Source organism: Scyliorhinus canicula, chromosome 12, assembly GCF_902713615.1.
Source record: "Scyliorhinus canicula chromosome 12, sScyCan1.1, whole genome shotgun sequence".
Lineage (NCBI taxonomy): Eukaryota > Metazoa > Chordata > Chondrichthyes > Carcharhiniformes > Scyliorhinidae > Scyliorhinus > Scyliorhinus canicula.
In genome coordinates, this window is record NC_052157.1 from 124,519,034 (window position 1) to 124,582,583 (window position 63,550).

A 63,550-nucleotide genomic window follows, 5' to 3' on the forward strand; every position below is an offset into this window, starting at 1 on the left:
AGACCCACACAAACACGGGGAGAATACGCAAACTCCACAGTGACCCGGGGCCGGGATCGAACCCGGGTCCTCAGCACTGTGACGCTGCACTGTGTCACCCTCCCTCTCCTTATTTCTCCCGAGTAGGATCAACACTTCTAGAACATGTGCAGCTTGTCTACACCATATATGCTGGTTTCCACCATGTTGAGGATGGCAGTGCTCGTGGAATCTCATCCACCTGTTCATTTTCTGCATTTCTGCCACCATTCTTCACTGGACATGGTAGGTCCAGAGAGTTTTGTTGTTGCCCATTTGGTTTTTGTTGTCGCCCATTGGATATCTGACCATCTTATTTTCTTTTGGATGCAGATAGCTCAATGTAATCCTATCACCTATGTTGGTACCTCAGTCTAAAGTATGTTAGATGGTGCTCCTGACATGCCCTACAGCTTGCAATAATAATCTTTTTTGTCACAAGTTGGCTTATGTTAACACTGCAATGAAGTTACTATGAAAATCCCCATGCCGCCATATTCCGACGCCTGTTCGGATACACAGGAGAATTCCGAATGACCAATTCACCTAACAAGCATGACTTTCGGGACTTGCGGGAGGAAACAGGAGCACCTGGAGGAAATCCACACAGACAGAGGGAGAACATGCAGACTCTGCAGACAGTAACCCAAATTGGGAATCGAACCTGGGACCCTAGTGCTGTGAAGCAAGAGTACTAACCACTGTGCTACCATGCCGCCAATATATTGGGGTTGGTGTCTCAACTTGACTGTGATTGAGCAATGGGAGAAATTAGCATTATGAAGTTACAGAATATGACCATTCTGTCATAGTACCTCATGCGTAGTGAAGTTGCTAGTTGTACCGTTTTTGTCTAGCTGAGCACAGTACCATGCTGTTCCACAGAGGATATCTTTTCAAGTACGTTGTCACATTCAGTGACTCTTTCCAATTGACCTTCTTATTACAGGACTCGAAATGCAATGGGAGGGGCAGTCCCATTTAAGAAGGCTTTAACGGAGCGACTAGCTATAATACGACCTTCACACAAACAAGTGAACAAATTAATAACTGACCATCCACCTCATTTAACAGAGGACATTAAGTAAGTAATTGGACGCAGTCTCATGATTCAGGTGGTTAGAGTTACCATAGTGGTGTAGTTGCAGCAAGAAGGAAGAAGTTATTTTCATTTGTATAGTAAGATTTTTTTTAAAGCTTAGAAAAATGTATTTTATTTCTCTTTTTGATACCAATGCTGTGTAGAAATCAGGCAATGAACTGATGGTCATCATGGGGACTATTGTTTTTGTGCAGGTGCCTAGAATGGAGAGTAGTCCAATCATCCCTGCCTACACATAAACAGACCTTGTTTTCTGTAGTGGAGATCATGAGGTGTAAATGTATAGCTGCAGGATCAGCATTGCTCAAATTGAATTGCAGAAAGTAGTTTGTATCCCTCCCCCTGCCATTCTGGGCTCACTGGTGCAGTACTACATGTGTCATCCACACTGCGAACCACTGGGAGCTAGGGGGTATTTTCTTGCTTGGGGACTGAAGAGAAATAACCTATAAAGTGGGGCTTGGGATAGAGGAGAGATTAAATGAAAATCGCTTATTGTCACGAGTAGGCTTCAATGAAGTTACTGAGAAAAGCCCCTAGTCGCCACATTCCGGCGCCTGTCCAGGGAGACTGGTACGGGAATCGAACCGTGCTGCTGGCCTGCTTGGTCTGCTTTAAAAGCCAGCGATTTAGCCCAGTCAGCGGTGAAGCAAGAACACTCCCCATTGACCTTGAAAAAACCTAGGCTGAGAGCTCTAATGATCTCGGTGGTGAGAACCGTACATTCATGGAAACCATACATAGAAAATACAAGCAGGAGGAGGCCATTCAGCCCTTCTAGCCTACTCCACCATCCATTATGATCATGGCTGATCGAGTTCAGTGATCCTGCCCTCTTTCCCCCCCCCCCCCCCCCCCCCATATCCCTTGATTCTTTTAGCCCCAAGAGTGATTTTAGCTCACTGAGCTAAATCGCTGGCTTTTAAAGCAGGCCAGCAGCACGGTTCGATTCCCGTATCAGCCTCCCCGGACAGGCGCCGGAATGTGGCGACTAGGGGCTTTTCACAGTAACTTCATTGAAGCCTACTCGTGACAATAAGCGATTTTCATTTCATTTCTATATCTAACTCCTTGAAATTACACAACGGCTTGTCCTCAACTATTTTCTGTGGGAGTGAATTCCACAGATTCACCACTCTCTGGGTGAAGAAATTTCTCTTCCCCTCAGTCCTAAAAGATTTACCATTTATCCTCAAACTATGACCCCTAATTCTGGACTCCCTCATAATTGGGAACACGCTTTCTGACCCTATCCTGCCTAATCCTGTTAGAATTTTATAGTTTCTATGGGATTCTCCCCTTGTTCTTCTGAACTACTCCCTATACTGTGTGGCAAAATTTGGCAATCCCCTCTGACACTTCTAAACTCCAATTAATATAATCCTAATCAACTTAGTCTCTCCTTATATGACAGTCCTGGCATCCCAGGAATCAGCCTGGTAAACCTTCACTGCACTCCCTCCAAAGCAAGAACATCCTTCCTCAGATAAGGACACCAATACTTCAGTTGTGGCCTCACCAATGCCCTATGGAATTACAGTAAAACATCCCTATCCCTCTACTTAAATTCTCTCATTATGAAGGCCAACATACCATTTGCCTTCTTAACACGCAGGTAACTTTCAACGAGTGATACACGAGGATACCAAGGTCTCGCTGAGTATCCATCTCTTTCAATTTACACTATTCAGATAATAACCTTCCTATTTTTGCAACCAAAGTGGACAACCTCGCGTGTATCCACTTTATACTGCATATGCCCACTCACTCAGCCTGTACAAATCCTGCTGAAGCATCTCTGCATCATTATAGTTCACCCTCCCACCCAACTTTGTATCATCTGCATCTGCAAATTTGGAGGTAATGCGTCAAGTTCCCTCTCCTGATTGTGGCATTCTTTAATGGGGATTCCCTATTGTAGCATTCTTTAAAGGGGATTCCCACCATTGAGCTGCAGTGATTCATCAAGCTGTCCAAGCAACCAATCACCTTAAGGAATTCTCACAGACACACAACCAGGAAATGGAAAGTATCCCCTTTAAAAAATTTTAGAGAAGGAAAGGAAGATTGGAACATACACAGGGTAAGTTAGAAGGTGGAATATGAAAAAACCCTTTGAAGTAATAATTATTGTAAAAATCTTGTCACTAGCATAATTGGGATACAACATTCCATGATTTTTTTCCACGGCCAGATTGGTTCTTCAGCAGTAGTTATTGCTTTGTTTACGATTTAAAAATCCAGTTCTGCCACAATGACCTAGGCTTGGCTTTTCATGGGGTTTCTAATAGTGGTATGAGTATGAAGCAAGGGACATACTCCCCAAACGTATTTGATTTTACTCTTCATGGGCTCTGACAGGGCAGGGGGAATCTGTAGCTCACCCTGTGATAGAGATGTGAAAGATAGACCGCAGTTTCCTTATCAATTGGTACTTGTGCTAAATACTGAAGTTGCGGTCAGTTTCAAAGGAGTCGCAATAGCAAAGGCTTGATCTGATGAAAATATTTTTCAAAGTTGAATGTGTCTGTGTTATCAAATAATCTGTTTAGTTTTCATCCCATCAAGGCACAACTCTTTCTTTGAACTTTTATTTTAAAACAGGAACCTAGTTGATCATCTTCAGCAGCACGGTGTGCAAGTCTTCCTGATATCGGGTGGATTTAGGTGCATCGTGGAACATGTAGCAGCAAAGATAAATGTTCCCTTATCCAATGTTTATGCAAACAAGCTGAAGTTTTACTTCAATGGTAAGGATCATGAGGGTGGGAATTGGCCATTTCTAGATCAGAAACTCCCGCTTAGTGAAATTGAAAGGTGTAAGAAATGAACTGCTGACCAGCCGTAGAAGGGAGCACCACAAAGGGGAACAAAGAAAAGCAGGGCTGCAAATTGGTGCAAGGATTGGACACCGACACCTCACTGCTCTACCGCATTGACATCAATATCAATCCCTCCATTGCCTCTACTTTGTCATGCAACCTGACGTCAGCTATCAAATTAACAGACATTCCTTCCAACAAAGACATTGGGCTGAATTCTCCGCTGTTGGGATTCTCCGTTTTGCCGGTAGCCCAGGGATATCCCTGGTGACGTGGGGCTGCTCCACTTGACCAGCCGACGAAACGGAGAATCCCGATGGCTATGGGAGAAACCCGCCCATTGTTTTCAGTGTCTCCTATAAATTCAGTTCTTGATGTACCCACTCCTTACCTCGCCCTGGCCACCATTTCAGGCTCAACCGGTGTGTTTGAAACATGGCATTGTTTTTGGCCCCAAGATGAGCATCCAACAACACATCTGAGCCATCAGCAAAAATACCTATGTAATGTCACCTGACTCTGCCCCACCTCAGTTAATTTTGTTTCTTAATTCATTGAACGATGTAGGCATTGCTGACTAGGCCAGCATTCATTGCCCATCCCTAAAAGCCTTGGAGAAGGTGGTAGTGAGCTGCCTTCTTGAACTGCTGCAGTCCATGTGATGTAGCTGTCAGGGTGGGAGCTCCAGGATTGCAAGCCAGTAACAGTGAAGGAACAGCAATATATTTCCAAGTCGGTATGGTGAGTGACTTGGAGTGGAACTTCCAGGTGGTGGTATTCCTATGTATCTGCTGTGCTTGCCCCTCTAGATGGTAGTAGTCGTGGATTTGGAAGGGGTTGTCTCAGGAGCCTTAGTAAGTTTCTGAACTGCACCTTGTAGATGATAAATACTGCTGCCACTGTTCATCAATGGTAGAGTGTGTGGATGGGGTTCCAATCAAACAGGTTAGAGGGAGTTTGGCAGTCACCATTAGGGGAGCTCGGAGACCAGTTCAGAGAGGACAGGTATTCTGACAGCATCAGCATGAAGCTAAAGCAGCTTAGTGGAAGCAGCTTTCTCAGACTGGTACCCAATTATTTTTTTTTCCAATTAAGGGGCAATTTAGTATGGCCAATCCAGCTAACCTGCACGTCTTTTGGGTTGTGGGGGTGAAACCTACGCAAACACGAGGAGAATGTGCAAATGAAATGAAAATCGCTTATTGTCACGAGTAGGCTTCAATTAAGTTACTGTGAAAAGCCCCTAGTCGCCACATTCCGGCGCCTGTCCGGGGAGGCTGGTACGGGCACACGGACAGTGACCCAGGGCCGCGATTCGAACCCAGGTCCTCAGCGCCACCGTTGCTGCCCTAATTTTTGCGGACTTGACCGAATTTAAGTTTAAGCGTTTTCAATCAGAAGGTGGTGAGTGTCTGGAATTAACTGATTAAGTTGGTGGTTGAGGCTGAAAAGCTCAACTCATTTAAAAGCTACCTGGACCTGCATCTGAATGTGCTGGATTCTGCAAGGTGATAGACCTGAACCTGCAAAATGGGATTAAAATGAGCAGCTAGATTCCTTTTCCTCTTTTATTTGGCTGGTGCAGACCTGATGGGCTGAATGGCCTCATTTTGCATCTTTCTATGGTTCAAGGAAGTTACTAACAAACCGACCTGGACAGCATGTTGGATGCTTGTGGCAATCCATACACAGAGATTTTGTTCAGACCTGGAACAGAATTATCCATGACTTTGTAAAGTGTAAGAATGGACGAGAGTCCTACTGTTGACTTGTAATTCTAGTGATTCACAGTGGCTGCTTGGATTGCCTTACATCAAACATGTTAACTCTGTGTGTGCAATAGAAAGAGGGTGCAGGCAAAGGAGGTGGGAATGACAGAAATGCTTTCAGATCTATGCTACCCAGCCACCCCACTTGGACTAGGAAATTAGCAGGCCTAATGGAGTCTGGAGTTGCAGAGATATCCTCTTCCAACCTTACAGAAGGAGAATAGTAGCCATTTCCAGTACATTTTGTGCAGAAAACCCAAAGGAACGCACTTATAATGGAATAGATACAACACAGGAGGCCATTTGGCCAGTTGAGTTTGTGAAAAGCTATTCTTCCTGTCGCCTTCAAGGCTTCGTCCCATTCAAATAGGATTCAAGCTTTTTGTTTGGTGAACAGAGAGCACAGTTTGACCCTTTTTTTAAATATATCCAATTTCATTCTTTTAATTGTAGCAAGTAGTTGGGCTTTCTAGATGAGGAAGTTCACCATTTGTATTTATGCTTCTCACAGAGTACAGTAAGAAGTCTTACAACATCAGGTTAAAGTCCAACAGATTTATTTGTAATCACTAGTGATTCCAAATAAACCTGTTGGACTTTAACCTGGTGTTGCACAACTTCTTACTGTGCTCATTCCAGTCCAACGCAGGCATCTCCACTTAATTCTCAAAGAGTAGGTCATTCATTTATTTCCATCACAAATATTTCATTTTTATGCACACAATTGATAGAAGGCTGGAATTGTGGACGTTCTGCGATAGGAAATTGTTAAGATCATGTTAAATCCTATTTTTCATAACTAACTTCAAGTAAAAATAGTTTACATTATGCAAGCTAAGCAGCTAGCATGTTGACTTGCAGCCGGCATCTGCTGATGTTTTTTTCACTTGAACTGTCCCATGTGACCATTTCTTGATGTTGGCCTGGTTGTGTGACAATTAGGGGTCACACCTAGCAGCTGAGAAGATTTCTGTGGGTGTTTTTGAGATGTTCAGGGCTCCCACCACGTTATGAGAGATCTCGAAAACTGAAGGGTGGGGTATGTTTTAAGGTCAGATGGCACAGGTTTTCATGACGTGTGGAATTTGTGCCCCATCTCTTTTTAACTCCACCTCCAAATTGTGTTAGTGAATAAAAACTCCCTGGTGAAACAAGGTGTGATAAGCCCCACGAGACCGACCCGATCAATCCCCCGAGGGGGGGGGGGGCTCGTGGAATACAAGCTCCGCCGCTAAGGGGCTGAGGTCCAGCAGTGGGCCTTGTTAATTGCCCGAGATATGAGCTGGCATCTCTGGATGGTCCTGGCTGGTACTTGTAGTGTTGCTTAGTTGCTGTATTTCCTAACAGTGGGAAGAAAATTACCGTATATACTCGCGTATCATGCGACTTTTGAAGACCTAAATTGTAACCTAAATTTGGGGGGGGTTGCATGATACGCGAGATACAAAATTCGCGGGTGTTTTACTTGCTGTTTTTTCCGACGAGGAAGGAAATCTATAGAACATGTGGGAACCTGCACCTTTTATTGTTAATGACACTCTACCTGCTGGTTAAACAAATACAGCTTAGTAAACAGAATAAGGATTGCACTACTGGTAAATCAAGACATTCATTTAATCCTTCCAGTTTGGTAATGTATATGTAAGTCCGCTTACTCGATTCATAAAGCAAATAACGCAACCCATAGTTAAGCAGGTGCAGTAAAAGGCAATCATGATGTAAGGGGGCATTGTTCAGGTGCAGACTACTATTATTAAAGTTATCCAAATAAAATGTCTGATTATTGCTAGCTAGCGACTGTAACTCTAACAGTAAGAACATACCCTTCAACCCTGGAGAAAAGATGATACTTTTACAGTTTTTGAAATCTGCGCGTTTCCATAATAAATATATTTTTAAAAATGTACTACTGACCATCATAGGGTATATATAATTCTTCGTTACATTATTCAATACATGGCCGTCTTTTTCCGATACAGAATTCGCGGGTGTTTTACTTGCTGTTTTTTCTGATGGGAAGATGTTCAGCCACTTGACGTTTCCATTCATAAAAACATGAACGTGGCTGAACATCATCCCATCAGAATGCTGTGGTCAAAATCTGAAGAGTAGTATTCCTGATCATATGGGTAGTTTATTCAATACATGGCCGTCTTTTTCCGATACAGAATTCGCGGGTGTTTTACTTGCCGTTTTTATGAATGGAAACGTCAAGTGGCAGAACGACGCTAGTAAAGACAGCTGGAAAGCTGTCCGATTCGCGAACAGCTTTCACAACAGAATCCACTCTGCAGAATCCACAGACAATGATACCATTTGGAAGTTTTAGTTTGGGCATTAATTTCCAAAAAAAGTGACTCGCATGTAACATGAGATATAGCATAGAATCATGTTTTGGGGACGCAAATTTAGGGGTCGCATGATACGCGAGATCGCATGATACGTGGGTATATATGGTAATTACTTTTCACTTGCCTTTTTCGGGCTCCTCATTGACTTCAATACAAGGTATAATGGATATACAAGCGTTGATCTTGGTTCATTGCAGGTGATTACGCTGGTTTTGATGAAACCCAGCCAACGGCAGAATCTGGTGGAAAAGGCCGGATCATAAGACTTCTAAAAGAAGAAAGAGGCTTGAAGAAGGTTGTTATGATTGGAGATGGAGCCACGGACTTGGAGGCGTACCCTCCTGCAGTACGTACAGATCTAGAACTTAATTTGTCACTTCAAAAGTTGTAATTTGTGTTTACATTTAATAAATTTAAGTTTAAGCTTTACATTGTCTAGTACGAGAATGAGCCCAATGGTAAACATTCAGCCTTGCGTTAGATTCTGACTGCTGCTTGTATGTATCTAATAATACTTTCATAGAAATGTCCAATGAACTATTGGTTTCCTATCTTAGGATGCATTTATCGGATTTGGTGGAAATATTGTCCGTCAGCAAGTAAAAGAGAAAGCCAAGTGGTTTGTCACAAGCTTTAAAGAAATTATTGAAGAACTGAAAAAGTAATTTTTTAAAAAATAAATTCTATACTTTAACACAAATATAAGAAAATGAAGAGACAATTCTCTGATATGTTTTATTGATTTGAACTTACTAATTGTTCTTCTTAATCCCTTCCCAGTTAGTCTCTGGCTTCTCTAGCTGGAAAGGAGGTGCAGCTGGGTTCAAGATCACCATGAGCGCTGTTGCCAATGTCACAAGATGGGTCTCAGATTCCCCATCTGCCACTGGAGGAAGGCTCCCAACTTAATGCCCAGCAGTGAACTTATGGAAGTTTCTCATATGGCTGGAAGAATTGAGTCCTACTCAGTTCTGAAACTCAACCCCATGATCGTTATGGTGTCAAGAAAACCTTTCTTATGTATTGTATTTCCCCTTCTTAATATTACATATTCAAAGTGAGGAGGTAGACAGATCTCCAGGCCATATTCGCTGTGACCTCGGGAGGAACACAATACAAAAGCTTCAACTGCACTCCTTATGTCCTTTTCCTATCATCCTTGATTACCCAGTAAGCTTGGATTCTCTATTTCATCCTCCCTCCCCTTTCACCTAAGCTGTGCTGAGACAGCAACCCACCCTGTGAGGGCATTTCTTTTTCTTTCAAGCTTTATTGATTTATGTACTGTAAAATATATAAGAATAGTGTTTTATCAGAAATATTTAAATATACTAAAAAACAGCATTGCTCAGTTGAGTTTTGATAAATGCTTTTATTAATTTAACTAAAGTATTGCTCGCAACTTCTTTTGGAGCACTATCCTTTTTACACTGTGGGCCTATGTTTGAATGAAGCACCGAAAATCAAGAGGGGCAAATTATTACAAGGATTGTAATTGGCTATTAATTATTAACAATCAGTTGGCATGAACTTGAGCAGAATTGTCACTTTATTGGCATAGAGAAAAAAAATGGAATAAAAATTAATTTACATTCATCTGATATGTGACTGATGGTCTTTTTCTATCTTCTTACATATGTTGCTTGTTGGCTGTGACTTTGTTCAGATGGATCAGTAAACCTTGATTCTCATCATAATTGCTAATGTTTGTATTTAATCATGAAGTGAGGCACACTCCACCAGTCCTCCTGCTGAAGTGATTTGGGATGTCTTAATTTGAAGGACTCTAAAGCGCATCATAAAAACTAAATGTAGGGGGCTATTCAAGCACAAGTGCTATTTTGGGCAAGTTTACGGGGTATTTCCCACCATTGTTTTGGGTGAGATCCAGACCTGGATTCATCCACACCTAGTCATTTTTCTTGGGCCTCTGAGTTTCTCCCTGGTCTAGCCCACAAATTGAAACTTTTAAGCAGTGGGGGGCTGAATTTGCTGGCAGCAAGCTCCTTTGTGATCTGGACACCATTATGAAAGGGTGCCCTGATCTCTCAAGTGAGCTTGAGTGTCCCCCACATCCCCCAATCTCATGGGCAATGCCATCCCCTGCAGACATGTGCTTTAACCCCCCCAACCCCCCGTTATGGGGTTTCAGAGGGCCTCCCTCACTTTCACTCCCTTTCATGGGCATGGCCCCCCTCAGACTCTGATCCTTGGGTATTGTCAACCTGTCATCTGGGCAGTGCCCCTGGCACCTTGGCAGTACCAGGGTTGGCACTCAGGGTGCCCAGTTGGAAGTGCCACAGTACTGGCCTGCCCCTAATCACCTGGAGGGGCTCTAAAGGCCTCCGAGTCTCCTGAGTGGTCATCATAACTGGTCTCCGCTTGTGGAGACCAGTACTAACTGGTGCCCAGTTGAGGCCTCGCCAGTGTGACTGGTGACTCCCGGGTGAAAGCGGCGTCAAAATGAACGCGTGTATTTAAATAATTTGGGCCTCCTGCAATTCACCCGCTGTGCCTGGTGTGACATGATGGTAGAATCGCGCCCATAGTTTTTGTGCATCTTATCTCAGTTCATGGTGGCAGTCCTGCAGATGTATGCATAGGTGAATTTCTTAAATACCCAAGCTATACTTTAACTGTTGCCATATTTCTTTGTTTCCTAGCATCTACACTTAATGCCCCACTAGAAAGCCATCACAAAAATAACAGATGAGGCCTGTGTCTTGAACAATGTTTTTCCTGTCACTCCCTTACCTAGAAGATCAATCTACATACTAATCATAGTATGTGAAGAGGTCTTCCAGATCTAATTTTTAACTCCCCTTTTCCCAGACTATACCAACATTCTCTAGCCCTGTATTTTTGTTTTCACTCTAGCTTAATGCTACTTAATATCTGTGCATCTCATGAAAAATGGCACACTTCCTTTTATTATAATATTTATTGTCACAAGTAGACTTACATTAACACTGCAATGAAGTTACTGTGCAAAGCCCCTAATCATCATGCTCCGGCACCTGTTCGGTTACACGGAGAATTCAGAATGTCCAATGCAGCTAACAGGCACGTCTTTCGAGACTTAGGAGGAAACCGGAGCACCCGGAGGAAGCCCATGCAAATACAGACCGAACTTGCAGACTCCGCACAGATAGTGACCCAAGCCGGGAATCAAACCTGGGACCTGGCACTGCGAAGCAACAGTGCTACCCATTGTGCTAACATGCCGCCTCATTGGCTATGTTGCAAGAATGGAGTGTAGATTTTTCCTAACCTGTCACAACTTGGTCCTCCATCGAGATGAGCTGTGAGCCTGGATTTTGCACCTCTTCTATTTGAACTAATTTTGATTAATGGCCATGAAAGTCAACATCCCCTTTAGGCTGAAAGAATGGTGGAAAAAACAAACTGTCGGAGATGAAAGTCAACATTTTATTAAAAGGAATGAAGGAAATGTAGCCTTTGAGCAATTCCATTTTCTACATAGCCTCAGCTCTGAGGCTATGTCACAGTGGATAGACCCAGTGAACTAAAATGTAGTTCACCTACCCCTTTGGGCACTAAGGAGCAATTAACCCTAGCTAAACCACCTACCCTAAACAACTTTGGACTGTGGGAGGAAACCAGAGCACCCTGAGGAAACCAGGGCACCCTAAGGAAACACATGCAGACATGAGGAGAATGTGCAAACTCCACAGTCAGTCAAGGTCCCAGGTGTTGTGAGACAGCAGTGCTAACCACGGTGCCACCTTGTCATGTAGTGATGTGGAGTGACCATCAAAAGGGACTTCTCAGTTTTTGGAAAATGCTGGACCAAATAGCAGCATCAAAATCCACACCGCTGACTCTTTTTTCTTTCTCCCCTCTCCCACATGCTGCGTGATAGTCCACAGAAAGGCTACACTCTGCTGATCATACTAGTTTTGTCTCTGTGAGACCTTCCCTTCTTCCGTCTAAATGTTGGAATCTGTCCACAGTCAGTCCCACCTGCTTCTGTCTTTGTTTTCAGACGTGTGAACTTTGCACCATGCTCAGCAGATCTGAACTTGGCCCTCCAGGCCTCCATGGCAACCAAGCCACAGACTTCTCGTCAGGCAGAACTCAACAGATCAGATAATCCTCTTCCGTTTTCATTTTACCTTGAATTAAAGACACTTCCAACACAAACATCATATAAAACTTTTCACGGATTATAATCATGTCCGATTTTCTTTCCCATTGCAGAAAACAGGCGACAGACAACTCACAATCGCTGAGGATTAATTTTTCTAAGGCAGAATAATTGTTAATAACCTGTGCTAATGCTGAGGACAGCTATTGCAGAGATTCCAGCATTGGCATTACATCTCTTGACCATATTGTGTATATAACTATATATCAAGCAGTTGGCCGATTTCCTCTCCAGGTGCTTGTCTTCCCAAGTATTTAACCACATTAGACATGACACCCTAGCACAGAGTTCCTGTCTCTCACTTGGGGGCGGCACCGGTGGTGCAGTGGGTAGCATTGCTGCCTCATGGCACCAAGGACCCAGGCTCGGTCCCAGCCCCGGGTCACTGTGTGGAGTTTGCACATTCTCCCCATGTCTGCATAGGCCTCACCCCTACAACCCAAAAAGATGTGCAGGGTTGGTGGTTTGGCCACATTAAATTGCCCCGTAATCAAAAAAATAAATAACACAAAGCAGAAATATGGGGGGCTGTCAGAACTCTGGGTCAGGTGGAAATTCTGGAGCTGTTTCACATCAGAAAAAAAAAGTATTTGAATTCCCATTATTAAAAAATTGGCCTTGTGTGACAATAGGCTCTTTATACTATTAGTTGAATGTTATATGTACAATTTAAATACTAAGTTCTATACTATCTGTGGAATATAACCAACTTGCCTTTCCTTATTTTCTGCCTTAAAATGAACAGGTTTCCAACAAGAGGCAATCGGCAGTAGTTTCTGTCCAACGACCTGGAAAATTGAAATCATAGAATGTTACAAAACAAAGACAGGCCATTCAGCTCAACAGCTCCATAGCAATATTTTTCTCGACAGGCCTCCGTACCTAATCACATACTCCTGATTCCTCCCCATATTCTTTAATGCACCTTTTCTTCAGAGAACAATTTAAATTGAAGAATGTGTTTCAGCAGTGGTTTATGGCAAGTAATTCCACACTTCCTGTAAAGATATATTTGCTAACATGCCATTTACTTTTTCAGGATTATCATTGAATTTGTCCCCTCTTGTCACTGCCTCACCAAACAGTAGAAACAATCTTATCACTATTTAGTGTTCTGTATAATTTTGAAGTCTTCGTCATATTTCTGTTTAACCTCTTGGCCCGAATGGAAAAGTCCTAACACAATATACCAACTGTGGACCAAGTAAGGCATACCCCAAGTTCAATAGTACCTTTTTCTTCTCTGTTGGATACAAAACATCAGGTTCCATTTCCCTATGACATAGCTTTAACTTCTTCCTGTAATTACATTAGTACCTCCACAGGAAGAACAAAAATGAAAGTGCAAATGTTGAAAATAGGAAATTAAGACACAGGTCTGTCAGCATCCATAAAGAGAAAATATTTTGTGTATATCCCTTTTTTTGGAAAGGAAAACTGAAAGATCAGCAGAAGAGGAAAATACTCCATATACATAGCAGGAATTAATAGGTTGAATGACCGATAAATTAAGAAAACCAATATTGATAGATGATATAAAACATCATCTCAACGAGGTATGGAGAGGCATCAAAATAATGTTTAGCTGGCTAAGTGGTGAAACGACTGAGAACAGGCATGCGACACAAAGAACATGCTTGCATTTATCTCGGATTTTCCACATCCCAAAGAATTTCACAGCTATTAATTACTTTTGAAACCTATTCACTGATAAACACAAACAATGATGTAATCGACCAATTAATCTGTTTCACTTGCTGTCAGGCCTTTTGCACCTAGCAGAGTAGGTATGTGGGTTTACACGTCATGCTAAAAGCAAGATTGTTGACGGTACATCAATCACTGAACGACAATGAAGTGTCCATCTGCAGGTGAAGATTGAACCCAGAAGCTTCTAACTTGAGCTGCAGATGGAAGTGTGGAGGTTGTTGGTGCATGCAATCATAAATGTAAAATGCTGGAAACGCATATTGACCAGATCTGGAAACTAGATCAATACCCTGGTAGACTGTCCAGTGAAAACCTTTTAGCCTCAGACAATAAAATGTTCGTAAGTTGGCTCATCAACTGCAATTTTTCCAGTATCACATGATCTCTTAACAGACCAAAAATGCAGTTCATAAATCGATGCTGGCTGTAACAAATACTTTATTAATTTCTTCTACACAGAAAGTTTGTTGTTAAATAGATGAACTATCAGAAGGTAATTAAACTTGGCTTGACTCAACAAGATTTCACAGCTGTCGATTAACCACAGGTTTACTTATAGACTGACTTGGCCTTTAATATGGACTGGACTTTATTCAAAATTAAAATTCAAGCAGCCTAAAGATGTTTAAAATTCCTTTCTTCTAAACTGACAATCATTTTTGAGTCTTTAACATTTCTGCTAATTCACAGATTCAAAAACAGCTTCTTCCCCACTGCTACCAGACTCCTAAACGACCCTATTATGGACTGACCTGATTAATACTACACTCCTGTATGCTTCACCTGATGCCGGTGTCTATGTATTTACATTATGTACCTTGTGTTGCCCAAATATGTATTTTCTAATTTATTTTCTATTTGAGCTGCTCGAAGAAAAATACTTTTTAACTGTACCTCAGTACACATGATAATAAACAAATCCAACAATGCTAGCTTTATTTTTAATTTGATAAAGCAACAAGGTACAGGTTCCAATATGGGAAATTCCAAGTCTAACTGAGCTCTCCGAGGAAGGTATCTATCGAAATGAAGGGGGGAAAAAATCAATTCACAAGTTGAGCAACAGTTTCTTCACACCATATGGTTGTGAGCAGAAGTGTCCTGTTGGTCGATGAATGGTGTGAAAAGGGAATGCTGTCTCTGAAGTTAGTCATTATATCCTAGAGCTTAAACACAAAAGCAGTTCACTCATAGCTTGAACACTCTTTATATTAAAATATATATTACTCACTCAATACTTTTACAAATTATTGATATTGAAAATACATTATCATAATTCTGTTTCCCTGCAACTTCACAGAACTTTCTTCCCTTCCCAAAATTTGTCTTTTATTGATTATTCATATATTTTTCTACTTCCGATGGTGAATTCCAAATAACTGTGCTTTATATATTCTTTCCTGGTTCTGGTCCAAAACTTCTGTTAACTTTTTTCAACTACCTATATGATTGTAAAATATATTTTTCTCATCCTTATGGTGTAGTTCTTGCAGTGTCTGTTTCTACTGTTCCATTCCCTATTCTTCAGTGACCAGTGTTCACCCAATGATCCTTTCCTATTGTCCAGGCTTGACTGGTTAAAGGAACAATATCTAAGATCTGCATCAGGACACATGATCAACATGAGTTCACTCAGAGACCCAAAATAACTTTAGGTCTAAAGTGGTGTTCCCAATGCCTTGCTGACATAGGGGCACCTTACATGTTGCAATGTGCACCCCATTATTCCACTGTCAAGGTGCCTGCATGCTTTGTACAATGCATTGGGACTGCAGTGGTTGGGAGGGACAGACAGATTTCCTATAAAAAGTCTAAACCATCTTCAAGTGGTATTAATTTTAATCACAAAAAGGTGTAGAACACAAATGTAGCTGTGGGGGAAGGAGGTTTATACAGTGTGAATAATAATAATCTTTATTATTGTCTTTGAGTCCGCTTAATCGCACCCCATGTGCATGTACAATAATCATTAACTAAGAATTTGGACAAAAAATCTTTGACATTGAATGGACTGATTTGACTGAAAACCATCTGTGTGAGGGTGAGCACCTTGGAAAGAGAAAGGCCATTCAGTCCATCGTAACAATACAGGCACCTTGAAGGAACTATTTAATCCATCCCCTGCACTTCCCCCATAGGCTTGCATTTTATTTTCAAATGTTTATCAAGTTGCTTAATAATAATCTTTATTAGTGTCACAAATAGGCTTGCATTAACACTGCAATGAAGTTACTGCAAAAATCCCCTGGTCGCCACATTTCTGTGCCTGTTCGGGTACACAAAGGGAGAATTCAGAATGTCCAATTCACCCAACAGCACGTCTTTCTGGACTTGTGGGAGGAAACCAGAGCACCCGGAGGAAACCCACACAGATACGGTGAGAACGTGCAGACTCCACACAGTGACCCAAGTGGGAATTGAACAGGTAAGAGTCAGCTTTATCCAAGGTCCTGAAGCTGGTGCAGAGCAAGTAACAAATCGTTTTTTTTTTAAAACTGAGCAAGGTGGTATTTTTTTCTTAACACATTTTAGTTCAGTAGACAATCCTATACAAGTTCATTATGCACCTGATGAAAAGGTTTATTCAGTAGGCCTGGTGAATGGATATACTTCAGCAATTATTTCTTTAAACCAAGTGCCTTTAACATCAAGTGCCTTTGGATAGTTCATAGAATCCCTACAGTGCAGGATATTCAGCCCATCAAGTCTGCATCGACCCTCTGAAAGAGCACCCTAACCTCGGCCCAATCACCCATCTTACAACACCTTATAGGGGAAATTTAGTATATCCAATCCACCTAACCTGCACATCTTTGGACTGTGGGAGGAAACCGGAGCACCCGGACAAAACCCATGCTGACACAGGGAGAACATGCAAATTTCGCACAGTCACCCCACCACCCGAGATCAGAATTGAACCCGGGACCCTGGCACTGTGAGGCAAGTGTGCTAACCACTGTGCCGTGAACATTATTACTTATTTTACAAACAGTGCACTGATGCAAGGTGTAAGCCATTGACCAACTGTGTTTTTGTCTCTCCTTCTGAAGATTGCACGTTCAAGTCATAGTCCAGGGCTCGAGCATGAAATTCTAGGTTGAATCACTTGTACAGCACCTAGGGAATGTTGCACTGTCTTGTACAGTATCTAGGGAATGTTGTTGCACTGTCAGAGGTGCCATTTTTTTGGATAAGATATTAACTAGAGCACCAATCTTGCCCTCTCGGTTGGATATAAAAGATTCTTTGGCACTATTTCAAAGACGAACAGGGGAGCTACCCTCCGGACGCAGTCCTGAATTAATTCTTTCAAACTAATTTTCTCTTATCCTCTTGATTTTGCAGTTTCAAGTCCACTCTGTTGAAGCACTGAACAAACTCACTTCATTATCTTCTCTCAGTTCATCCAAAAACTGTCAGTATGTCATTCTAATTAACACTTTTGCAACTCAAGAAACCTCTTAATAATACAAACTTATTTTATAGCTAGGACACTGACTTAGAAATTCAGTTTTCTAAGCCACTCATCCAATTCAAATAACGCCAGGTTAACCTTTGAGCCAATCTGCTCACATCAATTTAAAATAGCCACACAGTCAGAAGGGCAGTTTTAAATAATTCTGTTCCACTAAATTGTTGCAGCATGGTAATTTGACCACTTTATCTTCAAAAGGAAGAGAAACATATTTGAAACAGGGGAAGATACCAGGCTATGGGAAAGATCAGGGCAGAAAATTGAGCTTAGAATTTCTCGATTAAAGGCTTTAGATGTCATGGGCCAAAAAGGCCTCCTCCTGTGATGCAAATTATTTGTTGATACTTTTCATTTAATAAAACAATCCGTGCCAAGTCACTACCCCCAATCTTTTTTCTGTTAGGACGTCTCTCCCTGCTAAGAAAGGTGGACAAGGCACTGAGAATTTTCACATCAACTATATTGCACCAGCTATCAGATAATAAACTCAACACCTACTCTTTCCCTATCAATTCATTAAGTGGATATCATTACTTTCAACTTACTAGTTTTTGCAGACTATAGGACTTCTTGGAATCCAGGCACCAAACAGGTGGCCCGAATCATGCTCCTAGTTTTTCCTTGCATCAGCTGTTATTTTGCATATATTTTGCCAGTGGATTTATGCATTTTGAACCTGTTAGTTTACTTTATTCCCTATATTCCACAAGCAATCATTATTCACTTTTTATCTACAAAAGGAGTTCACAGATTTAATACTTTAAAACAATAAGATAAACTTACTTAACTTTTGATCGTTTCCCTTTTCCCCACGAGGATATTGTGAATGATTTACTAATATTAGAGTGTAAACATATTTACTAAACTCGGTTTTTGTTTACTTACCTGCCAAAATGAAAAGACAACATAAACACAATTGTTGCAAATCAAGTTTATTACAGTCCGCAGACTGTACCGGGTATTGTAGCCTGACAGTTGACCAATGGCTTAGAAACAGATTTCTTTCATTAATTAGATTTACTTAATCACTGTAAATCCTAGAAGCTATACATAATGGTGCCATTTTAAAAATAAGCACACGACAAAACAGTTTTTAAAAATGTCATTGTAAGCGTACAATTTTGTACAGTGATTTCACATGCATCACCTACAGCAGTATAAAGCAACCCAAAAGAACACAAATAACCTATTCTTGTATCAGACGGAACTGAATCCCTAATATCTGAAAACAGCACAAGAGTACTATTTTTACCTCCAAAAAATAATAATTTTTTTTAAAAAAAAGTAATTCCCTGACTAACCACATTAGAAATTGTGACAACTGATGAGTCCCTTATTAAATGGGAAATGGTCAATATTTTGGGAAGGAAATTTTGATTGCTCCTTTTTGCAAGATCCAGCCATAAATTGTCATGATGTTGCTCAATGGGACACACATACACTATCACACACGGAAAAAGAATACCTTAAATTTGCTACCTTCATAATCATTCCGCTGGCTAATGAGAGGAACAGGTAACGTAAGGAATATGTCACCATTCGTGGTTCAGTCCAGATGGGGAGGAGGGCAGTGCAACAGAAATAGGACAATAAAACTGAAGATGAACATTCAGGATTTTACACATCTAACAATTATAATTCTAATTAGTGCTTCCGAAATAAAATATTGCTATTAATAACCGACAATTAGCTTCAGAAGTGTTTTGTAAATTCAATAAAAGTCCTTGAAGTTAAAATACTTATTTAATTGATTACAAGTACAGACTCATGTCAGTAACCCGTTGACGTTTTCCTCATGTATTAAGACAAAACACAAGTATTTAATTTCCTTTTCATGGTGTAACAAGTTGAGCTCTACTGAAGTGGTGAAATCTTCAGTGGAATCATAATCCTGGAATCCATGCGCTGAATGAGTGGCACTGTGCAAACAAAAGACCATCTGTAATTAATTTGTGTCTATATTTGAAAACGCACACCTATCTAGTTATTGTGCAACCTGTTGTGCATCAAATTCTGAATATTGCAAGCCAAATTCTGGCATTAACTAGAGATCATTTTAGAAGTAAACATTTGAACTGAAGTTTTTTTTAAAAAGCAAAACTTTTTTTACTATTTGGAAGACTGGTTCAATGAGCAAGCATTCAGAATATGCTGACTTTATGTAAATATGATGTGGAAATGCAACTCTAATCCTCCAACAAGTTAACAAATTTAAATCTGAAACTAGTGTTGCACTGATGCAATTAAGACTTTTTACTATCATTGTACTTCATTTGAAAATTGTGGCTGTAAGCATATTTGAAAATTATTTGGATAACATAAAATCACACTATGCAAGTCCTTCCTCCCATCACCAAGGAAATTCAAAGATAACTGGATACAACTTGTTAAGATCAATGCAAATGTTTCCCTTGCTGGAGACAGGAATTTATACTATCTAGTGTTGTGACTAAATCATGAATAAAATATACTTATAATCACTATGTGTAATTCTTTACTGTCCTATCCATAATTTCTATCCTGAATCAACCATGTGCTATTTTAACTCCAATCAAAAACGAGCAAAGTAAACAAGTGAGAGTACAGAAAGTGTTAATGCTGTTCCAAACAGCTCAAAATATGCAATGAAAGTAAGGAAAAACAAACCATGGATCAAAATGTGAAAGTGTATTTTTGCAACAGAGTCAGAGTCTTTTTTTGAAGTTCCATTCAACGTCGGGGCTAACAAAGCAAAGATTAGCCTCAGTCATTGTTTAAAAACAATGTTAGATTTAAAGGGGATGCTGCTGTCAGCCTTCAAAGATCTTTGCCACTCAAAAACATTAATTTCTCAGAAATAAGGGTTTTTGGCGGTGGTGGGGAAAGAGTTGCCGCATGTCACTGGCTCTGGTATATGGGTCTGCAGTAAGAGAAGAGGAGATTTTGAAAATTCGACAGTGTTTATGTTTCGCCATTAGCATTCAGAATATGGAAGATATCCTTGTTTTGTTCTTCATCTCACCTGCAGACCCATTCACCAGTGACATACTAAAGGCAGCTGTTGCACTTGTTACAGACTTGACTTAGATCAGCAGTTTGGGTAATGAAAGTGGTATCTTTTAGCCTAGACAGCTCTTCTAGTCACTTCAAAGAGTTCACAGTACACTAAATATGCACTAAAATACCTGTGTAATATACACATTCATCCCAGCCAGGTTTCTGCCATGCTGAATTTCGTGTTTCATCCCTTGATTGCAAGTCCTTGTAAGCTTTTAAAATAGATTAGCACAGGTGAAATAAATAATTAAGTTTGTAACTCTTATTAACCGTTTTATATAAATTAAAATTTATACCGTTTTGACAAATATCAAATTTTACAAACCAGAACTATAGCATTAAGTCGTAACTTCACTTTAAAATAAATGTGATTTTTGTCAATCATATTTTGCCATTAGTTAAGCATCGTATGGCTAAAGAATCCAGATAGCAAATTATGTGAATTTACAATTCTAACTACTTTTTTTGTGGTATTTAATGGGAAAAGAGATGACATTTACCGGACGTGTTAACTAAATGTAAATGTTACTAGAAGGTTATTGGACTGTGAGGGGCATGCCAAACAGACAATGGGAGATACCATCATGGTTTGAACCAAGAAATATGAACAGCTGGTTCTGGGAACTGAAAGTCAAGTGAATTTCACTCATAACTCCATTAGTCTGAAAGAAAGGGCGGCACAGTGGCGGAGTGGTTAGCGCAGCTGCCTCAAGGTGCTGAGAATCTGTGTTTGGTCCTGTTCCTGGGTCACTGTCCATGCTGAGAATCTGTGTTTTCCCAGTGTCTGCATGAGTTTCCTCTGGTGCTTCCTCCCACAATCCAAAAATGTGCAGGTTAGGTGGATTGGCCATGTAAAATTTTCCCTTAGTGTCCATGAATATGCAGGTTAGGTGGGGTTAAGCAGATAGGGCGGGGCAGGTGGCCTTGGTAGGGTGCTCTTTCAGAGGATCTGATTTTGCAGTATAATTTGGTAAGTGTGAGGTTATTCCCTTTGGAAACAAAAACAGGAAGGCAGATTACTACCTGAATGGTTGCAAAGTGGGAGAGGGGAGTGTGCAGCAGGACCTGGGTGTCCTTGTGCACCAGTCGCTGAATGTAAGCATGCAGGTGCAGCAGGCGATAACGATGGCTAATGGTATGTTGGCCTTCATTGCGAGTGGTTGAGTATAGAAGCAGGGATGTGTTGCTGCAATTATACAGGGCCTTGGTGAGGCCACACGTGGAGTATTGTGTGCAGTTTTGGTCTCCTTCTCTGAGGAAGGATATTGCTCTTGAGGGAGTGCAGCGAAGGTTTACCAGACTGATTCCAGGGATGGCGGGACTGTCATACGAGGAGAGATTGACTAGGTTGGGATTGTTCTCGCTGGAGTTCAGAAGAACGAGAGAATGAGGTGGGATCTCATACAGACTTATCAAAGTTTAACAGGACTGATGACTTCCGGTGGCACCCTCGAGGAGACAGGTCGCAGGTCGGATCGCTCCCGCCCGCGATGGGCAAACGGACCTTTCTCAACGGACCTTTTTGGGACCCGGCAGCCTGAATCGGTGGAGGAGACGATAGGGAAGAGGCTTCCTTTCCGGGGTATGGGCAGCTGGACTAGAAGTGGTCGAGTGGAGCGGCAAGGATCGAAGCGGGAGCAGTGGGGACCCCAGACTGGGCGGCCAAGCATGGCGGACGGCAGGGACCGGGGAGCGGAGGCTCACTGGCCAAGGGAGCAACAGATGGTGCTCTTCAAGAACTGCTTCGCCGAGCTGAGGAGGGACACGCTGGACCCGATGAGAGCGGTGATGGACCGAATGGTCGAGACACAGGCGGTCCAAGGGAAGACGCTCAGAGAGGTCAAGATGAAGCTCTCCAGCCAGGCGGGCGCGGTAACGGAGCTGGAGCACGAAGTGGAGGAGCTGAACGCCCGACAGAGGAGGATGCAGGAGCAGCTTGAAGAGCTAGGGAACAGAGCCAGGAGGCAGAATTTAAGGATCATTGGCCTCCTCGAGGGGTCGGGTGTGGGCGCATACGTGACGGGTATGCTTGAGGCGCTGATGGGACCGGAGGCCTTCCCTCAACCCCTGGAGTTGGATGGGGCACATAGGAGCCCCCACAGGGAAGCCCAGGACGGGCGACCGACGGAGGGCCTTGGTGGTCCGCTTTCACCGGCTTGCTGACAGGGAACGTGTGCTGCGATGGGCCAAGGCGGAGAGGAGCAGATGGGAGAACTGCGAGGTGCGCATTTACCAGGATTTGGGAACGGAGCTGGCCAAGAGGCGTGCAGGATTCATCAAGGTAAAGGCAGCCCTCTACAAAAAGGAGGTGAGGTTTGGAATGCTGTATCTTGCAAAGCTTTGGGTTACGTTTGAGGAACTCCACTACTATTTTGAGACACCAGAACAGGTTTGGACTTTTATTAAAGATAAGAAACTGGACTTGAACTAATGGGCACTTAGTTCTTTTAGTGCTGTACAGTGGCGGCGGTCTGTTAACCTAATTTGCTCTGATTAGGTGTGGACTTTTATTAAAAGAAGCTGGACTTGAACTAAAGGACTCTGGGCTCTCAGAGCTTTTGTGTGGCGGCGGTTTGTTAAATTATCCTGTACTGTAATGTTTTATCCAAGATTGTTTTCAGCCTGGACAGACAGTGGGGGCTGGAGGGCGCACTGTTTAGGGTGTTTTGGGGGGATTGCAACAATGGGGGTTAGGGCCACGTTAGTTTAGTTGAACAAGTGTGGCATGGGCAAACAGAGCTGGCAGGGGAAGTGCCTTATTAACATGTTTATTCTTTCCCACTGTTCGTTTTCACTATGTTAAGGCTCTTTGCACAGGGCCATTTTTCTCTCTGTAAATGTTACAAATTTGTGTTAAATAAAAAATTCAAAATTAAAAAAAAAAAGTTTAACAGGACTATACAGCGTAGATGCAGGGAAGATGTTACCAATAATGGGTGTGTCCAGAACCAGGGGACACAGTCTGAGGATTCAGGGTAAACCATTTGGGATAGATACAAGGAGTAATTTCTTCACCCAAAGAGTGGTGAGCCTGTGGAATTCATTACCACAGGATGTAGTTGATGCTAAAACATTGAATATATTCAAGAGGCAGCTAGATATAGCACTTGGGGAGAATGAGATCAAAGGCTATGGAGAGAAAGCAGGATTAGGCTATTGAGTTGGATGATCAGCCATGATCGTGATGAATGGCAGAGCAAGCTGGAAGGGTCAAACGGCCTCCTCCTGCTCCTATCTTCCATGTATCTATGATCGGTGCAGACTCGTTGGGCCGAATGGTCTCCCTCTGCACTGTAGGAATTCTATGGTTCTACAAGTTCTGTTCCTTTGATACTTAACTTCAGTTGATTAAACTGCAAAGGACAGACTGAGATGGTAAACGCGACAGAAGAGATTTTTTTTGAACAATTCAAAATCTTACAGGAAACAAGTTGAATCCTTAAAAACTGTTCATCATGGAAATGAAATAAATGAAAGTCCATGGTTTGCAGCTCAGATGATGGATTAGTTGTAACTAGTTAACACAGACAGTGGTGAATATTTTATAACAGTTTACTTAGGGAAGTAACTAAGTATAGGTTGAGCATCCCTTATCCGAAATGCTTGGGGCTGAGTGTGTATCGGATTTCAGAATTTTTCAGATTTTGGAATATAATGTGCATCAGCAGCGCGTTAGGAACTGCGCATGTGTGGTGGGCAGTGGGAACTGCTCATCACCCGGGGACTTGCAACGTCACACTGGCGCTCGAAAAACGTGCAGACTTCAACATTTTTGATTTTCAGAATTTCAGACAAGGGCTGCTCAACCTGTAATTTTAAAGAACTGGGACGTATCTGGAAAGATAACCATAGAAAATGATTAGCATACTTTGTTTCCAAATCCTGGGGCCACCAGTTAGATCAAAAGTGGGCTTTACTAATCACATACATTTCTATGATGAACCTACTAACTATTCCAATGACATTGTAGCAATTATTCTGTTCGATAGAGTTCCTTACCTGAGTGAATAGCATGCAAATTAACTAATTGTCCATTTTTCAAAGTCTCTTACCTGAAGATGTCCATCCTCGGAGGGAAGTTGCACATCTTCCGGAGGAATTGCACATTTACCTTTTTTTGTAAGCAGCCAATGAGCAGTAAATTTGTGTAATACTGGCAACTGAAGTCATTTCCAGAACATCATTGCAGTCTAATACTGTATTACATGTACTATTAAAGAAGGATTACTGCATGAAACTACATCTCATTTGCCAGGACGATGAAATGCATTTAGCATCCAACTCAGTCTAAGTACAACTGGCCAAAAAAACTACAAAGAAATATGATAGTAGTAATTGATTGGTGGGATTTATTTACCCCAAAGATGATGCACAGTGTAAAGCTCGCCAATCTGAGAGAAGAAGCCACCAACTGCTTCATTGTTCTCTTGTCTATATCGAATAGCACGAGCCCTGTGAAAAATAAATGAATCAAAACTAAATAAAATTACAAATTGATATATCAAGAATTTACTAATTTCAAGCAATTAGGGGTTAAGAACTCATTCTTTGATTCATGTATTGTTTAGTTTTGTGAAGATGGCTGACAGTTGAAATTTGAATCACAAAATATATCTCAGTTGCTTCTCAAAGTTCAAATACCAAGTGGAAACTAATTACATGTAATTTCATGTTATTTGACATGCAGTTTTCATAATCAGTTTGGGTTTGCACAAATTAAAGTTCATGTTTGATTACTTTGCACGAATAACAATTTGCACAAACACTTACAGTATTTTGAGTGGAGACTGGCTCAACAACTCAATGACCTTTCACCCAATCAAAATCCTCAAACATAAAAGCAGCTGCAACATCAAATTTTTGAACAGTTAAAACAGGATTTTCAACTTTGAAGTATATTTCTGCTCACCACATCAAATGGGAAAAAATATTTAGTGTGTACTTGTAACAGGAAGACTCAGGCATCATGGACAACTGGAATAATATTGGAGTAGGTTATATTTATAGATATCAATTTTTTTTTTATAAAAAAGGGAAATGGATTCCTACATATAGTCAGTTAAATTGGAGGATTAGCTTGTTGATTTTGGGATCCAATCCACTTGGTTCTCAAAATGTCAATTCTAAACTTTCCTACAAAGTAAATAAGTTTAGTAAGATCATGTTTGTAGTACTGGAATAACAACATATGATACAGCACATTGTGCTTCAGACAGCTCATTCAAAGGTAGTCCCACTCCTTCAGTGCCACACCCTAACTAATTTCCCATAGTCCTGCAAGTTTTTTTTATCTTCACTGATCCAATTTCTTCTTAAAAAAGTTACTATTGAATTTACTTCGACCACCCTTTCAGACAGCGCATTCCAGATAACAACTTTCTGAAAAAAAGTTTTTCTTCAATTCACCTCTGGATCTTCTGGATCTGTATCCTCTGGTTACCAACCCTCCTGGTACTGGAAAGAGTTTCTCTAATTTACTCTATCAAAACCATTCATGATATTTTGTTTTAGACATTTAGAGTATCCAATTATTCTTTTCCAAATTAAGGGACAATTTAGCGTGGCCAATCCACCTACCTTGCACATCTTTGGGCTGTGGGGGCGAGACCCACGCAGACATGGGGAGAATGTGCAAACTCCACACGGACAGTGACCGGAGGCTGGGATTGAACTCGGGTCCTCAGCGCCGTGAGGCAGCAGTGCTAACCACTAGGCCACCGTGCCGCCCTGAAAGTGAACATTCTTGTCAAATTAGTAGTTACTGCAGTAAGCACTTTGGAGATGGACTGTGCACGTGCAGTGGAATTCTCAATTTAAAATTATTTACCATAATAGAAATCAACGATGACATGTAACCCAGAAAAGGATCAACAGAGCAATACAATTTTTTAAAATTCTGATTATAATTTGCATTGTGGGCTTGGTGAATTGCAAAGCAATTAATGCTGAACTTATCTATTTTCTTTAATGATGTTTGTTGTACATTTAGAATTAATTTATTCTAATAGACAAATATTCAGAATACTTAGTCCAAAGAAGTAGTAGAGAAATGCATAGAACCAAAACACATTTTTTGCAGAAAAATATCCTTAATTATCATGGTTATGCCATTTTTGCATTGCAAATTATGATGGGACCAACAATCTACCTCCTGAATCAGAGACAGTTAAGGATAATTTAATGGAACGGGAAATAGTGATGGAAGGAGAGATTGGACTAAAATAAACAAGACGTAAAAAAGAAACGAAGGAAAAGTGTTTTAAAAATTACATTTTAAAATCTCCAAGAGCATTTTGCTACTTACAGGAATGAGACTCAATTAATTTGTTTCCTTTCTGAGCCAGAGAGGTTGAGTGGTATGCAGAAAACAAATCTCATCACCAATGTCTTTATATGCCAGGCCTAACTTGCTGCAGCACCTTTCATTTGCAGAAATTGCTTAACACTTGCTTAACAGGTTGATGGCAAATTGTGATTTTTGAGAGTTGTGGGGCAAATCATCCAGCAAAGGGTCATGTTAAATTGCCCCTTTATTGGAGAAAAACTAATTGGATACTTTAAATTCAAAAAAAAAACCTCACATATGAATATTATTGTGTAATTTCTTGAGGAAACAAATAGCTGGGGTCAGATAACGATTAAAAATTATTACAATCACTCCTGACATATCCATTTGATTCTCCAAATATCTCTTTTAAGTTAATTTCAGGCAAAATGCCCCTGTCTCCCGCTACCATGTCAATTTCAATGTGGCTCTTGGATCTTTCTGCCAATCCTGGCTGACTTAAATCCAGAGTCTATTTGTGAGAGGTTCACTGTGGCATTTATTCATCAGCAGCTTGCACTTGTATAGTACCTTCAACTAGTAAAAAATTCCCAAGCTCTTCATGAAGGAGAAACAGAAAGAAAACAATAATAGAAAATTAGAGAAGTGATTCAAAGCATTCAAACCATCTATCTAAACCAGCCCTTTTGAAAGAGCTATCCATTTAATATCTCTCCTGTATCTATCTGCCATAGACCTGTAAACTATTTTCTTTTCAAGTTTATAACCAACTCCCTTTCAAAATTATTAAACTGAAAGGCTTCCAGTTGGGTCAGGGAATGAAACAGGGGCAAACTCAAGTCATAAAGCAGAGGTAAAGTCAGCAGCATTGATGATGCTAGGACATGGGAGTCTGAAACTCATCCAGGGTTAAAATAGTGTTGGTTCTTTTTCATTTATTTAAGGGATGCGGACATCGCTGATGGCAGGTGTTCATGGAGTCACAGATGATGAGCGAACACAAGAAAAAGGAGCAGGGGTAGACCACGAGGCCCATCGAGTCTGCTCCACCATTCAATAGGATCATGGCTGATCACGGGCCATTTTCCTGCTTGCTCCCATTACCCCTTCATTCCCTAAGATACCAAAAATCTGTCTATCAGATTGGCATTACATGTATTCAATGATGGAGCATTCACAGCCCTTTGGCGTAGCAAATTTCAGCACGAGTGGATTAAGTAATTTCTCCTCATCTCATTCCTAAATGACCAACCCATTATCTTGAGACTAGGTCACAGACCAGAAGAAACAATCTCTCAGCGTCCACCCTATCAAACCCCCTCAGAATTTTGTAGGTTTCAATGAGGTCTCCTTTCATTCTTCAAAACTCCAGAGAATATCAGCCAAGTTTACTCAGACAACACCCAAATCCCAGAGATCAGTTTAGTGAACCTACAGTGTGCGACCTCCAATGCAAGTATACCCTTTCTTAAATATGGAGACCAAAACTGCACATAGTACTCCAAATGCAGTCTCACCAAAACCCCGTACAAATGTGAAGACATATTTATTTTTGTACTCCAATTTCTTTGAAATAAGGGCTAACATGCCATTTGCCTTCCCAATTGCTTGCTGCACCTGCCTGTTAACATTTTGGGTTTCTTGTACAGGTGCACACAAGGCTCTTTGAACATCAACACCTCCAAGTTTCTCAGCTCTCGATAAAATACTGCTTTTTTATTCATACGACCAAAGTGAATAACTTCACACTTCCCCTATAGTATACTCCAGAGAGGTAGAGCAGTTTGTTCAACGTACATGCCAAAACTGACCACACAACTATGATAAAGTTGCTGACGAATGAGATATGAAGCAGAAAAAGAAGGCGCTTCAAGGTGTTCCCGAGTTCACCATGGAGTGATGACAGAAGATACTACTAGAAATATGGTAGCTACTTGGTAACTTGGTAATTTGGTGCAGTGAGGTAATTCGGTGCAGAGTGAGAGAAGATGCTTTATCGGAGGTGCTTTTTAACCCTGGTAAGTGACTGGTAAGCAGTTTTTCTTTTCATTGTCTAATTTATTCATTTTTATTTTGAAATTGTAGTTGTATAAGTTTACCTAAGGTTTAAGACATGGCAGGAGATCCCAGACCCGTGTCATGCTCCTCGTGTGCGATGTGGGAGCTCAGGGACAGGTCCACTGTCCCTGGCTCTTTCACGTGCAAGAAGTGTGTTCAGTTGCAGCTCCCGTTAGACCGCTTGACGGCTCTGCAGCTGCGGATGGACTCACTTTGGAGCATCCGCGATGCTGAGGAGGTCGTGGATAGCACGTTTAGCGGGTTGGTCACACCGCAGGTGAAAGTTACTGAGGGAGATAGCAAATGGGTGACCAAAAGGCAGATCAAGAGTAGGAAGGCAGTGCAGGTGTCGCCTGCGGTCAACCCCCTGCAAAACAAATATACCGCTTTGGATACTGTTGGGGGAGATGGCTCACCAGGGGAAGGCAGCAGCAAGGTTCATGGCACCGTGGCTGGCTCTGCTGCGCAGCAGGGCAGGAAGAAAAATGGCAGGGCTATAGTGATAGGGGACTCGATCGTAAGGGGAATAGACAGGCGGTTCTGTGGATGCAATCGAGACTCCAGGATGGTATGTTGCCTCCCTGGTGCAAGGGTCAAGGATGTCTCGGAGCAGCTGCAGGACATTCTGTGTGGGGGGGGGGGGGGTGAACAGCCAGCTGTCGTGGTGCACATAGGCCCCAACGATATAGGTAAAAAAACAGGATGAGGTCCTACAAGCGGAATTCAGGGAGTTGGGAGTTAAACTAAAAAGTAGGATCTCAAAAGGTAGTAATCTCAGGATTGCTACCAGTGCCACGAGCTAGTCAGAGTAGGAATGTCAGGATAGATAGGATGAATGTGTGGCTCGAGAGATGGTGCAAGAGGGAGGGATTCAAATTCCTGGGGCATTGGGACCGATTCTGGGGGAGGTGGGACCAGTAGAAACCGGACGGTCTGCACCTGGGCAGGACTGGAACCGATGCCCTAGGGGGGGTGTTTGCAAGAGCTGTTGGGGAGGGTTTAAACTAATGTGGCAGGGGGATGGGAACCAATGCAGAAAGTTGGAAGACAGTAAAACAGGGACAGAAGCAAAAGGAAGTAAGGGGAAAAGTGCAAGGCAGAGAAGACATAGTCAAAAATCAAAAAGGGCGACAGTACAAGGTACAGTGACTGAGGGGAGCTCAGTGAATAGGCCTAGTAACTAAAAGGAATAAAACTGGAGATGTTAAGATTCAAAACAGAGGTAAAAAAACCAACATAAGTGTACTTTACCTGAATGCTCGTGGTACTCGGAATAAAGTAAATGAGTTGATGGCACAAATCATCATGAATGACTATGATTTAATGGCCATTACTGAAACATGGTTAAAGGATGGTCACGACTGGGAGTTAAATATCCGAGGGTATCAAACTATTCGGAAGGACAGAGTGGATGGTAAGGGAGGTGGTGTTGCTCTGTTATTTAAGGATGACATTCGGGCAATAGTAAGGGATGACATCGGTGCTATGGAGGATAAGGTTGAATCCATTTGGGTGTAAATCAGGAATAGTAAGGCGAAAAAGTCACTGATAGGAGTAGTCTATCGGCCACCAAATAGTAACATTATGGTGGGGCAGGCAATAAACAAAGAAATAACTGATGCATGTAGAAATGGTACAGCAGTTATCATGGGGGATTTTAATCTACATGTCAATTGGTTTAACCAGGTCGGTCAAGGCAACCTTGAGGAGGAGTTTATAGAATGTATCCGCCATAGTTTCCTAGAACAGTATGTAATGGAACCTACGAGGGAACAAGCGGTCCTAGATCTTGTCTTGTGTAATGAGACAAGGTTGATTCATGATCTCATAGTTAGGGATCCTCTCGGAAGGAGCGATCACAATATGGTGGAATTTAAAATACAGATGGAGGGTGAGAAAGTAAAATCAAATACTAGTGTTTAGTGTTTAAACAAAGGAGATTACAATGGGATGAGAGAAGAACTAGCTAAGGTAGACTGGGAGAAAAGTCTTTATGGTGGAACAGTTGAGGAACAGTGGAGAACCTTCCAAGCGATTTTTCACAGTGCTCAGCAAAGGTTTATACCAACAAAAAGGAAGGACGGTAAAAGAGGGAAAATCGACCGTGGATATCTAAGGAAATAAGGGAGAGTATCAAATTGAAGGAAAAAGCATACAAAGTGGCAAAGATTGGTGGGAGACTAGAGGACTGGGAAATCTTTACGGGGCAACAGAAAGCTACAACAAAAAGCTATAAAGAAGAGTAAGATAGAGTATGAGAGTAAACTTGCTCAGAATATAAAAACAGACAGTAAAAGTTTTTACAAATATATAAAACAAAAAAGAGTGGCTAAGGTAAATATTGGTCCTTTAGAGGATGAGAAGGGAGTTCTAATAATGGGAGATGAGGAAATGGCTGAGGAACTGAACAGGTTTTTTGGGTTGATCTTCACAGTGGAAGACACAAATAACATGCCAGTGACTGATAGAAATGAGGCTATGACAATTGAGGACCTCGAGAGGATCGTTATCACTAAGGAGGTAGTGATGGGCAAGCTAATGGGGCTAAAGGTAGACAAGTCTCCTGGCCCTGATGGAATGCATCCCAGAGTGCTAAAAGAGATAGCTAGGGAAATTGCAGATGCACTAATGATGATTTACCAAAATTCACTAGACTCTGGGGTGGTCCCGGTGGATTGGAAATTAGCAAACGTGACACCACTGTTTAAAAAAGGAGGTAGGCAGAGAGCAGGAAATTATAGGCCAGTGAGCTTAACTTCGGTAGTAGGGAAGATGCTGGAATCTATCATCAAGGAAGAAATAGCGAGGCATCTGGATAGAAATTGTCCCATTGGGCAGACGCAGCATGGGTTCATAAAGGGCAGGTCGTGCCTAACTAATTTAGTGGAATTTTTTGAGGACATTACCAGTGCAGTAGATAACGGGGAGCCAACGGATGTGGTATATCTGGATTTCCAGAAAGCCTTTGACAAGGTGCCACACACAAGGTTGCTGCATCAGATAAAGATGCATGGCATTAAGGGTAAAGTAGTAGCATGGATAGAGGATTGGTTAATTAATAGAAAGCAAAGAGTGGGGATTAATGGGGGTTTCTCTGGTTGGCAATCAGTAGCTAGTGGTGTCCCTCAGGGATCCGTGTTGGGCCCACAATTGTTCTCAATTTACATAGATGATTTGGAGTTGGAGACCAAGGGCAGTGTGTCCAAGTTTGCAGATGACACTAAGATGAGCGAAAAGTGCAGAGGATACTGGAAGTCTGCAGAGGGATTTGGATAGGTTAAGTGAATGGGCTAGGGTCTGGCAGATGGAATACAATGTTGACAAATGTGAGGTTATCCATTTTGGTAGGAATAACAGCAAATGGGATTATTATTTAAACGATAAAATATTAAAGCATGCCGCTGTGCAGAGAGACCTCGGTGTGCTAGTGCATGAGTCACAGAAAGTTGGTTTACAGATGCAACAGGTGATTAAGAAGGCAAATGGAATGTTGTCCTTCATTGCTAGAGGGATGGAGTTTAAGACTAGGGAAGTTTTGCAATTGTATACGGTGTTAGTGAGGCCACACCTGGAGTAGTGTGTTCAGTTTTGGTCTCCTTACTTGAGAAAGGACGTACTGGCACTGGAGGGTGTGCAGAGGAGATTCACTAGGTTAATCCCAGAGCTGAAGGGGTTGGATTATGAGGAGAGGTTGAGTAGACTGGGACTGTACTCGGAATTTAGAAGGATGAGGAGGATCTTATAGAAACATTTAAAATTATGAAGGGAATAGATAGGATAGATGCGGGCAGGTTGTTTCCACTGGCGGGTGAAAGCAGAACTAGGGGACATAGCCTCAAAATAAGGGGAAGTAGATTTAGGACTGAGTTTAGGAGGAACTTCTTCACCCAAAGGGTTGTGAATCTATGGAATTCCTTGCCCAGTGAAGCAGTTGAGGCTCCTTCATTACATGTTTTTAAGGTAAAGATAGATAGTTTTTTGAAGAATAAAGGGATTAAGGGTTATGGTGTTCGGGCCGGAAAGTGGAGCTGAGTCCACAAAAGATCAGCTATGATCTCATTGAATGGCGGAGCAGGCTCGAGGGGCCAGATGGCATACTCCTGCTCCTAGTTCTTATGTACTCTGGACAAAGTAGAAGCGGAACCAAGGGAGGGTTATCCCATGACAGTGAACAATGGAGATTTTAGAGCAGAATAGAGCAGTTGTGATGGACAGGCTGGATAACATTTAACAGCTGGTCACATGGGGCCAGACTGGTAACTTGTGGTGCGGATAAGGTAGAAACCAGACTGAAGTGTTTCAGTGGGAAAATGAAGCTAAGAATGGGTTCATAAACCTCAGAGAGAGGATAGACTATGGGTGGTGGGTGTTGAGGACAGGCTTTCTCGCAAAGGGATAACCGTTCCCCCCCCCCCCCCCCCCCCCCCCCCCCCCAAAGGAACAGTTTTGAAGGTTGGGGAATAGTGCATATGTAAATGGACCAGTTAAGAATGTCAGCTTTTCTGAAGAAAACAGATCAGGGCATCCAAATGATTTCAGATATCAAAGTGCTAATGGAACAATACTCCCAATTCATCACTAGCAAATAATCTTACAATGCAAATGTCACACTGTACATACAGTACATGCCGGCTAAATTGTACAAAAGCATTAATATGCCACTCACCAGTTATTACCCCATTCAATCATTGTTCCTGGCTGGAAAAATGATACCAACATTAAACAACAGTCAAAACAAAATTTACAAATATTATGCACAGGATCTCAGTTTTCAGTGATAGGATAATTTTTCAGACAGTAAATGTGTTATGATTTATTTTGTTTATTAATTTCTGCAAAGTAAAGACATTTTGTTTAAACAAAGTATGAATTGACCCATTAGATATAACTTAGATTTTCCAATGTTTTTCATATTTCCCTTTCAACTCATATAGTCTGTGCATCCTTCCTTACTCTTTTAATTATAGCAACATGAACCTTCGCACCACAACACAGTGCATTGGGCATAGGTGACCTGTTCAATTGGGCACAAGGGCTAGAGGTCGACTGTTGTGTGTCCATGGCAGCAAGTATGGGATAATATGGTGGGAGGTATACGTATATTTAGTACTCAAATGGACTTTATTTCAGATCCCTAGGCTCACAAGGTTGGGTGGCAAATAATGTTTTGACAAGTATCTTTACATGCAACATTAAGCCGTTTTCACTCTCCAGATCTGTCATGTATTTCCAGCATTTCTGCTTTTATTCAAATTTCCAGCATTTGCAGTATTTTCCTCTTTGAAACAAATTCAACTGTCTTATCCTGATAATCAGGAGGTAAGTAAAGTACACCTGTCTTCTCAACCTTGCCCTTGACCCGAGGTGTGGTGCTTTCTCAGGTTGAATCACCTGGTCTGCTCTCCCCCCTTCAAAAGGGGAAAGCAGTTTATGGTCATCTGGAACTCTGGCGACTTTAAATAAAGTAGCACATAAAACAAAATGTTGCGTTTCCTTCATTTGATTCTTCCAACATTTCCATTTCTTTCAAGGTAATGCTGCTCTAAAGAATTTGATCTAAAACGTAACAATGACTTAGCGAAACTCACAATAATTTTACATTCCTTTTTTTTAAAATTTAGAGTACCCAATTAATTTTTTCCAATTTAGCGTGGCCAATCAACCTAGCTTGCATATCTTTGGGTTGTGGGGGCAAAACCCACGCAAACACGGGGAGAATGTGCAAACTCCACACGGACAGTGACCCAGAGCCGGGATCGAACAGGCAGCAGGGCTAACCCACTGCTCCACTGTGCTGCCCAATAATTTTACATTCCTACTTGAATGTTTAACCTTGAAGCCAGTTACAGAAAATTGCTTGCTCTTACATAACGGTGCATGTCTCAGATGGAGTCACAGGTAAAACTCAAGATAATTATTCAGAGCTTAATAAGTCAGAACCCAGAGTAGTATATTTGGCAAGCATGGAAAATACTGCCTCAAATTTGTCTAGGCTTTGTTCTACTTGTGGGTAGACAGAATCGGCACTCCAAAGCTCGCTATATTTTAAAAAACAAATCAGAGTCTCAATTCATGGTGTGCAAAGATTACTTACTGCATGACTGCAAGATCCACATTAAATTTCTTTGTCCACTATTTAAATCATAAATTTTGAAACCAATTATAGAATACTGTGGTCAAAGTCAAAGCACTTGGAAAAGAGTAGAAAGATGTATTGCACTTGGTACGGTGATGATACAAAATTTGTCAGCCACTTGGCAAGAATAAGTGCAAAGCTGCCTTGAGGAAGGATGCAAAAGACCAGAAAGAAAGATCTGTCATCGATCTGGCTTTGAAATGGAATGTGGGGAGTAATGGGTCTTCATGTTCAAATTACATCTGGGCACAAGTCTGGCAGTCAGCCCTTGAAGCCAGCTAACTCAGTCTTATCAACAGGTTTCCCTTGTTTGCATTTTATGGGATTGAAGGTTTTGTTTTAAACTGTCGCCTCCAATGAGAAATACCATCAGAACAGCAAGATTTCAATTTGAGATGCATTCAAATGAATATGAACTTTGGACATAAACTTTATGTGATCCCAAGTTTCCATGATGTACACTGATGTGTCCCATGAAATAAAGGCATGGACAGCCCAGATTAGAAACAAAATATTACTGCACAGGAACAGACCATTTGGACCCTGAGGTTTTTATCCACATCAGCCATCGAAATGAACTACACCCTTGTGCTTGCGGCCCACGCCCTTTTAATATGACTGTTTATCAAGCAATTGTCCAATTAAATTTTAGAAAAATGTGGGAACTTTGTTTCAACAATGGTCTGTGGCAGAGAATTCCACATTTTCTTCACCTGCATCTAAATAAACTGTCTCTAATTTTCCTTTTAATTCTTCCTGTATTATCCTTGCCTCATCACCATATGGAAACAATCCATGATTTACCTCATCATAATCTTGAAATACTCCAGCAGATTCCACCTACTAGCTTAGTGCCAGCGGTTCGGAGGAGAATTTTCTTTTGCCTTCCAGCTAGTTGGATAAGAAATTTAACTTAAGAGTTCAAAAGGAAACTCAACGGTCTACAGTCTTCTGTGACACTTTGCAGGTACGCTTTCCCCATTTACTTTATTTCTTTTTACTTTTAATTCTTTTAGTTGATATTTTGGTGAAGGGAACCTTAAAACTACCATTGTGTCCAATATTTTTAATAATATTTTTTGATTTTGATGAAATATATGAAGAAAACGCCTTGCTCTTTGCTTTTAACTCTTAAAACTTTTCCTTTTATAATTAGAAACAAACATGCATCAACAACCAGCTCCAGGAAGCACAGAGGCAATGGCCAAGCACAAGAATGGAGACAGAATTTAATTCTAGCCTGAAAAAGAGTGGAGGAACAGTGAGAGAACAAAGCACAAGTGAGACTTATAAGTCCACTTAACTTATCATAAGTTGTAGGTTTTGCTTTGTTAGTCATATTATATTGCAACTGGGAAATTATTATTGCATTCTCAAGTTACAAACTCGAAATATTGAAGTATTTCAGAGTGGGTTTACCCACTATCACATTTCAAAGTGATTTGAGTATATAAAAATTCTGACGAAACCAACAATCATAGAACGCACACATAAAAAATAAATAAATACACAAAACACATGTTTCTTACCCTGAGCTGGTAGGATCGGAGTTCATAAATATTAGGTCCTGGCCTAGGTACTGGCTCATTCCAGAAACTGAACTCCAAAAGCAATTGGTTTTTTCGAGACAGCAGCATTCGACCCCTCTCCTTCCTGAACTCCATGAACTCCTGAAAATAAAAAAGGTATATATTTCACTAACAGGAAAGTTACATTTTCATCTAGCATAGTAGTGTAATCAGTGCCAAGAAAAGTGTCCTGCTATTAATATGATGGAGAATACAGTAGAATTCCATTGCACCCAGCATATTTTTCTAAAGTAATATCCTGTTGGTCTAATGCACAGAAATAAACTATACTGTTCACAATGCCATAAGTAGCCTTAGAAAAAGTCAGCTCTCATATTTAAAAAAATTAATTCATTAAACAATTATGGCCAAATCTGACATCTTACAATAGTAAAGGAAATTATTGTAAACTAATTTAATGGAGATATTGAACTTAGTGCCTTCATCTACCTAGATTATCATTTAATGTTTAATTTTATGATGTAGCTTAGAAGCAGTTCTTTTCATCCAATTAATAGTTTCTGATGACACTGAACTGTCCATGTTCTAACACTACACAATAAAACCTAATTGAAGGTATTAAAGCAGTCAGCTTTCGTCCCAGACCATAGTCCAAAAGCAACATAGGGGATAACCTGTTTCCAGACTAACGTCAGTGCAACAGATACTGCGAACCCAGCCAAATAGCCGGAGAGAATTTAAAAAATAAGAGCCCATATGAACTTAGAATAATAAATGTTGCCACTCCAAGAATGTTCAAATGAACAATCAATTAGCCGGTTTAGCATAAAGTGAATAAATGTCAGGGCGAATTCATACCAGTAAATTGCAAAATATTTTTCTAGATTTTTTTTAAAAAGTGAAATGTCTTTGTTGTGTATCTAAAGTAATGAATCAGTTCATTTATATTCATACAGCCTGCCTCGGATTCAACCCAAACTGTACTCATACAGCTGTCCAAGATCTCTGCTCGCTTCCAATTCCAGCCATTTGGACATCCGTGATTTTAATTGCTTCACCACTTGAAGACATGCCCTCAGCTTTTCCTCCCTAAACTTCCCTGCCTTTCTATTTCTCATTCATCCTTTAAGACTGCTGATACAATAGTGAGCGTATAGGTGTGACCATGACCAGCATATGCTGTTTGGGATGTCGTTAGTTTTCTACACCCATCTACAAAACAGTTAGCCTTCCTGCATACCTCAAATTCTCTAACTTCCAACAACAATTGAATAAACCCTACTCCTGTACATGCCGAATTATTATTACAACTTAAAAACCTTTGTTTCTGGAAAACAATTGCTCCTTGAAAAGGCCAATTCCTGTTGCAAGGCCATATCATATTTATAATAGACACTGCAGCCCACGATCAAGGTTTGTTTTTTTTTAATTTAGAGTACCCAATTCATTTCTTCCAATTAAGGGACAATTTAGCGTGGCCAATCCACCTAGCCTGCACATCTTTGGGTTGTGGGGGCGAAACCCACGCAAACACGGGGAGAATGCGCAAACTCCACACGGACAGTGACCCAGAGCTGGGATCGAACCTGGGACCTCAGCACCATGAGGCTGCAGGGCTAACCCACTGCGCCGCCGTGCTGCCCAAGGTTTGTTCTTTTAAATGCATCCCAGAAATAAAAGCTTAAAATTTATGTTTTTAAACAGGTAGTTTACAATTTTGCTCCATTCTGCAAAAAGTTGGCTAATTTGACTGTGAAAACGCTTAAAATTTCCAAACGCTACAGTATTTAGTAATTTTTAAATTTTCTCTTCCTGCCAAACAGTTTGTTGCCATGCTAAAATTGTATCATTTCAGATATATTTTCTCCTCGCATTTTGCAATTGGATTTTCAGTTCCCTTTAAAACAGAGGAAATATAAACATAAAGCCGAAACTAAATTCTCATTCCAACTTTTACTTGTCTGTCCTAGTGAATATATAAGGTAACAAATACATATTATGCAAGTGTTACTCAAAGTAGAAGACTATAAAAACAAGATCTTCCATCATTTTGTTAGAACTAAAATACACCCTTTTAATGGTGTTACCTTATTTTGTCTGAGCTTACTCATCACCTCAGTAAGCGTGGGGTAACCTCCACTATACTTCCAGAGGTGGACTGAAAAAGACAGAAATAGGATAACAGAATAGCAAGTCTTCTCTATGCCATGTTGTGAGTCACTGTGTGCTACGTATACTGGCTTTGAGCTAATGAAAATATTAAGTGGTCAATGAATATGCTTTTTTTATTTTTAGATACTGCACACAGTGAAGTTGTAATTTTCTGGCTAGTGGAACTGATAATTATAACTAATTACCTCCTGCACCAGTACAATGCTCAAGAATCTGAGACAAAGCCACTTTTGTATGTATATTACTTACAGATATATGATCAGACACAATGTTGTTTCTGAGCACATTGATCTTTCAAAGGAAGTCAGAAGATTTGATGAATGTCACAAAATGGAAGTTGGTATAAAGATTTGAAGGTTAACTTTAACTTTCCGTGAAAAGCAACAAATAGCTTCAGAATTATTATGTGTAAACAAAATAAAGATTGAAAACCAAATTACGGAATGGTTTATGTATCTTAAATAAAATACAGGTACAAATTTAAGTAGCAACAAGGAACTAAATTCACCTAATTTTTTTAAAACTCAATACAGAAAATGTAATTTGAGCACTAGACAACTATAAGAAAGTCCTATTTAAAGCACCCACTAATAAAATACACCTTGCTATTCTGCTATAATAGTTTTCATACCAGATTGATCCTGCTCTCCATACCACGTGTTCCACGTTCCCACAAGCTCACATGGGTAGTTTTCGTCTTGATGAACTTTTGGTAGTACCTCTATGCTGCAAAGAACAAACAAATGTTTATTTCAGGCACTTTACAACTTGAGAAAGTTTCTAATTTGTTGTACTTTACACAAATGGGCTAAAATCTAGCACACATAAAACTGAAGAATTAGTGATGAGCATTGGGAAGGGTATTTGGATATTTGAAATACACCAGGTTATACACATAATTGAATTAGTCACCCCAATCCATTGCTGCACCACTGACACTCATTAGCTTCTCTGTTTTTCCTGTAAACCATTTATCTCAATAACTAACTTGAAATGGCACCTGCAAGATGTGCATGGTTGGCGTATTGACTGGGAGTTCCATTTGTACAACTGTTTATCAGAATTTCAACTAACTATGACTTCTGTCAGGAAACAAGGGCTGGGGGTATGTTGGGAGAGAAGAGGAGAAGGAAAGGAGGGAGAGAAGAGGAGAAGGAAAGGGGGAAGAGAAAGGAAAACACCACCATTCCCCCCCCCCGACTTCCCATTGTAAATGGTCGATGTACTTGATTAATTTCAGTTTTTAATGTGCTTAACAGTAACTTCCAAAGTTGATATAGAAGATTTCATTTAATTTGATAATGTGTTGCAAAATTAATTAATTTCTAATGTAGCATTACAGAAATGGCCTCAGCATTCCTATATAAACAACGGATAAAATTTATTATAACAATACTAGTCTCTTGTCTACCTATTGCATCTATTATCGTACCTTGGTCCACACCTACATCTATCTTTTTACATGCATTTCTGCTTAAACACACACATGCCAATAAAACTGTTTGATTGACCCAATTAAAATGCCAAGAGGAATAGGTTGGTTGTTCCATAATTTCACATTTCAGGATCTTTAACTATTTGACACATGGGGATTTCTTGTGCAGACCGAAAATGTGTAACAAAATAAACTTGAGCTCTATTTTAGCTTAATAAATTACATGCCCAATATAAAACATGAAAACTGAATAAAAAACATTTATAAAAAAAAAAATTACATGCCATGTTTTTGAGTTAACCATTGCTATTTGCTGTTAGAAACTATTTTCTGGAGATTTCTGATTTACTTTATAAAACACTGACCATCAACCCATTGTGTTGTATTCAATGTGATTTGGAAATAGAAATTCCTGAAACTGGCCCAGGTCTTTTATCACCTACCTAGAAATGTACATTACAAACAGGGGTTACATCATTGAATGGATATGGGTAGGCATTAGTGTGCCTATTAATTGATTTCATCTTTCTTTTCATCTATGTGCATAAATGTGTAGTGCCAATTTTATTCCTGTGACCCATAATTCAGAGTTGAAATAGCAGTGCAAGGCAAAGGTCCCTTTACTACCAGAAATTCAGAGAATGGGTGAACATTTTCAGTGAAATTAAAATTAAATGGAAGAATGTAAAATAAAAAATAATCAATTGTATGAAATTAAACAAAAATAAAAGCTACTTACAAAGAAAATTAACAGTTCCACCCAACCTTCCAGCTATGCAGTTGTTTGGTTACTAACTTTATGTTGAATTGGTGGAGTCAACACTTAAATGTTAAGCTACATCAAATCCCTAGAATCCCTACAGTGTAGAAGGAGGCCATTCGGCCCACTGAGTCTGCACCAACCCTTCGAAAGACCACCCAACTAATGCCCAATCCCTGTAACCCCACAACCTTTGGACACTTGAGGGAAATTTAGCATGGCCAATATACCTAACCTTCACATCATTGGACTGTGAAATGTATCTTTTGGATATCGAGTAAGCGGTGTTGATAAATATGTTTGTAATAAATTGGAGAAGGTCCTTTCCAATGACAAAACTAATTTCAAAATGAATTAGATAGAGATGGCCAGGATGTAAAGGGCAAAGATTGCAACTATTTTGCCTCTAACCAAACAAAAACGTAAGCGGAACAAGGGAACTGTCACAGATGCTGAAATCTGAAACTAAAACAGAAAATGCAGGAGACACTCAGCAGATCAGGCAATATCCTTCCGAAAGACAATAGTCAGATGAAGGGTTCTAAGAAATGTTTATACCTGAAACAGTCTGTGTTTTCCCAATGGATGTTGCCTGACTTGCTGAGTGCCTTCAGTGTTGTTTTTGATACAAGCAAACATCCCTGATGCAGATACAGCTGTTGTTGACAGAAAGTAGAACACACCTTGTATATTATTATAGAGAACCTTTAATGTAATTAATTATCCGAGGTGCTTCACAGGAGTATCTCAAACAAAATAAGGAAATATTAGGGCAGGTGACCAGAAATTTGAGCAAAGATGTAGGTTTTAAGGCGCATCTTAAAGAAAAAAAAGTGAGGTTTAGGAAGGAAGTTCCAAAGCTTAGTGCTCGAGGACAAGAAGGCTAGGCCACCAACAGTGGAGCAATTGGGATTTGACAGAGGCCAGAATTATAGTAGCACTGGTATTTAGGGGGAGTTGTGGGGCAGGAGGAAATTACAGTTGGCAAAATGGAGTTGAGTCTCATCAGCATACATGTGAAATCTGACTTTTTTTTATGATGTTGTTGGGGGAGGAGGATAGTGAGAGCTGACAGGGGTAGGTCCTTGGTCAACACCAGAAGTAACGGTGCAGAAGCTGTAAGAGAAACCATTATAGGCGATTTACTGGCTTTGATTGGAAGATAAAAATGAACCAAAATGTGCACTCTCATCCAGCTGGACAGCAGTAAAGGTGTTGGGAATGTGTAGTGGTCAACAATATTAAAGGTTGCAAACAGGTTGAGAAGGATGAGGAGCAATAGTTTACATTTGTAGCAGTCAAGACCCTTTGTTTTCAGTTAACAGCATTAAAGCGATGTCTTTGTAATGTTCCCATGATTGTTACTAATGTACTTTTGGTTAGTACATGCTGATCGCATTATTTTTACCAAAATAAAGTGCAATGTTAATCTAAGTATTGGACCGTGAAGCTTAAGTTTTCCACATTCAGTAATAGCCATGATGTAATAAATCATTTTCTTAAAGGGGTCATAAATGTTTCTAATCTCTTATCTCTATAAGAACTATAAACAATGTCACGGTCACTGCTGTAAAATTAAAAATAAATGCTGCTGGTTGTCTTGTCAATCACATAAGGATTTTTAAAAAGTATATATTATATTATGGTGTTGTGAAATTCATTGTACAGTTTAATATGGCATACAGTGAGGCTTTTATAAAAAAAATGAACAGAGAAACCAAAAATGAATACATGTATTCCAGATAAATCAAATATTAGCTTTCTTTAGCCAAAAGGGCTGAATAAAGACATCAGATTTTTTAATACCTTACCAAAGTTTGTTGTAAGCCTCCAGGCATTCTGGCTTTACGTTGTGAACTGGAAAGAAATTTTTAAAATTATACACGGAAACAATGTGAAAATAATACATTCCTAAACAGCTTTTAAAATATTGTAAATACTTACACTGAATTTTGTACAGGCTGCTGGTTTCCTTTTTAGATAGTAAGTTTGAATGAGCATCTTTGCGTGGATCCACCTTTCTAACAAATAGCGATTTAAACCAGCTATCCTCCCTGCTGTTATAAGAAGTTGCAGATAATGCCCTGTGTGGAAACATAATTACGACAGAAGAGCCAGTCAGGTAGCATTGTAGCAAGTGACACAATCCTGTTGACTCTTAAGGTTATGCATATGATGGTAAAGAGGATGAATACAATAGAAACATTAAACTTCAGCAAGACACTCTCTTTGGGGATCAGGGTAATGTCATTGGACTGGATAATGCCATTGTAAGGGAAAATATTGAAGATCCAAGGTCCCAGGTTCGATCCCGGCCCTGGGTCACTGTCTGTGTGGAGTTTGCACATTCTTCCCGTGTCTGTGTGGGTTTCGCCCCCACAACCCAAAGATGTGCAGGGTAGGTGGATTGGCCATGCTAAATTGCCCCTTAATTGGAAAAAATGAATTGGGTACTCTAAACTTTAAAAAAAAATTGAAGATGAACAGGGAAGAACAAAATGCAGGAAATATTCAGTAGGTCAGGTTGCCTGCTCTGTATTTCCAGCATTTCTTGTTTTTATTTCCAATTTCCAACCGCCACGTTATTTTGCTTTTGAAGGTGGGAAGGTCATGTTTAGAAATGCTTAAAACAGGCTATAGAATAGGTGCTGAAAGGGACAAGACAGGTATGGACAAAATTGAAAGGAACATATAACTGCAAAAAAAGAGATTATTCCAATATCTTAAAGTTTAGGCAGCACAGTAGTTTGAGATTATAAAAATCACACAGAAGTTAAGAATCGAGTGAGAAGAGCCCACACAGAAACTGCTAAATTATAAATACAGTAATAAAAATCTGTGCAAGTGATCAGTTTCTGCCCACAAATCTTACTTTCTGCACACATACAATGGGAGAAGCATATATAATAATAACCTTTATTGTCACAAGTAGGATTACATTCACACTGCAATTAAGTTACTGTGAAAAACCCCTAGTCGCCACACTCCTAAAACCCCTAGTCGCCTATTCGGGTACACAGAGGGAGAATTCAGCAGGTCCAGTTCACCTAACAGCATGTACTTCGGGACACGCGAGAGGAAACCGGAGCACCCAGAGGAAAACCAGGTAGACAAAGGGAGAACGTGCAGACTCCGCACAGTCCTAAACATGTTAAAATTTCTCATGGATAATATATCAACATTTTCAAAATATGTTTTGTTGTAAATCGATTAAATCACTGAAAATGCTTTTTGAAAGATATTTCATGCACTGTAGGACCCGTCTCCGAATCAGAGGAGTTCTCCCCACCCATATGAAGCCAGTTATGAGTCTCTCCATCTCCTGAAAAAAAGACGTTGGCAAGAAAACCGGGAGGCATTGAAATAAGATCACAAATCGTGGCAAAATGTTCATATTAATAGATTGAATTCGGCCCACCAGTGACAGTGGAAGGCTGTCCCACCTCTGCAGGTCCGCTCTAACGCCAAGGTTGTAAAATTCAATTTGCAAAGTTGTGACCAATCCCGGGCACACCTGAACCCCCAAATAGCGAAAACCAGTTGCCGGCAGACGGAATGGCAATCCCCCCCCCACCCTAGCACCTCCCCTCAGAAGGCTTACCACAAAATATTCACTCTTGCCAACATTTAGTTTATATCCTTAAAAGGAACCAAATCTCTGTAATATCTCCCCCATAACTGGCCCTGGAATCCTAACATACATTACAGGGGTTGTCCGCGTACAGGGATACTCTGTGCTCTACTCCACCCCTGACAATTCCCCTCCACTTTTCCACGGCCCTCAAAGCAATTGGCAAAGGTGTGATTGCCACGCAAACAACAGCGGGTACATAGGGCATCCCTGCATCATCCCCCTGTGCAGCCTGAATGACCCAGAATTCATGTTGTCATTCAAATACTAGCAGCCGGCACTTCATAGAACGGCAGGACCACGATGCAAACTGAGGACCAATCCCAAACTTCTCCAAAAAAGCGAATTGCTAAACTCGACCCGATCGAACGTCTTTTCGGCATCCTGAGACACAATAATCTACAGTCTGGTCCCACCGCCAGTGTATGAAGTAAATTAAGTAGCCACCTCATGTTAGATGACAGTTTTCTTACAAACCCTGTCTGGTCTTCCTCCGCTATCTCCGGGAGGCAAGGCTCCAGCCTCAACGCTAAGATTTTGGCTAAACGTTTAACATCCACGATAAGCAGAGAGATTGGGCAGTACGACCCACACTCTTCAGGAGGGAGATGGACGCCTGCCTCAATATTTCCGGAAGGGAACCCCACGCCAATGAATCATTAAACATCCCCAACACCAATGAGGTCAGCTGGTCCATGAACTTTTTGTAAAATTCTACTGGGAACCTATCAGGCCCCGACGCCTTCCCCACCTGCATCTTACTTAGAGTCATGCGGACCTCCTCCAACCTCATCAGCACCTCCAAAGTCTCATGCAACCCATCTCTCACCAGAGGAAACTCCAAGCTCTCCAAAAACTCAACCATCTGCTCATTCTCTGGCCTGCAAACCCCTCATAAAAGGAAAATACTTCTTAATTTTCTATGGGATAGAGACCAACCCACCCCCAGATTTCTGCATCTGCATAATTTTCCTGGCCGCCTCAACTGATGATCTTAGTTCTTCACACAGTCCTGTTGCTTGTTTGCTGGCAGCTACGAAATGTTGGAATCTCTTCTCCCATGATTTTGCACCCAAAGCACGGACATGTGAGTGGCTTACTCGCTCTTTCAACTTCTTCCATCGGGTAGGATACAAAAGTCTGAGAACACGCACGAACAGATTGTTCCCCGCTGTTACCAGACTCCCAAACAACCCTCTTATGGACTGATCTGATGAATACTACACTCCTGCATGCTTCACCTGATGCCGGTGTCTATGTATATTTACATTGTGTGCCTTGTGTTGCCCTATTATGTATTTTCTTTTCATGTACAAATGATCCGTTTGAGATGCAGGCAGAAAAACACTTTTCACTGTATCTCGGTACACGTGACAATAAACAAATCCAATCCAATCCGCCAGACGCTTAACCTGCTCTCTGCTATCTCTTCTGACAGGAAGACTCCATCATTTTATTTAAAGGCTGGTCACTGCCGTTGGTCGCTTCTCAATTTAGAACTCCGTGACCCTCCCAACATCCGCCCGCAGGTCGCGATGCTGCATTCGAAAAATCCCGACTTGGACAGTATTATGGAAGTGATGGTGATGACATGGAAATTTGGCCTTAAGCTTATCTTAAGGTCAAATGTGATATAAAGGCGTGAACGGTCTGGTTTGGCCTCGCAAATGTTTTCAGGGATGAAGCCGGTGGCATGGGAGCAGAGCTTATGGGTATGGTTGGGAAAACAAAAACATTGTGCTCCAATCTTCCCAGTAGTTAACTGGAGGTCATAACAACATGGAGGAGAATAATTATTGAGGTTACAGAAAAACTGAAGCATTCAAATGCAAGGACAAAGATGTAAAAATGTTTGCTGGGACACCCGAGGGGTTCAGTCAATGACCAGGTCTCCTGATTAACATTCATCCATTATCACAAATGGATTGCCTCATTATTGATTGCATTGTTGTTTGCAGGACCTGGTGATGTGCTTTAGGATGTTCTGCAGTCATGAAAGGTATTGAATAAATGCAAGATTGTTCCATATGTGTAAGTTATGAAAGGAAAACTGGAACAATTCAAACAAGAGGGTCAGTGCAAGCTCAATGAGGGTGGTACTGAGAAGCATTCTGGGAGAAATCGGCACAGTCACTGTAGCTTGGAAGGAGATTGAGGAGGATCCACAGCCAAAGAATGGACTAGCCCAAAACAATACATTTAAAAAAAATTCATTTCACAGGATGTGGGCCTCACTGGTTAGGCCAGCATTTATTGCCCCATCGCCAGTTGCCCTTCAGAAGGTGGTGGTGAGTTGTTTTCTTGAACCGCTCCAGTCCTTGTGCTATTAGGGAGGGAGCTCCAGGATGTTGCTCCAGTGACAGTGATGGAATGGCGATATATTTCCAAGGGTGGTGAGTGACTTGGAGGGGAAACCTCCAGGTAGTGGGATTCGCAGGCATCTGCTGCTCTTGCCCTTCTAGACAGTAGTGGTTGTGGGTTTGGAAGGTGCTGTCTGAGGAACCGTGGAGAATTACTGCAGCGCATCTTGGAGATGGTACACAAAGCTGTTACTGTTCATCAGTGGTGGAAGGGAGAGCCCCATCAAGTGGGCTGTTTTTTCCTGGATTGTGTTGAGCTTCCAAGTGGCATTTGAGCTGCACTCATCCAGGCAAGTAGAGAGTATTCCATTACACTCCTGACTTGTGCCTTGTCTTTGATAGACAGGCTTTAGAGGTCAGGAGGTAAGTTACTTGCCATGGGACTCCAAGTCTTTGACCTGCCCTGGTAGCCACAGTATTAATGTGGCTTTTCCAGTTCAGTTTCTGCTCAATAGCAATCCCCAGGATGTTGATTGCTGTAGTGTTTCCATCCATCCCTCCCTCCTCCTCAAACCAAGAAGAAAAAAAAATGGGAGAAACAGCACTTAAAGAGAGCACCAGACCTGCGAGGGACACTGTTCGTAGTGTGGATGTAAGAAGGCAGCTGATTGGTAAGTCCTCGTGAGTATTTTCAATCTATTAAAGTAATTTAATATTTAACGGAGGGTTAGTCATGGCAGTTGGTGGGGCTTGTGTTCCGCCTGTGCGATGTGGTCAATCATGGATGCTAACAGCATCCCTGACAATTACATCTGCAGAAGTGTATCCAACTGCACTTGCTGACTGAACTAATGGATCGGTTTGCACAGCAGTTTGAGGTACTAAAGAGCAACCAAATGGCAGAAAGCGTCATAGATAGGAGGTTATAGAGACCTGGTCACACCCAAAGGAGAGGAAGATAAATGGGCTACTGCTAGAAAGGGCAGGTATTCAGTGCAGAGGTTACCCTGTGGCTGTGCCCCTAACAAGTATGCCCTTTTGGATAGTGATGAGGGGGTTAGCCCATCAGGTGACAACAGTGGGCAGAGCAGTGGCACCACAGCTGGCTCTGCAGTAGAGGGGGGGGTGGTTAATGCATATTAAAGCAATACTAATTGGGGATTCAATAGTCAGGAGCGAAGATAGGTGCTTCTGTAGTCACGAAAGAGACCCCAGGATGGTGTGTTGCCTCCCTGGTGCCAGAGTCATGGATGTTTCTGAGCAGATACAGGATATCCTAAAACAAGAAGGCAAACAGACAGATGTCACTGTCCACATTGGTACAAATGATAGGCAGGATGAGTAGCAAGATCCTGCAAAGATATTACAGGGAGTTAGGTAGGAAGCTAAAAAGCAGGACCACTCTAAAGATGTAGTTTCAGGATTACTCCCCGTGCCATATGCTAGTGAGGCTTGGAACAAAGAGATACTACAATTGAACATGTGGCTAAAGATGTCCAAAGATGTGCAGGTTGGGTGGATTGGCCATGAAAAATTGTCCAAAATTCTATGATTAACCTAGGACAAAAGTTCAGCGCAACATCGTGGGCCGAAGGGCCTGTTCTGTGCTGTATTTCTCTATCTAAAGAGCTGGTGTAAGGGAAAGGGCTTCAGATATGTGGATCTTTAGGATGTTTTCCAGGGAAGGCGGGACCCGGACGAGAAGGACGGGTTGCACCTAAACTGGAGGGGCACCAATATCCTGGCCGGGAGGTTTCTAATATGATGACAGGGGGGTGGGAACCAGAGCAACAGGCCAGCAAGTGTAGAGGCTTGGGAAGTGCTTGAGATTAAGACATATATAGCTAACCAAGAGAGCAGGCAGGGAGAGGTCGCTGAACTCAGAGAGCCTGGTGGTCTGGAGTGCATTTACTTCAATGCAAGAAGTATAATAGGTATGATGGATGAACTTGGAGTCTGGATTAATGTAGGGAATTACGATATTGTTGCTATTACGAGACACGATTAAAGATAGACAGGACTGGCAGCTTAACGTTCTGGGATACGATGTTTTAGACGAGACAGAAGGCGTAGCAAAATGGTGGGGTGAGCTGCCTTACTGGTTAGGGAACACATCACAGCTGTGATGAGGGACGACATCTTGGAGGGATCCTGCAGAAAGGCATTATGGGTAGACCTCACAAATAGGAAGGGTGCAATCACAATGTTGGGGTTGTACTATAGGCCTCCCAACAGTCAGCCGGATACAGAGGAACAGATATGTAGATTCTGAAAAGATGTGAAAATATCAGGGTTGTTGTGGTGGGTGATTTTAATTTCCTCCATATTGATTAGGATTCCCTTAGTGCCAGGGGATCGGATGGAGAACAATTTGTTAGGTGTGTCCAGGAGGTGCTTTTGAAACAGTATGTTGATAGTCTAACCAGGGAGGGGCCTTACGGACCTGGTATTGGGGCATGGGTCCGGCCAGGTGACCAAAGTTTCAGTAGGGGATCATTTTGGGAATAGTAATCATAATTCCGTAAGTTTTCGAATACTCATGGATAAGGATAAAAGTGGTCCTCGAGGGTGCTAAATGGGGGGATAAGCCAATGACAACAGAATTCAGCAAGAGCTGGAGAATGTGGATTGGGAGCAGCTGTTTGAGCGCAAATTCACATTTGATATGTGGAAGTCTTTTAAAGACTAGTTCATTAGAGTGCAGGACGGGCATGTCCCTGCAAAAATGAAGGATAGAAAGGCAGGATTAGGGAACCATGGATGACAGGGGAAATTGTGAGACACTTCTGGCAAGTAGGGTCGAGCCAAATCCCAAGGCCTTATATATGTATAGAAGGAGCAAGAGGGTAGCTAGGGAAAGAGTAGGTCCATTCAAGGGCAAAGGAGGGAAGTTATGCATGGAATCAGAGGAAGTGGGTGAAATCCTTAATGAGTACTTTGCATTGGTATTCACCAAGGAGAGTGACATGACGGATGTTGAATTAGCGATGAGTGTATGAATACTCTAGGTAGGACACGTCAGTATAATGAAGGAGGAAGTGTTGGATATCTTAAAATGCATTAAGGTAGACAAGTCCCCTCAGCCGGATAGGATATTTCCCAAGTTACTGTGGGAGGCAGGAGAGAAAATAGCTGGGGCCTTAACAGATATCTTTGCATGATTTTTGACAACACGGAGGTTCCAGAGGACTGGAAAATAGCCAATGTTGCCCCTTTGTTTAAGAAGGGAAGCAGGGATAATTCAGGTTATTGTAGGCCAGTGAGCCTGACGTCAGTGATGGGGAAGCTGTTGGAGAAGATACTGAGGGACAGGATTTATTCACATTTGGAAGCGAATGGACTTGTTAGTGATAGGCAACATGGTTTTGAGCAGAGAAGATCATGTCTTTTTTTTGAGGAGGTGACAAAATTAATTGATGAGGGAAAGGCTGTGGATGTTACCTGCATGGACTTTAGTAAGGCGCTTGACAAGGTCCCTCATGACAGACTTGTACAAAAGGTAAAGTTGTATTATTTATATATATATATAAATAAATGATCTGGAGAAAAATGTAGATGGTCTGATCAGCAAGTTTGTAGATGACACTAAGACAGGTGGAATTTCAGATAGTGAAGGGGACTGTCAGAGAATACAATAGAATATAGATGGATTGGTGAGTTGGGCAGAAAAATGGCAGATGTGAGTTCAATCCAGACAAATGATGCATTTTGGAAGATTAAATTCAGGTGTGAATCATACAGTAAATGGCAGACCCCTTAGGAGCATTGACATGCAGAGGGATCTGGGCGTTCAGGTCCATAGTTTCATGAAAGTGGCAATGCAGGTGGAAAGGTGTCAAGAAGGCATATGGCATGCTTGTCTTCATTGGCCAGGGCATTAAGTACAAAAGTTGGCAGGTCATGTTACAGTTGTATAAAACTTTAGTTGGCCATATTTAGAATATTGCGTGCAGTTCTGGTCGCCACGCTACCAGAAGGGCATGGATGCTCTGAAGAGAGTGCAAAGAAGATTTACCAGGATGTTGCCTGGTCTGGAGGGTGTTAGCTATGAAGAGAGATTAAATAAACTTGGATTGTTTTTGTTGGAAGGATGGAGGCTGAGGGGGACCTGATTGAGGTATGCAAACTTACAAGAGGTATAGATAGCATGAATAGTCAGAAGCTTTTTCCCAATGTGGAAGACTCAATTACAAGGGGCACAGTTTATAGTGAGAGGGGGAAAGTTTATGAGAGACGTGTAGGGAAAGCTTTTCATGTAGAGGATGGTGGGTGCCTGGAATGCGTTGCCAGTGGAGGTGGTGGCACGATAGCAATGTTTAGAACATAGAACATAGAACAGCACAGAACAGGCCCTTTGGCCCTCAATGTTGTGCCGAGCCATGATCACCCTACTCAAACCCACGTATCCACCCTATACCCGTAACCCAACAACCCCCCCCTTAACCTTACTTTTATTAGGACACTACGGGCAATTTAGCATGGCCAATCCACCTAACCCGCACATCTTTGGACTGTGGGAGGAAACCGGAGCACCTGGAGGAAACCCACGCACACAGGGGGAGGACGTGCAGACTCCACACAGACAGTGACCCAGCCGGGTATCGAACCTGGGACCCTGGAGCTGTGAAGCATTTATGCTAACCACCATGCTACCCTGCTGCCCCCAAGTTTAACATGTATGTATCTTGATAGATGCATGAACGGGCAGGGAATAAAGCGATACAGATCATTTGGGCAATTAGTAGGTCAAAGTAAGGAATCTGGATCAGTGCAGTCTTGGTGGGCCAAAGGCCCTGTTCCTGAGCTGCAAAGTTCTTTGTTATTTGATGGGCCAAATGGTCTCCTTCTGCACGGGAGGGATTCTCTGATACATTCCTCCTCAGGGTTAGGCCTTTGAGCTTGCAACTTGTGGTAGAATACAACTCTGTTGTTAATGACACCACACACAATCTTATGGATGCCCAGTTTAGAGTTGCTAGATCTGTTCTAAATGTGTCCCATTTTTACACAGTGATAGTGCCAGACCAAATGATGGGAGGGTGTCCTCAATGTAAAGAGATTTTGTCTCCACAAGGATTTTGCAGTGGTCACTCCTACCAATATGGTCATGGACAGATGCATTAGTGCTGTGTAGTTTGGTGAGGGTAAGGTCTTGTATGCCTTTTCACTTGTGTTGGTTCGCTCATGCCTGCCACAAGATCAATCTGGCAGATATGCCCTTCAGACATCAAATCATTTTGGTTAGTGGTGGTCCCCAGCCCCTCCTGGAGATTAGTGTTCAGTCAGTGCACTTCCCACCCTCACAGTCCTTCCAGTGATGTTGAGGAGTACTGATTAATCAGGGTGTTAGTAGGAATCAGATGCTAATCAGGTGGTCTCCAGATCCATGTTTGACCCAAGGTCCTCAAACTTCATGAGGTTCAGAGTCAATGTTGGAAACTCCGGGTGCCATTCAACCCCAATAGTATACCACTGTATCACTACATCTAGTGTGGGTGTCCTGGGATAAGACATGCCCAGGGATGGTAATGGAGGAGTCTGGGACATGGGAAAAAATGCAGATTGTGTGTGTATTAGAGTGCCAGGCTGTTGCTTGATTAACGAGGTTGAGCCCTCCCAATTTTGGGACAATTCCCCAGATGCTAGTGAGAACTTTGAAGGGTTGACTGGGCTGGGGCAGTTTTTATTGTGCTTGCTCTCTCGGTTGATTTTGTTCTCACTATTTCTTTTGGCAGCTTGCTAGGCTATTTCAGAGGATAGTTAAAGTCAACTGGGGTGCAGTACACCTCGAGTCACGTGTTGCTTGACCAGGTGAAAACAGCAGATTTACTTCCTGAAGGACATTAATAAATCAGATAGAACTACTTGGTAGTTTCATGGTTGCTGTTATTAGCTTTTTATTTTAAAAAAAACTTTTTTACTAATTCATTTCTTTTCCATTAGCGTGGCCAATCCACCTACCCTGCACATATTTGGGCTCTGGGGGTGAGACCCACGCAGACACGGGGTGAATGTGCAAACTCCACACGGACAGTGACCCGTGTTGGGATCGAACCCAGGTCCTCAGTGCTGTGAGCCAGCAGTGCTAACTACTGCGCCACCATGCTGTCCCATTAACGTTTTATTTTAATATCCTATTTTGAATTCCCCAGCTGATGTGATGGGACACAGTACCTCCAGATCATTATTCCATTGCTTCTGGATTATCAGTCTAGTAACATAATCGCTATGCCACCATACCTATACGTGTCTATTAAACATGCACATCTATGTTTGTATCTGAAGCATTCAAGGACAGGAAAGGGCATTTAGAGATCTCGTGGTGGTTACCAAGGGGTCAAGGACGAGCTTTTTAAACAGAGGGAGCAGGGTGACAGCAAGAGAAGAGAAAATCATTTTCAATATAAAACAGAATTGAACAATGATGGCCGATGCAGACAGGACGGGCTGAAGAGCCTCTTTCTGTGCTGCAAAACTCATTGGTCAACATGTGAGGGAGAATAAGGTTAAGGCTGCAGGAGGTGGGTTTCATGAATGAGATTATCTTTGAAGGGTAGTGGGCACAAGAAACAAGAGAGCTCAGGGCTAGAGTGGGTCGATAGTAAAAGAGTGATGTTGTGGCAGAGAAACAGTTAACAAATACATTGCCGAAGCAGACATGGCAATAATAGCTAAACTGACTGTGCACCAGACAAGTCTATTTTTCAAATTCTGGAATTGCTTGGGGGACCACGTGTCACAATTCTGGAAAATTAGAGTCAGATCTCACAATCTTTGCTGAAGTTGGCAGAGGTCCTTCAGTTGATTTATTTGTCTATATCTAAGTAACCTACTCCGCAACATCTCAATATGAAAAATAATCTTAATCTGTCTGGTTATTCTACAATCTCAATATTAACCTTCTCTGAAAAAAAACTGTGAGTGGTTTACTATCTTTGCAATTCACGCCCAGCTTACTTTCTTCATCTTTTGGTGGCACTACCTGAACTGTAATTACCTTCTTGACACATGTGCTTACAGAAATCCTTTTATTACATAGAACAGTACAGCACAGAACAGGCCCTTCGGCCCTCAATGTTGTGCCGAGCCATGATCACCCTACTCAAACCCACGTATCCACCCTATACCCGTAACCCAACAACCCCCCCCCCCCCTTAACCTTACTTTTATTAGGACACTACGGGCAATTTAGCATGGCCAATCCACCTAACCCACACATCTTTGGACTGTGGGAGGAAACCGGAGCACCCGGAGGAAACCCACGCACACAGGGGGAGGACGTGCAGACTCCACACAGACAGTGACCCAGCCAGGAATCGACCCTGGAGCTGTGAAGCATTTATGCTAACCACCATGCTACCCTGCTGTCCATCTCACTTTCATCTCAATGTCACCTGAATCCGCCCTTGTCACAGTTCATCAATTGCGTACAGCCTTGGTCACATTCAAACTTGACTATTCCAGTGTAATCCCAGCATGCCTCCCACAGCGTTCCCTCCATAAACATGTAGTCATCCAAAATTCTAATGCCCATGTCCTTACTCGCACCACAGCCCACTCACCTAACACACCTGTGTTTGCTGAGCTACGTTGGCTCCCAGTCAAGCATAACTTAGTTTCAAAATTCTCATCCTGGTTTTCAAATGCCTCCATAAACTTCACCATTTATATCTTTCTAATATCCTCCAGCCTCACGACCCACCGTAACTGCACTCATCGAATTATGACCTCTCAAGCTTTCCTAATTTTAATTGGGCCACCACTGCTGGTTGCACCAACAGCTGCTTAAGTTCCGAATTCCTCCCTGCACCTCTTCAACTCTACTTCAAGATGTTCTTTATAACTCAACTCATTGTCCAAATGCCCTAATAGCACAGTTTTTAAAATGCTTTCATGGTATGTGGGCATCATTGGGAAGGCCAGAATCTGTTGCCCATCCCTAACTGCCTCGAGATGGTGGTGGTGAGCTGCCTTCTTGAACCACTGCTGTCCATGTCTTGTAGAAACACCCATAATGCTGTTAGGGAGGGAGTTTCAATTTCTTGATCCATTGATAGTGGAGGAATGGTGATATAGTTCCTAGTTAGGATGGTAAGTTACTTGGAGAGCAATGGTGCTCCCATGCATCTGCTACCCTTGCCCTCCTAAGTGGTAGAGGTTGCAGTTTTGGATGGTGCTGTTGAACGAGCTTTGGGGACTTACTACAGTGCATCTTATAGATCAGGGTTTTTCAAATGGGTCACCACTTGCAGGCGGGTGTTGAGAGGGTCACGGAGCGATCAGTCGCAGCATTCTCGATTGCGGAGTTTTGCATTTGGAGAAGGTTTACCTTGAGGGGATGATTGAGGAGTTCCACATGAGAGGAGGTCTATTTATTCTTCATTTTAAAGAGTTGGTTACTGTCAGCTCTTGGGGGAGGGTGAGTTTTGGGGGGGGGGGGGCAATTCTTTGAGTGTTTTGGGCTGCTGCTTGGTTGATGAGAGGTGGGGTGTGTTTTGTTTTATGTATAAAATGTTAAAAACGGAATTTAAAATATTTTCAAAAAAAGAACAGATGACGCACAGTGAGTGGGGTGCCAATCAAGTAGGTTATTTTGTCCTGGGTGGTGTTAAGCTTAAGTATTGTTGGAGCTACACTCATCCAGGAAGTGGGGAGTATTCCATTACACTCCTGACTTGTGCCTTTTAGATTGTGGGCATGCTCTGGGGCATCCAGAGGTGAGTTTCTTGACATTATTCTCAGCCTCTGACCTGCTCTTGTAGCCACAGTAATTATATGGTTCAGTTCAGTTTCTGATCAGTGATCCAGTGGGGGATTAAGTGATGCTAACACCACTGATTTTTTAAAAAAAAATTATTCATGGGATGTGGGCATTGCTGGCTGGGTCAGCATTTATTGCCCATCCCTGAGGGCAATGAAGAATCTTCACACTGCTGTGGATCTGGAGTCACATGTGAGCCAGGCCAGATAAGGACAACAAATTTCCTTCCCTAAAAGAACAGATGGATTTTTCTAAAATTTACAATGGTTTCATGGTCATCATTAGACTTTTAATTCCACATTTTATTTTTGTAGAATTTAAACCAGTCCCCAAAGCATTACCCTAGGTCTCTGGATTACTAGTCCAACAACAATACCAGTACACCACTGTCTCTCCAGGATATCAAAGGGAGATAGTTGGATTCTCTCTTGTTGGGAGATGGTCATTGCCGAGCACACTTCATCTAACCAGAGTTAATTCCCTAGCTTGATAATAATGGTAGAGTGAGGGAATATGCCAGCCATGAGGTTAGATTGTGGTTGTCTAGAATTCTGATGCTGCTAATGTCCCACAGCACCTCATGGATGCCCAGTTTTGAGTTGCTGGATCTGTTTGAAATCGATCCCACTTAGCACACAACATGATGGATGGAGAAGGTCCTCAATGTAAAGATGGGACCGTGTCTCCATGAGGACTATGCATAGGTCACTCCTACACTGCCATGTATAGATGCATCTGCTACTGGTAGATTGGGGAGGACAAAGTCAAGTAGGTGTTCCTACCACAGACCTGGTTTTGCAGCTCTGCCCTTTAGAACTCAGCCAGCTTGGTCAGGTGTTGCTATTGAGCTACTCTTGGTGATGGACATTGAAGTTCCCCATCCAGATTTCATTCTGTGTCCTTGCCATCCTCAATGCTTCCTCAAAGAGTACTGATTCATCAGCTAAGGGGGGGTGGTGGTGGTAACCAATAGGATGGTTCCTTGCCCATGTTTGACCTGATGCCAAGTATTCTCACCGTCACCCGAACATTTTGGACAACTGAATTTATTAGTACAATGTAGGAACAGCAGGAGAATAAACAGGGTCTTTAAATGCTTGGTCCGAGAATAGAGCATACATTTCAAGAAGTGATTCCGAGTTTGTATGGTGCACTGTTTTTATGGATTTTTTATTTTATGTACCCAATTTTACATTCCTATTCTCACATGGAGCAAAACTGCCTTGTGGTCATAGTTCTAATTATTTTTTAGGTTGTACAATTGCACCATTTCATCACACCAAACCAGATAAGGTTGAGCTCCCTTCCAACATTGGTGGAAAAGAAAACTCATGATCACACTTAGAGAATTCCCAATTTCTCAGCAGTAACATTTTCCTGTCTCATTTTAGGATGTTAATTTGACAACATACAAATTCACAATTGCTTGCTAAAACAATCAACAAATTATCATATAAGACCAGAGTCTCATCATTCTATTGTGGTCACCAATTGAACTCGAAACTACGATTCAGTCTTGAAAACATACCAAAAAATGCCATTTTTGTGGAAGATTTTAACCTAAGGTTTAATGTTAGTAATTGTCTTACTTTACCCCTACTCTGATAGTAATACAATAATGCAAATTTGTTCGCCATACATTCCAACCAATGTCTGTTTTTTTTGTTCGAAGTGAACAAATTCAGAGACATGTTTGAATAGTTTTTCGTGATCCAATTGACATAGCTACCCGAAGATTTATTTCACGTGAAGCAGAATGGATAAACGAACAACCCGAGCAACACTTTGAGCAATTATTAAAATGGCTAAAGATGAAACGTCCTTGACAAACACGCAAATCCGTAAGTGCGAGTTTTTCCACACACAAAAAAACTTCGGGGTGAGCCTGGAAAAAGATCTGCGGCCGATTGCCAGCAGTTCACTCAGGACACCTGCTACGCGGGACGTCTAAATTAACCGGGCTCCACTGGCAACTGCGTTGTGGAACAACTTAAAGCAGCACAGTGACACCTGACTTTCCTTTCGGCGAAGAGGGATGGAAGCGAGGGCCCGGCGGACAGAAACTTTACCTCAGTTAACCTCAGCCCACCTCCGGCACCCTTTGGAGCCAAAGAGGGGCGAGGCCTCGCGCGCGGACACTGACCTGGTGGTTATGGCTGCTGTACTGCTCTTGGCAGCGACCGCTGCCAGGGCCCGGCCCTCGCCCTGTGCCCGGGCTGTGGCCCTCCTCGCAGCGGCCACAATGTTACCAAGAACTCTGGCCGCCATCTTGCTGTGGAGGTGACATTCACCCCGGCGCCGAGTGACGTGCGCATGCGCCACAGGCCCGCCCGCCTGCCGGCCTTAGCAACAGCGGCTCAAGGCCTTGGCTGCTCGGTTAAAAAAAAACATCATCTTTTATTCCAGAAATAGGCTCCAAGGTTCCCTGCTCACCCGGGGGCGGGGGGGAAGAGACCCCCGCCTCGAGAATCTTTACAATTAAATCTGTGCATATTTCAAGTTGCTGTCATTTGACCTTGGGTGTTCTGATTGAAGATTTGTCCTCCATGGCGAGGCCCTGTCAAAAATATGCATTAAAAATTCAAACCAGATAAAACTCAGGCCAGCCTGTGATGGCCTTTGCTTTGGGCACCAGATTGCGCTCCAGCAGCAGCACGGTGGTCAGCACCGCTGCCCTCACAGCGCCTGGGACCCGTGTTCGATTCCGGCCTGGGGTGACTGTCCATGTGGAGATTTTCCCGTTCTCCCCGTGTCTGCGTAGGTTTCCTCCCACAGTCCAAAGATGCGCGGGTGTATGGCCATGCTAAATTGTCCCTTGGTGTTCGGGGCTGTGCAGTTTAGATGGGGTTATGGGGTGGGGGAGTGTGCATGGGTGCGATGTTCTTTCGCAGGGTCAGTGCAGGCTCAATGGGCCAAGTAGCCTACACTATAAGGATTCTATGTTTTACTATTGCTCTGAGAACCAGATTGCATTACAGGACTATTGGTTTGAGCACCAGATTGCACTACAGGACTATGAAGTCATTTGTTTTAGTTCAATGTTGCCGAATGCAAAACTAGAAGGGGCAAGGAGCAGAGAGTAGTGTCATTCGGCTGTTTCCTTTGTTGATGATGAGAATTCATTCAAACCTAAATCAATATCATTGCAACATAAGGTGTATTGTATTTGTAAATTGGAAACACTGACTCATATTTTTAAGTTACTGTTTGCTTTACATCTTAGACATTTTGGAGCTTCATACTCTACCAAGGGTGCAGAAAGAGGTAATATTCTGTTTGAAAACATAACCAATATCGATTTGGGTTACAGTAAAAAATAACTGACATATTTAAATGAGTTTATAAAGTAGCTAATGAAGGCCTATTTAAAACCATAATCTGTCTTTCTTGAGGTGCTAACTAGTCTGTGTACTGCTAAAATGTTCTGGCTTTAAATTAGATTTTCAACATTAATATATTGCTTTTTAGGTTTACAATCTTGCTTCCTCTTTGATCATAAATCTCAAAACTCAGAAATATGATGTTGATTAGATTTATATTGGAGAATTTTAAAATTTGTTTCAAAGCCCACCATGGTTTTTCACCTCTCCCTATCTCTGTAATTACCTCTAGCCCCACAACTGTCTGATGTATCTGTACTTCTCTAATTCTGGCCTCTTGAGCATCCATGATATTAATCATCCCACCATTGGTGGCGATGTGTTGAGCTGACAAAGCCCTAAACTCTGGAATTCTCTTTCTTTCCACCTTTAAGACACTCCATAAAATCTACCTCTTTGACCAATGTTTTCGTCATCTGTCCCAATATCTCCTCTATATAGCTCGGTGTCAAACTTTGATAACACCCTGTGAACTGTCTTGGAATATTTTACTACATGGGTGGCACTTTAATAATACAAGGATTATTATATCTGTAATAACCCTCACGAGACCCATGGGGAAACTAATTGATCTCCCCGAGGGGTTCGTGGAAAACGAGCTTCCATACTAGTGGGTGGAGGCCCACCCAGCTGAGGATCGTAAGATTCAGTATAGAAGCCGGCCCAAGCAGGGACTGAGAAGAGTAAATAGTTTGCTGCCATGGGCAGACTTTTTATGATAACTGAATTAAAATTGATGTTCTTCCAACTGCTGATTTCGTGGTCATTAAAATATCCAACAAGAATAAAAAACAATTTAAATCATTTTTGTTATTCTTGAAATTAAAATGTATTTCCTTCCTGTCATCAAACAAACACATCTCCATTGTACTGGATGGAACCATCAATTCAGCGAACAGGTGTAGTTGGATCTGAACAGAGGCTTTAATACACTTACAATAGAGCCAGCCTATTCGTCGTTGAACTTCAGATGAAATGGCAGGCTGGCTCTAAGGCACTGATCTTTATACATCGGTCCCAGGGGAGGAGTCCTGGGCAGAGCCAAGGGAAGAGCCCAGTACAAACTCTCGCGTACTCCCAGAGCGACTCCCCCTGGTGGTCGGATAGTGCAACTGCACTTAAAATGGGTAGATAACGAACATATATACATGGAGTGATATTGGCAACTATATATAGTGTGAATCACATTCACCACATTCACCCCCTGTTAAAAAAAAATCAAGTCCGGCGGTGGTGATGGCTCAAAGAGTCAATCTGTCCGGTGGACGAATTGTCCGTGTTGATCTGCGAGTCTTGCCCGAGCCTCATACACCTCCTGGTCGAATGGAGACTCGGGGGGCGGGCTGGTGCTGGCGCTCGGGACTGGTGGGGTGAGATCACAGAATCGGGGACCCAAGGGGGTGGCCCCATAGGGAACGGGGAAAGGAGTTCCTCGGTGGGGGTAGATGGGGGGCTGGATCCAGCGGGTGCCAGGTCCCGGAGGGATACTGTGTCCTGGCGACCGTCCGGGAACTCAACAAATGCGTACTGTGGGTTGGAATGAAGCAGGCACACCTTTTCAACAATGGAGTCGGTCTTGTGCGCCCTGATGTGCTTCCTTAGGAGAACCGGGCCTGGCGTCCTCAGCCACGCCGGAAGTGAGACCCCTGTGCTAGTGCCCCTGGAAAAAATGAGGAGCCGCTCGTGGGGGGTTTGGTTGGTAGCTGTACACAGGAGGGATCTAATTGCATGGAGCGCGTCAGGGAGGACTTCCTGCCATTGGGAAACTTGGAGCTTCCTGGACCTGAGGGTCAATAGGACGGTCTTCCAGACCGTCGCGTTCTCCCTCTCCACCTGTCCGTTCCCCCTGGGGTTGTAACTGGTAGCCCTGCTTGAGGCGATGCCCTTGTCGAGCAGGTACTGACGTAGCTCGTCACTCATAAAGGACGCACCCCGGTCGCTATGCACGTAGCTGGGGAAACCGAACAGAGTGAAGACACTATGCAGGGCCCTAATGACTGTGTGGGAGGTCATATCGGGACATGGGATGGCGAAGGGGAATTGGGAGAACTCGTCAATAATGTTAAGGAAGTAAATGTTTTTGTTAATGGAGGGGAGTGGCCCTTTGAAATCGATCGCATGTCCCGCGGGATAGGGCATCCGAGGGCTCGTTGAGCTTCCCCGGTCGCTATTTGATCTCGTAATTGTAGGTGGAGAGTTCAATCCTCCACCGAAGAATTTTGTAATTTTTAATTTTGCCCCTTTGCGAGTTGTCGACCATGAAGGCGACTGACCGTTGGTCGGTAATGAGGGTGAACCTCCTACCTGCGAGGTAGTGCCTCCAGTGTCGGACAGCCTCCACGATGGCTTGTGCTTCCTTCTCGACTGAGGAGTGTCGGAGTTCTGAAGCGGATAGGGTACGGGAGAAAAATGCAACGGGCCGCCCTGCTTGGTTTAAAGTGGCTGCTAGCGCTACCTCTGAGGTGTCGCTCTCAACCTGAAAGGGAGTGGATTCATCCACCGCTCGCATGGCTCTTTGGCGATGTCGTCCCTGATGCAGCTGAAGGCTTGGCGCGCCTCAGCAGACAGGGGAAATAGTGTGGCCTTGAAGAGTGGGCGGGCTTTGTCCGCATATTGGGGGACCCACTGGGCGTAGTACGAAAGGAGCCCCAAGCACCGTTTGAGGGCCTTGGGGCCATGGGGGAGGGGGAGTTCTAAGAGGGGGCGCATGTGGTCCGGGTCTGGGCCCAGGACTCCGTCCTCCACGACGTAGCCGAGGATGGCTAGTCTGTTTGTGCGGAACACGCATTTCTCCTTGTTATATGTAAGGTTTAATTTTTGGGCCATCTGGAGAAAACGGTGGAGGTTGGCGTCGTGGTCCTGCTGGTCATGGCCGCAGATGGTAACATTATCCAGATACGGAAACGTGGCCACGCAGCCCGTACTGTTCTACCATTCGGTCCATTGCTCGTTGGAACACCGAAACCCCGTTAGTAACGCTGAAGGGAACCCGGAGGAAATGGAAGAGGCGGCCATCGGCCTCGAACGCCGTGTAGTGGCGGTCCTCCGGGCGGATTGGGAGCTGGTGGTATGCAGACTTCAGATCCACCGTGGAAAATACCCGATATTGGCCGATCTGGTTTACCATGTCTGCGATTCTGGGGAGGGGATACGCGTCTTGGAGCGTAAAGCGATGGTCTGGCTATAATCGACGACCATGCGGAATTTTCCCCCGGTCTTGACGACCACCACCTGAGCTCTCCAGGGACTGTTACTGGCCTCTATGATCCCCTCACTGAGCAGCCTTCGGACCTCCATTCTGATAAATACCCTATCCTTCAGGCTGTACCACCTGCTGCTGGTGGCTACCGGTTTGCAATCCGGGGTGAGGTTGGCGAAGAGAGGGGGGGGGGGGGCGATGCGCAGCGTGGCGAGGCTGCAGATAGTGAGTGGGGGCAGGGACCCGCCGAAGCTGAGGGTGAGACTCTTGAGATTACATTGGAAATCCAAGCCTAAGAGGAGTGGCGCGCAGAAGTCAGGCAAGACATACAGTTTAAATTTGGAATAGCTAGCACCTCGAATCGTTAGCGTTGCTGTAGTGCGGCCTTGGATTTGGATGGAATGGGAGCCCGAAGCGAGGGCGATAGTTTGGTTGACGGGATAAATAGGGAGGGAACAGCGTCTTACCAGCTCTGGGTGGATGAAGCTCTCTGTACTCCCGGAGTCGAAGAGGCACGACGTGTTGTACCTGTTGATCTGGACCTCTGTCATCGAATTTCTCAGATGCTTGGGGCGAGATTGGTCGAGGGTGACCGTGTTGAGTTGCGGGCCGCGTGGTGGGTGCTCGGGGGAGTCGAATTCTTCCGATCGGGCGTCCTGTCGAGTAGATGTTGCTGCGTTCTGGAGAGCTTGATGCAGGAACACTGCACTGAGTTGCGGGCCATGTGGTGACCGCCCGGGGAGGTCGTAGTCCTCTGATGAGCTGTTTGAGTCTGGGGATGCAGCTAGGGCCCGTGGATCGCACGTGGAGGGTGGTGATGAAGATGGCGTCCAAGATGGCGGCCCCCATGAATCGCACGTGGCCGGTCGCATGGTGGAGGTTTGCCAAGATGGCGGCCCCCATGGATCGCACGTGGCGGGAGGGGGCGGAGCCTGAGCGTAGGCCGCGTCGTTTCGGGCCCGGCGGGCCTGCTGGTGCTGGGGGCGATGTTTTTGGACTGTTGGGGTGTTGAGGGCTGGGGCCTTTCTGCCGAGGCACACTTTAGCATAGTGGCCTTTCTTCCCGCAGCTGCTGCAGGTCGCAGATCGGGCTGAGCAGTGCTGCCGCGGGTGCTGACTATGTCCACAGAAGTGGCAGGTTGGAACAGTTGAATAACTGGTTTGGGGAGCCGAATAGTGGCAGGCTGGAGCAGTTGAATAACTGGTTTGGCAACCTGAGTAGCTGGCGGGGGGAGCTGAGTAATTAGCTGGAGCAGCTGGATAGTTTGAGTATTTGACTGGGACAGTAGCACCGGCTGTGGCAGCACGATAGCTGGGGGGCCTTGCGGCACAGGCTTGGGGGGTCCTCAGGTCGGGTGCCCATGCGGGGTTAGCGGGGTCCGCGGGAAACGAGTTGAGGCTGCGGAAGGAAACTTCCATCGTGATAGCAGCCTCTACGGTAGTCTCTAAGCCC

The 63,550-nt window shown here is 42.6% G+C and overlaps 2 protein-coding genes across 5 annotated transcripts in view; one reads left to right on the top strand and one right to left on the bottom strand.

Moving 5' to 3' along the window:
- Window positions 1–9,663, top strand: part of psph (phosphoserine phosphatase) — an 18,322-nt gene extending 8,659 nt beyond the window's left edge. For 2 of the 4 annotated variants that reach the window (XM_038814033.1, XM_038814036.1), the window contains exons 3-6: window positions 968–1,102; window positions 3,725–3,870; window positions 8,260–8,408; window positions 8,843–9,663. In XM_038814033.1, the coding sequence (XP_038669961.1) occupies window positions 968–1,102; window positions 3,725–3,870; window positions 8,260–8,408; window positions 8,843–8,971 (559 nt within the window). In that variant the 3' untranslated portion in view covers window positions 8,972–9,663. Of the gene's footprint in view, window positions 1–967; window positions 1,103–3,724; window positions 3,871–8,259; window positions 8,409–8,619; window positions 8,728–8,842 lie in introns of those variants that run through there. The other 2 variants (XM_038814034.1, XM_038814035.1) reach the window with 2 other exon arrangements.
- Window positions 9,664–18,331: 8,668 nt separating this feature from the next.
- On the bottom strand, window positions 18,332–59,188 carry nipsnap2 (nipsnap homolog 2). The gene is made up of 11 exons (XM_038813098.1): window positions 59,104–59,188; window positions 57,663–57,861; window positions 42,772–42,911; window positions 42,639–42,684; window positions 39,264–39,358; window positions 38,548–38,618; window positions 36,461–36,601; window positions 33,462–33,493; window positions 24,809–24,903; window positions 20,580–20,663; window positions 18,332–19,334 (listed from the first exon to the last, which is right to left on the bottom strand). The coding sequence occupies exons 1-11, from the start codon at window positions 59,186–59,188 to the stop codon at window positions 19,270–19,272; spliced, it is 1,053 nt and encodes a 350-aa protein (XP_038669026.1). The 3' UTR covers window positions 18,332–19,269.
- Window positions 59,189–63,550: the final 4,362 nt, after the last annotated feature.

What these genes read in the sequence shown, in the direction of transcription:
- nipsnap2 (XM_038813098.1), bottom strand. Translation starts at nt 59,188, where the DNA reads ATGGATGCTCAAGAGGCCAGAATTAGAGAAGTACAGATACATCAGACA. An exon ending in AATTACAGAGATAGGGAGAG is followed by an intron (nt 57,862 to 59,103) that starts GTGAAAAACCAT and finishes GCTGTTGCTAAG; the next exon opens with GCCGGCAGGCGGGCGGGCCT. An exon ending in TGGAGAGCAGGATCAATCTG is followed by an intron (nt 38,619 to 39,263) that starts GTATGAAAACTA and finishes TGTCTTTTTCAG; the next exon opens with TCCACCTCTGGAAGTATAGT.